A 71,590-nucleotide genomic window follows, 5' to 3' on the forward strand; every position below is an offset into this window, starting at 1 on the left:
AATCACTCAAATTTTTCAGCTGAAAAATAAAAAGGAAGACAGCTGGCACTTATCCATCACAATGATTACTGCCACCAATAAATCACTAGAGGGCGCTCGCAAATGAATTATTGCACAACCTGCTATGAGTCCTGACGGGCCTTGTAACCAGTCAGCTTACGACTTAGACATTGTCAAGTTAACAGAAGCTACGGAAACAAAGTTGCGGGTTTTTTGTTTGGGTTTTTTTTTTTTTTTTTTGCGTCAAACGTTAAGGGAAAACAAGGTTTCTGGGTTTTTTAGGTTGAACTTCTATTACATTCTTTCTCAGCAGGTCAATACTTACATAAAACTTCCAATTAACATTTTCATTGTGAGATTTAAAAGGACCGTGATGCTTGTGTTACATTAAAGAATACCCATGAGTCAAACCTTTTATTGTGAAAGTCACCAACGGGAAATCAGGTTGCATTTAAACTACCTTGAAATCAGTAGCTTTGGGATAGGCCATAATAACCACCCAACAAGGCGTTGTGCTACTATGAGGGAAATACCGAACCGAACCGAGAGTAAATACGGTTTTGGTTTAGTTTTAGGCCAAGATACAGGCTAAAAATTCACCGGAATGTCGATGCAAGTGGAAATTACGACATTTTGCGGATTTAATGTGGATGTTGACGTCGACCCGTGCGTAATGAGCAGAGTTGGAAAAAGAAGGTGTTGAGCTGCATTTTTTTTCTTCCTCTGCCACAGACAAGTTTGATCGGAGTATTGCCGAAACTACGAGGTAATACGAAGAAAAACAATGGCCACGAAGCTCTTCACTTTCCGGTAAGTATCTTTTAAATGCTGTCTTTTCAACAGTTGCTTTGCATCCTGCTCCAAGTAAATTTCCGTTTCCGAGAGGTAAAGTCAAAGCGACACAGAGATAGCTTACCATAGCCTCTGAGGATATGCTACTAATTACAGGGTTGTGCTGATTCTGGCTGGGCTGTCGCCAAATATTTGGACCTAACTTTCCATTTTTATCAGTTGGGAGAAATAATCCTCTCAATCTCTTTCCTCTTAAAAGCACGTTTAACCTCTGCTTCTGTGAAGCAGCGATAGCCCACCGGTAGCCTAAGGAGCAACAATAGCTCAGCGATCATAATAGGCTAACAAAGCCTTTACAAATTATTGATTTTCTTTATACAAGGGCCACGGAACAGGATTTCCTCTTCTGTTTTGTATGGTGAGATCGTTGAAAAAGTTTAGTATGAATCCAGATCTTCACTTTGCAGATCGACCGACATGTTGCTGGTTATTTTCTGTTAAAAGAGTTGCTGAGAGGCAAGCATATACTCTGTCATTGCAATCTGCATGTGTACTAATGTTTAAAAAAAACTGTGTAAAAGTCAAGTTTTTTTTACTTTTTTTATTTGCAGTAATAAGATCATAACTAGTGTGTATTTGATGATTTGTAATTGCTTTCTGCATGTTTTGCATTATGAAAGCATCTTTTTTCATACTTAATTATTAATCCATCTAAATAATCCTTTTGCAAAGTGAGTTCTCCAAGTGTGTGAGATGCAAGTTGGTGTCACTAAATCTTTAAGTGGTGAGGAGCCATATGCGGACTGTGATAATCCTTCTGTAATCTCACTGAAATTGTGGCCACACTCAGCAGTCAGTTAGCCCAGTCCTGAAAAAGTTGACCTGAGAGTGTTTGTCTGTCTTATCCTTAAAAAAAAATCCTCTCTCACAGAGGTTTCTAATTTGTATCAGGTTAAGTATTTAAGTGCTCCAAGGATGTATAATGACGTATAATTATCAGAGCTACATCTTTAGAAGTCCATACCTGACAAGAAAGACTGAACTTGCAATAACTTGCCACAGAATAACAGAGTTGGTTGGACCTTGGCCTGAATGCTGTTTACACTGGTCAGTTGAATGAAGAGCACAACAGGAGCATTGATAACCCCACTTAAAATAAGCACTCATTGTTTCCTGAGAGGCCCTGCGATGGACTGGCGAGCTGTCCAGGATGTACCCTGCCTGTCGCCCAAAGCCAGCTGGGATAGGCTCCAGCTTCCCCGCGACCCAGAATTGGATTAAGCGGTTCAGAAAATGAATGAATGAATGAATGTTTCCTGAGAGGACATTCATTGTCTGAAGATCAACTGTGGGGCTGTGTTTGTGTAGTTATTTAACTGGAGCGTCTTTTCTGTATAGAAAAGATTTACTTTGTTCCTTGTTGGTTGCATTAACACCTACAGCTTGACATTTATCTGTCCAGTCTTTGCCCCATGTAAATTCATTTATAGCCAAAGATCCAAACCAAGACAATATGGTAATGCTGTTAATAAAACAATGTAGGTGGTAGGTTTGTGCATCATGGCCTCCAGAGCAAAATATAATCAGCTGACTACATAGTCAGTGAAATGTCAAATATGCACCATCACAATTTATATTGTTGGTTGACACAGGCTAATCCAGAGACTGCTCACCATGAGTCATCATCGTGGAGACTGTTGTTTCCTCTATCTGTTTCTGTCATTTCAGTGTGTCATCTGCTTTCTAGCCCGCTCCAATTCCTTTTTGTTTCATCTGGCTTTCTTAGGAAAGTGAAAAAATCTGATGGATTACTGATATTCCTGATAAGCAAAAATACAGTAGATATAAGCAACCTTTACCTCCAGTTTTTATTAATTTAGAGGACAAAATGTATTTTTTTTCCCATCCACCTTGGCTCTGTTATGGCATAGGATATGTGCCGTGAACACATCAATACCATAGAGGTAATTTTTTGTGAGATAGTTCTGGTTTCTGCTCATTGCTGCGTTTCTTTTTATGACCCTTTTATAGAGCACCTCTGATCATATCAAATATCCCTGGAGTCAAACTGTCTATAATTACTGTCTATTTTTGTACAGCTGGCTTTGCAAAGCACATAATGGCAAACTCTCCCCACTGGTCATGTAACAGGTTTTGTTGCATTTAAACAGTTTCTTCTCTTTTCCGAGGCCATATCTTTCTTTCGCTGCGTGAGTCAGAAGAGTACACATTGTGATCATTGTAGATGAAGTTAAAAATGTTAAAAGTATTGCACAAATAAAAACCCTTTCTGAAAACATTTAATTGAAGTGCTGAGTAAATGAGCTTTAAAAGAACGCTGTGGAGCTGATGCGTACTTCCCTAGAGTTTGATATGGACACTGGCTTTGTGACTGCTCCTCTTGTGCAACTTAAATTTTAAGATCTAGAGCCTAAAAAGACATCTGGCCATAATTTTGCTCACAGAGTTCACAATGAAGCTAGAGGGGGGAAAAAAATCTTATCAGCTACCACATTGCACAGACATTCTCTATATCTACAGTTCAGATATTTATGTGTTAAAAAGCAATAATTAGATTATATTTTAACCTGTTTCTTTGGATGAGTTTTGGTTTATCTGTGCTAATAATGAAACCTGCACTGTAGTGATGGGAATTTTGGATTTTTTTATACAAAAAAGTAGCCCTACATACCTATGTCTTTCATATTTTTCCAACCACGATGAGGAAATCCACATAAATGATTGATAATGTGCCCTGTAAGTCATTTGAATAATAGATCGGTCTGGTCCTTGTGGCAAGCATCTCTGTGTGGTGAAATTAGTTGGTAAATTATGCTTCTGTTTGCTACATTTTTAAAAGTAGCAGATAAATGGATTAAATAATGAAAATTATAACGTAGTTATAGAGATGTCTGCGGCAAGGTGAGCAGTTTGAAAGGGGGCATATGTCTGTGTGCGGATATGTGTGCACAGAGAGATAGGTGGGGGGAGGGAGTGTCTCCTGTCACCTCTCATTATGGACGCATAGTCCAGCTTGGCCGGCGTCTGCCTTCCCCGTCTGTGGCGCTGCCCTCCTCTGCTCAACAGAGCGGCTCACTGTTTGTGTCCAAACTGCATAAAAGTCTCTTAACGTTTGGCTTCAGAGATTTTATGGCGGAGATGCTTCTTATTGAACGGTATGACTCAGCTCTTAATGAAAATTTCTGCTATAAATGATGCTTTTCGAACTGTCCACTGCAGCTAAAGTTAAATTTGGTTCTCATTTGAATGAGTTAAAGTCGCCTAGCTGTGAAGTCACTATATTATTCAACTGATGTGTTGATTACTTTGTTTTATTCTGTTTCTGTTATCTCCTTTGAGGACCTCCACCAGCAGTGCTGCCTTTTGTAAACAAGGCAGGATATACCTCAAGGGCTTCTTCCTCTCTACTACATATTCATATTCAATTTCTAATTTTGTCTACATGGATTCCATGTGAAGAAGCCACTTATTTAAAGTAGTCTAATGAAATAAAGATTAACCAACTTTTTTTTTCTAGCTTTTCATGTGTGACTGCTGTTGACTGTTTGTGGGTGTGGAGAGGGAGGCCATGGCTTCCCATTGAACCCTTGGGGAGGTTGAGGAGTGCTGCTCTAGAAGGGCAGACATGCTGATTTATTAGTATGGTAGACAGGAAAAACTAGCAGGCTGAGATAGAACAGATCTCCAATCACACCACACTTTTCATTCTGGTCTAACAGAGAAAATAGGCAGAATACATGAGTTTTAAAGCTCCACGCTGATAATTGCATTTCCAGGTCTTTTGACATTGTTTATAAAAAGTCATATTTATACAAAGCTAACTAATGTCTAAGAGCCATGGATAATTAAAAGGCTATCCCTCCCTTTTGGAAACCAACCCACATGCTTGTGATCTTTAGCTTACTTGCTTGCCTACATGAAACCAGTTATACTCATGTTTGCAATTATTAGCTTGATTAGTTGACAGTATGTTTAGTTAATGAGATGCCCTGTTTTCTTTGAAATCATAGCCGGTGGTGAGCGTACCAGTAGCGGGAGAGAGTAGGAAGGCTACGCAGTACCGCGGCCATCGCTGCAGCTGACAAGAATGGATTAGGGTAATAACTATATGGAGCTATTTGAAGCGGCTCATTTTTTTTCCACATCTCCAACACAGCCTTTGATTTTTAGTAATATTCTTGTCACCCAACTGTTCGAATCATCAACATCTAATCAGAGACCCTTTCCTGTGAATTTACTGTCACATTAAGAGAATTATTTAAGCCTCTGTCGGGTCTGATGGTATTTTACCACAATATAGAAGAGTTTATAAAAGCTCTCTTATTATGGGCTGCATCAGTAAACCATTATTAGCGTTTTTAGTTTCTGGTTTTTGTTTTTTTCTTCTCCTGTTTAAAATTGTCCACTAAAAAAAATCTATTTATTTAAATGAGGTATATATTATTCAATTTTCGTTTAAAAAGAAAAAGTGAGAAACATATTTATCCAGTAATGCTCGACTTTCTTTGTCCTTGCTGAATGCACCACTATGCCCCAAAACAACCAGAATTTTTAAGAAAAGAAGATGATGCCTGTATTTTATGTATATACTTAAGTGCACAATGAATTTTTTTTTTCATTTATCCCAGCCAGTGATGCAGAGATAAGAACTCAGGAAACACAAGGGGGATATTATGGGTTTCTCAAAGCTGTAACTGGGGAATACTGCCTGTGTTTGGGCAAGACATTGACTGCTGAGCCATCTCTGTCCCATGGATACCAAAATGAACTGTATGCAACTATAGGAACAGTGAACGTGATAAACAGATTGAAGAACAGGCTGTGTTTGCTTTCAACATTTTCATTAACTGTGTTGATTCCCTCTGGAAGTGAAGAGTGGAAGACGGTGTTGCAGTGATGCAGTGCTTAGTCTGACTGTCCTGGCATGAACTGAGTAAAGAGGCTAGATTAGACAAGGACCTTGATACTGTATAAATAAGAGTGAGACCGTTGTACTAAGATATAAGTTTAATCAGTTGTCTCAAAAATACAAATTTTCTAATTCCTGCTTAAAACTAAACTGGAAAGACCTACAAATGATTCATTTGGCTGCAGATGTTTTGACTACAAATCTGGACAAGATGGATAAAGAGGATTATGATGTGCCTCGCGTCGGCTCCTCGTGAAAACTGCACTACATCTGCATTAGATTTGTAGTTGACAGCCAGTCAGCTTCCTGCAGGGAGGAAGAGGAAGTCTCTGTTGACTGAACTCCCCGTTGAAGATTGTAGATAATAACCTGGACACATAGTCTGCAGATGAACACTCCCTTAAAATCAAATTTCACTATTTTTTAAGACATTAGGACTGCAAAACAGCTAAGTAGTATATGATTGATCATTACACATAAATCAGTGTTGCTGATTGGATGTGATAGATGGTAATTGATGTTCCTCTGTTCAGCCTCCTTAACATTGATGCCTCTGGTCATTCATTATCTTTTACTGAGTCCATCCAGTTCAAACTCATCATGTCTTAACTCCTGTAAGATGCTGGTCAGCAACATTTAAAATCTAATCACTTTTTGACCTGATGTCTCTCTTTTCTTTGTCTGCTCTTTCATCTTTCCTCCTCCAGACATAGCAGAATGGGCCCGGGGCTCTGAGGATACATCAGAGGATCCATGCCCGACCCACTACTGAGGACTGAAAGGAATACGTAGTCTGAGCAGAATGACTCAGCAAGAGGAGGGACCCCCATGTAGCAAGTGAAGCGACGTGAGGATGGGTGCCAATGGATCCAGCTATCCACATTCATGCTCCCCACGCATAGGGGGAAATTCACAGGCCCAGCAGACTTTCATAGGTAAGTTCATTCAGAGATAAGTTTGCTCAGGTACTTGTCCTAGTTTTGGAAACAGTTTTATTTCTGAGAAACAAAAGCAAAAAAAAAAGTCAGCTTGAAATCTGTAATATTTTCTGTCAGTTTATAGTGAAATCTATATTTGTGTTGAACTATTTGAAAGCTGTTGTCATGAACCTAATTCACAACCCACTTGTGCAATAATTGCATGCTAATGAGGGTCTAGCATGGACAAAGTTGTGCTTTAAATTACATTAACCTATTTCCATGGCAACTAATGGTGCAAGAGCTCTTGAACAGGAACACTGACTCATAATTGACACAGATATATTAAAAAGCTTTACAATGTGCTTTTCTCTGCCTTATGGGCTTGATGAAAAGCAGATGAGTAAATGTGTTGTCAGATGTGTCTGATCAATCGTCAATTATCGGGTTTTTTTATCAGTGGAAATGTGTAGTGTCATAATTTTGTCTCTGGTACATGTACATGTCAAGTGCTGAGTTGTCATGTTTTTCTACACTGTTGCATGTTGACCACAGTCTGAGATTTGAAGTGATGTAAGAATTACTCCTGTCTAACGTTGAAATTGATCACATTCAAATGAATGATGCATCGTAGCGCCTCAATCTTTCAAACACCTTTTGCAACAATGAAAGTCTGCGTGTATCAAAAAACTTCCACAACACTTTAACAAGTCATCTCCATGCTGTGTAATTGTTCTGGTTAGTCACAGAACCAGCTGAATTTGCTGTGCTGGTTGGAGACACCTGGTTCAGCGCATGAGCAGAACAAATTCATGACATGGAGATGACTTATTGAAAACATAAGTCCAACCTGCTGCCATAATCTTATACTCCTCTGGTGGAACTGTATATGTTTACATGGTTTCATTAGTATTCATGGTTGCAGTAAAACCAGACTAAAAGCCGTTAGGAAGGCTTTATAAGTTGGCATTTACTGTGACAAAAAACCGGCATTTACTGCGACTTTGAAAGCTACTGAAACCACATAAACATACACTTCTGTGCCAACAAGGTTGGTGTGTTTTTAGCAGGATCTGCTGTTATGCTGCCTATCCTAACAACCAACACTGTATAACAAAACCCAACTTTAAAAAGTTAGCTTTGGCTAATTTAAGCAGTGTGGTTGACTAACTTGTTGACCTTTCCACCTCGGGAAGGCTAGTCCGATGTTTATTCTCCTTTTAGGAAGATCTGGTCATTTTGCCTTTTAAGTGCCCTTTTTCACTTTCTGCATATGCATGATCCTACATTTTTGTAAATAAAGGATTTTCCAAACTGCCAGGTTAGTAAGACTGTCACTGATCTTCTCTGGCATCTCCAACACTGTGCATTGGCTCGCGGTGAAAACGTGTTCTTATTGCACGTTGTTGCTATGTATCCCTTCCCAGTGGCTGTACTGTCAAGATGGCAGATGGTCATGGTACTTCCCTATCAGCTTACCGATTGTATGTATAAACAAATCTAAAATTCCTTGCTCATGAGAATGTGTTATATTATCAGTGGAGGTCATAATACACCAATAATAACAAACAAATAAATGCAGATTTTGACTTCAGCAACAGAAAATGTAACACAATGTCCCTTTTAAATTGAAAAGTTTCTTTTTGTTCGTGCTGTTCCCTTTTTAAATTCTGAAAAATATGGTGTTGACAGAGAAGTTGTCTCTCAAACGGTATATGTTGTGTTAGTTTGAATAATTATGTGGTTTTTTGCTGATGGTGTTTTAAACAAAGAAGAAGTTGGCTTTACGGTCCTTAGATCTTCTGCTGCAGTCCTTAGTGCTTGAGAGTTAAGAGAGCTGCTTTTAGAGATTAATTTAGTCTTTCCTGAACACAAAAAAGAAATGTTTATTTCAGTATCAGAATTACTTGGGGTTTCAGTTTTCGTGGACTATTAATTCAAAATGAAAGTACTGTTTAAGAAGCCAAATTATAACAGAAGCTCCTGGGACCTATTTGGTTTCCTTTGAGCTGTGGAGCTGCTCGGTGGAGCTGGTCTGGGCCATCGATGATTTAAAGTGCCAGAATGATTACTATGTGGGTCACACTGACTGATGCAGAGAATGTAAGGCAGAGAGGATCTCCTTGGCAAAGCTGCCTCTGACGTACAAGTCCTGCATCTCAAGCCAGAGATAACTGCCGCTTAGTGTAATTGATTGGGCCTAAATATGAAAAATTACTGAAGTTCATAGAGGAGTTCAAAGCAGGAAAAACTTATAATTGGTTCAAGTCCAAGAAGAACCATAGTTTATTGTAAAACAATAGAAAAAAGGTTCCTTTTTTCTTTTATTTTAAACAAGATTCAAGTGCTTAGCTGGGTTTGGGGGAATACATGCTTTGCTCAGCAGAGTTGAACGCATCACATGGCGTTGCAGAAACAACTGTTTCTATACAGCTGACCTGCACAGGTAAACTTGTGTTCGTTCAGGAAGTTAATCTTTCATCAGAAAGTAGAGCTGCACAATATATCGCTTCAGCATCGTCAATGCAATGTTCACATGGGCAATAGTCACGCTGAAGGGCCTGCAATGTAGGCAAATGAACTCAACATTTTCTCATAAATTACAAGGAAACCTCACAAACAAACCTCATGGTGAAACACAGTTTGAAGATTGTAGAACAAAACATTTAGCCAGTATCTAGCGTAATCAGATATAATAAGAACCACTGTAAAATACAGAAAATAACTATATGTATGAGATTTACAAAAAGAGGTGAGATCAGTGCAGGTTATTGTCAACAAGATGGAAGGAGTACAGCAGAGCTTTTAGTGCTATTTCACTCATCTTTCTGTATTTTCTCAGATCACAATATAAATTGCAGGGTTAGAAAATATTACTGTCAATTTTTTCAAAATTATCCAGGCCTATGAGAAAGCCATTTTTAATGTTTTGTTCTGGTGTTTTGATGGTTTATAAAAATGGGGAAAATTATGTGCTTTCTTATCTTTTTAAAGTAAAATGAAAATGCAGCATCTTCAGCAGATGCATCTCAACATTAATACAATTTTAATTGACTTTAAAAGAATGAAAACTTGGTAGTGTCAAAGATTAAGACCCCTTTCTACCTGTCTTGATATTGACTTTATTTACTTTACTTTATCTTTGTGTGATTCAAACAATCAAATTATTAAAAATGACAGAACACCCAAACCGAGTGGGAGAAGTGAGCAACTTGCTATCTGCAAGTAAAGCTTTTATCTAACAAGCAGGGAAATCTGTTAAAAAAACAAAAAAGCTGTGAGGGCTTCCAGCACATAAATGTGGCTGCTCAGAATCTTATTAAGATGTAGCAGTTTAGGGAAACTAGAAAACAACAAAACTTTTTCCTGTAAAACATGTCTGCAAGGAAGAAAATAAATGCCACCACATATTGTTCCCAATGCAAATGAGCTACAGGAATGTTTAATTGATCAATAGTTCAGGGCTGCACAGTTAAACATTGCAGCAGTAATGCAGAGACAAGGTGTTTGTGTTAGTGATCTTGTTTCATAGCAGCGGCCTTGTCTTAAAATGAATGTGCAAACTCTTTAATCAAGAGTTCAGAAAAAGATCCAAGATCTGTGGAAGGGATGTCAATATGTGGGGAGGTTATACATGTACGTGACAAAAATAACAGTTTTTATTATTAGGAAATAGTCCCTTTAAAAAAAAAAACAAAAAAACGTTTGTAGTGGTACATTAAAGACTTCTTTGCTCATTTAAGCCAACTTGCATGTTTTGTATTCCAGGAACCTCGTCCTACTCTCAACAGGGATATGGCTGGGAATCGAAGCTGTATAGCCTGGAGCACGGCCATGAGCGTCCCACAGACAGGAAAAAGAAGAGTCTTGGTCTGGCGACCCTCAAACGGAGGTTCATCAAAAGGAGGAAGTCCAACCGCTCTGCAGATCATGCGCGACAGATGCGTGAGCTTCTGTCAGGGTGGGACGTTCGTGACACAAATGCACTGGTTGAGGAATACGAAGGAACAGCAGCCCTCAAGGAGCTGAGTTTCCAGGCCAGCCTGGCACGTGCTGAGGCTCCCAGCTTGCAGCGGGATCTGGCTGCCCTCTACCAGCACAAGTACTGCACTGATGTAGACCTTATCTTCCAAGGTACCTGCTTTCCAGCTCATAGGGCCATTTTGGCTGCCCGCTGCCCCTTTTTCAAGACTTTGCTGTCCTCATCTCCCGGTTATGGAGCAGAGGTTCTCATGGACATTGAGACAGCTGGCATCGATGTTCCCATGTTTTCTGCCCTCCTTCATTACTTGTACACTGGGGAGTTTGGGGTGGGTGGAGCAGAGGACACAAGGCTGCAAAATGTGGATGTACTGGTTCAGCTAAGTGAGGAGTTTGGTACGCCCAACTCCCTGGAGGCAGACATGAAGGGCTTGTTTGACTACATGTGCTACTACGACGCTCTGCTCAGCTTCTCCTCAGACTCTGAGATGATAGAAAGCTGTAATGAGAGAGGGGCTGTAGCTGCAGCACCAGCAGGGGGCTCAGGAGGCAGCGGGGCCCCAGCGACCCCAGATGAGGACCTAAGAGCACACAAGGCTATCCTCTCAGCACGTTCCCCTTTCTTTAGGAACCTTTTGCAGAGACGTATTCGCACAGGAGAGGAAATGACAGAGCGCACGTTGCAGACACCCACCCGAATAGTCTTGGATGAGTCCATCATCCCACGGAAATACGTGCAGGTTATCCTCCACTGCATGTACACAGATGTCGTGGAGCTAGGGCTGGTGCTCCGTGGCAGCCCCTCAGCTGGTAGCCTCGGTGAGGTGCAAGCCCTTGTTTCAGGAGGCCGTGGTGCCAGCACACGTACTGAGGAGGCCATGGAGCTGTACCATATCGCCCTGTTCTTGGAGTTCAACATGCTGGCTCAAGGTAAGTCATAATTACACATAAATAGATATTAAAACATCTCTTTTATATGTTGGAATATAACATTACATTTCATGCTGAATTAATTTTACTGGACTATTGTTTTGTCATATTCTAATAGATGATTTCTTTTTTTTATTGTGTTAAAAGTAAACATCATAGTCACTTGTAATGTTTTGATCAATTTGCTGAGTTTGTTGCCTACATGTACTTTTTGAGCAGAGTGTGCTGCACAATTTTTAGTGGTTTCATTCCTTTATAATTCCTTCCTTCCTGTTCACTGACTACACAAGTCTCGGTGCTGCCAAGGTCTCAACCGCAAATTGCTAAAAACCCTCAACACTGACTGTGATAATGTAGTGAAACAGCCTTGATCATGAATTTCAAAGCCAATTTGCCTGTCCAGTTTGTCATAATTATAGTGTCTGTTTCTATGACTCAGTACTGTGAGCTGTGGTTTGTGATTTTAATGCCTTACAAGACTCAAATCTACTGTGTAATCTCTCCTTTTGTGCATTCATGTTGCTGTCTGATGTCCTGTGACTTGATATTTTCTCTTCAATATAGCTATGCAGATCAAACCCGAGTCAATCAGTGTTGCTGACTGTGAGAGTACCAATGCTTGCAGGGACATATCGATATAAGCTGGGGGGGGTTTGTATGTGTCTGAGGGAGCAGATGACTTACTGTCTGGTATAAAAAAGTGCATCTGAGCATCTGTCAACACTTAATTGCTGGTCTATCTTTACCTCAGATTACACTGTCTTTTTGATTTCTGCCACTCTTTCACGGTGACCCCTGTAACACACCAAGGGTTAACACCACTCTGACTTTGGCCTGCTGTTGTGTGGCGCACAACTGCTCTAAAGTGACATGTCTGACCACTGTGCAGATTTAATCCCATCAAGCAAAATAAATATTTGACTCAATATGCAATATAGAATACATGTAGCCGATTGTTTCTTCTTTATTCACCTGGACTGCTAATGGCCAGCCTATTATCACGTTGCAGATCTAAAGATGCATTGTTAGTGTGTCTCTAGATGTATTACCTGCTAGTAAACCCTAAATCCATAATGGACTAAGGCATGGTAATGGCACTTAGTTTTTCAAAGTGGTGATAAGAGATGTATTAAATGATTTTTTACAATGGGGTTCCATTGTAAATCCAGTAAATACACCAAACTGCACTCTGCAGTAGTTTCTTGTGCTTTGTGCTTTTTATTTGATTCTTTGTGAATAAGTTTCAACTGAGACACACTATATACTCAGATGTTTTATCCTCTATATGTGTGTCATGTCAATAATGATGCATGAAGTCCTTCAAAAGAACAGGATCCATCCAACGTAGCTGCTACTTGTTCTGCGTTGACTGAATAGTTGAAAATCAATTGACTTTATAAGATCTGTGCATATCTGTGATCTAGACAGCACTGAGCATGAATACCATCCACACAGCTGATTAGAAACCACCTCTCACACTCAAGCATAGGGTGTCACTCTCAGGGTCATTCTGGTCACTTAAACCAGCAAGCAGGCAAATGATGTCATCCCCACACACCATCACCTCCTCTTCCCTCCCACCCGCTCTCCACAAGCTCCTACTCTAGGGTATTTTTATCCCATCTGCTCTGTTTCCTTCTGTTCTGTTCAGATCAAATAAGTTCCCATGAAACCTCAGTGTGGAATGTAGTGAGATAGTTGAGGCTGGCCCGGTGGTATTATGTTAGTCTTTTCAGCTATTTTGTAAATCCTCTTCTTTTTTAAAAAAAAAAAAAAAAAAAAAAAAAAAAACTTATTTGCTTTTTTTTTTTTTTTTTTTCTTCGTAAGCCCTGAACCATCGGGGCTCTTTTGAAGATGACACAGTCTTGTTTATAAAACTGGGATTTTTTTGTATGTGTGTTTTAAATGTCCAGAAGAGAGGTGTCTCACAGCCCTTTGGATAATAAACAAAGACAGTTAATATATATTATTATCATTATTATCATTATTATTATTATTATTATTAGTATTATATCAGTAAAGCATTGATACCATATTTCAAAGCAACTGACAGATCGGCAGACGCATGATGAACGGTCAGGTCCATCATTAGCAGTAGTATTGAAATATGAAACATCTCACAGACTGTAAAAGATTTTATATTTAAAAAAAAGACATAAAAACGGCTCGGGGCAGAGCCCTGCTGTTTAAGGGGTTACATGTCAAGTCCTCCAGCCTATTGTGGACTAACTGTGAAACTAGAACTTTGTCTGAGTCCATCCTGCTGCTTCAAACACCAGCCACTGCGAGCTCTGTTCAGGAGTCGACATAGAGGCTTATATCAGGGATTTCATATGGAAGAAGCCCTCTAATCTGTCAGTCTACCTCCTTATGTGGTTCTTTACTGCTTCCCTCTGATGATATGAATTTCTGGCTGTGAGGGTTAAGGTAGAGCATATTAATTCTCAAGACACGCATCCCTTTATGACTGCAGCTCACTCCAATGATGGTCTGTATTAAAAGCCTTATTAATTTTTTAAGTGCATGGTAGAGCTAGCTTGGTTTGTGTGGTGCCTTCTTTCCCTTCATGCCGGCTGCCTGACCGGCGCTTTCAGTGCCCTATCTTGTTATTTGATTGTGTTGATTGAAGTCCCAGTTCTTGGGTAATCACCAGACATTATTTATATACACAGCTTTGTTTACATGCCATTGAGTGCAGCTGATGTTTTAAGTGGCTTCGGAAACTTTGTGCTCCATAAACAGTGATTCAAATAAAAGAAGAGAAATGAAAAATGCAAGACAAAATATGTATCCCACTCCACACACACACACACACACACGCACAAAGTATTGAGCTTAGTTTTGCTGTCCCCGCTGTTCTGTTGATATTCTTGTCAGTCGCTAAGCTCCTGCAAAATTTGGTGTGCCACCTGTGGAGCAAAGGAAGGAGAGTTGGTGTTAGATATAATGCAAATACATATCTCCACCTTATAATGAAAGTGCTGTTTTTAAAGACTCTCACTATGATTTCTAATGGGCTAAAAGGCAACAGAACTGATTGTTTTCCAGCGCCACCTCCCCCAAATGAGTGATGACCTGCTTCTGTGGCATAGCTCTCTTTTTGCTTTCAGATGAGGGCAAAGATGCAAAGGTGAAAGGCTTCAATCGGTTGAAACACTTTCCAGGAGACCAAGCACATGAACCAGTGAAAGGATGAGACAGTGTTGGGAATTTATTCCGTTTCCTGTCTGTTTTATGGCAGATATACAAGCTTAAGTGCATGGACTACGTTTCAGGATTATCTGTCTTCTTAATGATGCAGACACTGATGGTCCTCGCTTTGTATTCCTCTAGCTTGTCATTACAAATAAGGATAGTCAAAGAGGAAAGTGGATCTAAGTGTGCATGCATGTGTGATGCATGTATTTAGTAAATTATTGCTTATGTTTTGATCTTTAAAATATGTGTATATTGCTGGGATGGAGATAAAGCTTTAAAACTCAAAGGCAATCTCTTGGGGCATCTCTCGCAAGTCTGGTGTCCAATTTCCCAGGGTGTATGTTCAAAGTAATGGTTTGGGGCCAGAAGGGAAGCTTAGATTTTCTTTTTTAAGATAAGATTTTCCCAGAGGAGCAATGCTACTGGTTCAGCCATGACCTGATAGACATGATGGCCTGGAATGAGGAACTTAGTAAGCTTGTGTTTCAGCTCAAAGCAGCACTTCTGACTTTACAGCAATTGATTTCTGTTTTGGATTGAACTATAAATATCAAGGAATAACTTTCCAAAGAAGCACTGAAGCTCAGACTCGTTGGGGATTGGCATAAATGTGCCTGTCCGAACCAATCAAAGGTTTAATGTGAATGGACGTTGGTGAGGTTAATTTTGCCTAAATGGATCCCTCTAAGAGTTAGTGTTGCTTTGAGTGCCAGTGTTGGCTGAATTTGCAAAGCATAGTTCTTTCTTGAATGGCCTGAGCAGCAGGTACATAATTCTCTAAGCCTTCTGTGGCTTTTTAATGCATTTTTGATTTATGCACACAAGTGTGTACACATTTGCAAGTGTGTGTGTGTGCTGGCACACTGGCAGCACATTTCTTCAGGCTGCCGTGTTTACTTAACACGGTGAAGGGAAGGCAGCTTGAGACTGAAACACATCAAGGTATCAAAGGCATTTCTGTGGGCTGGTGTGTTGCAGGGTAAAGCCACTGCCTGCTGTTTCTGGTATGCGCTCTGATTTAGGAAGCGCAGCATGGTGGATGTGGGGGCTACTAGAAGAAGACTCCCTGGGTCAATGAAAAAGACAAAACTATTAATGGTTTGCTGGTGGCACATTTTGAAATTTACTGGCCAAGTAATTCTGGTTTGTTTTTATTGTTTGTGCTGAATTTTGCATTTCTTGCTTTTGTGTCTGGCTTGTTTTTTTGTTTTTTTTTCTCTATCGCGCACATTGAGGGACTGCATTGGATGTCAGGGTTTAAGTTGCTATTCTGTCTCATTGACCCTCACAGGATGTGAAGACATTGTTGTGGAAAGCTTGTCTCTGGACTCTCTCGTACCCATCCTGAAGTGGAGTTCCCAGCCATATGGCTCTAAGTGGGTCCACAGGCAGGCCATGCATTTCCTCTGCGAGGAGTTCAGTCAGGTTGTCTCTTCTGATGTTCTCTATGAGCTCAGCAAAGAACACCTTCTCAACGCAATACAGTCTGACTACCTACAGGTAAGGAAGCACCACCTGTTAGTTTGTTGCCATCCTCTGTGTCCTATGAGCCTATGATTTCTGCTGTGTGGAAAATGTGGACAGAATTGCAGAATTTGACATTAAAAATGGAATATAACTTAAAATATCATGGAATTTGCTCAATATAATTGTGCGATCTGCTTGCCCTGGTAATCTAAGAGCTCAGTGTCTGAGCCAAATGAACAAGAAAAGCAAGACATGAAACATATTCTGTTCGCTACAGCCTCTTGTCTGTTTGACGTCACCTCCATTTTCAGGGCTCAAGTATTCTGTATTTGTATTTATTTTGATCTCCATTAGCTGCTGAATTACAGCTATTAGTCTCCCCTGGAAAGTCAGTGATGGCTAAGAGGCCTAAAGAAACTCCAAAGTTGTCCAAAAATGTAAAAATGCCACAAGTGTCTCAAAAAAAATGGAAAAGCTGCCTCCATTTTTTTTTACAGTGTTACAAACTAGAAGCCTCACTAGAAAATGAGCAGTGTATATCAAACTTACTTACCACTAGTGTTTTCGCTGCAGCTGGAGGCTGTGCCAAAGGCGATCTGTGAAAAACTATCAATCCATGTCGACAAAACTATTTACATATCAAAAATAACAAAAACATTTCATAGGGGTTGAACCATGTAGACAGTTTCAGCGCCTGACTTGTTTACAGTGAAGACTTGGTGTAAAGCCTGCACACATACAGTATGCTGTTACACTAGTCTCAGTCCCGTACTGACACACCGCGCTCATGTTTGGCTTGTACACGTGCGTACTGTCACTTCAGAGTTGACACACACTGTTCCTGGGAGGGAAATACTTTCAAGCTGAGAACCTAGTCAAAACTGAGTTTCATGTGCACTGCCAGCTGACTCAGGCAACAGATCAGATGGAGGAGGTGAAATGCTGTAATTCAACTGCATAGACAAAGCAGCCAGGCCTGAGCTTTACTGGGACACAGCCTGAACATGTTGCATTTTCACAGTATCTTCATTTAACAGCTTCCCAGCTCTGCTCTCTACATCTACCCTTGTCCTAATAATAATTCTGTCTCTGTCTTTCTCTCTGTCCTACATCTCTCTCTCTCTCTCTCTCTCTCTCTCTCTCTCTCTCTCTCTCTCTCTCTCTCTCTCTCTATGCCTTGGTTTCATTCACAGGCGAGTGAACAGGACATTCTCAAGTATGTTGTTAAGTGGGGTGAGCAGCAGCTTATTAAGAGGATGGCAGACAGGGGTAAGATAATACATTCTATAATTACCCTCTCAACAGCCCCCCTAATTGCTCTGAGGAAATTGCCCACTTACCGGAGCCCCCAAAATGCACTTAAAAGAAAAAAGAATTAGCTAACTTAACCTTAGAAATGACATCTATGAAAAGTGGCTTCGTACTCATACTCATTTGTCATGTCATTGTCTGCCCTTACCGAATGATAAATATGGTTTTCTGTAGGATCCATGGTCAAGGGTATTAGTCCTAATATTGCAAGGGTCAGCTACCTGCTTCAGATGAACTATGCTGCAAGCTTTGTTCAGCTACGTCTTGTTGCATTGAACTTGTCAGCTTATGGATAAAAAAAATTGCCAGGAGATCACAGACTTAATAAATTTAAAAGCTTAATCATAGTTGCACAAACAATAAGTGTTGCATTAAAATGCTGCCATTTTCTGTTCCTGCCTTTGTTAATCAGAGCCCAACCTGTTGAGCGGGACAGCCCACAGTGTTAACAAGAGAGGAGTGAAAAGGAGAGATCTGGATGTGGAGGAGCTAAAGGAGATCCTGTCTCCCCTCCTGCCCTTCATCCGGACTGAGCACATCTTGCCTCCCAACAGTGACGTCCTTGCCGACGCAGTCAGTACTCCCTCTTTTCACCTGCTGTGTTTGTACGAGTGTGTCAGAGTCACTGTGACCTTCACAGCCTGAGCATTGATCCATGTTGTTGTCACTCTTCACAGCTTAAGAGAGGTTTGATAAGCACCCCTCCTTCAGACATGCTCCCCACAGCCGAAGGGGGGAAAGCCAATGCCTGGTTACGTCAGAAGAACGCAGGCATTTATGTGCGTCCTCGTCTCTTCTCTCCTTACGTGGAGGAAGCTAAGGTGAGACTCACCTGAGAAGGAGCTCTGACATCTTACAACAATCTATGTCCAGTTGCTGCATTTCATTCTTACATTTTGTATTCAGTAATGTCTACAATATAATCACCTCCATCATCATGACTGAAATTAGTTTTATGCCTACTTGCAAATTTTCCTAATAACTTACAGACCTTACCAGGACCATGAATATTAATTAACATTTCCTTAGACCAGAGAGAGCCGTTATTAAATGAAGTGTCAGTTAAGTGGAACAAATTTGCAGAATGTACTCCGTGTCCTTGAGTTGCCCATAGTTTTTCCTTTTTTCCCCCCTTTTACATGTCTCCAGTCTGTGCTTGATGAAATGATGGTGGAGCAGACAGACCTGGTGCGTTTACGACTAGTGCGCATGTCCAACGTTCCAGACACACTGTACATGGTGAACAATGCTGTGCCTCAGTGCTGTCATATGATCAACCACCAGCAAATAGCAGTCAACTCCAGCACTGCTCCATCCGTTGTAGCAAATGAAATTCCAGGTGGGAGATTCTTAAACATGTTCTACAAAATGAAGTGTGTGACGTTTATAAGATGAACGCCAACGTCGACGTTGGAATCAGTGAGCTTTTGGGCAACTAAGTTACAGCGAAACAATAAAAAAACATGTATTTGTTGCTTTTTTTTTCCAGTCCCTTCGCTATCTGTAGTAAAAGATATGATCCGGAGGCTGCATGAACTGAGACACACAGAGCAGGTCCAGAGAGCTTATGCCCTCAACTGTGGTGAGGGAGCCACAGTCAGCTATGAGCTGCAGCTACGGGTTCTGAGGGAGTTTGGCCTGGCAGATGGAGCCACTGAACTGCTCCAGGTAAAAGAGGATGTGACACGAGGAGACACAGACAGCCTAACACTTTAAAAAAAATTATGCCAACATTTTCCTTTTTTTTTCTTTCCAGAACCCATATAAGTTCTTTCCAGATGAGCGGTTTGGAGATGAGAGTCCAATTCTGGCCTTGCGCCAGGTGGGTCGTTGTCGGGTGAACAGCAGTCCAGCCATGGATAGCATGTTCACAGAGTTGGAAGGGGTATCAGGCTTCCACCCACCCCTACCTCCTCCACCTCCTCCGTACCACCCTCCTGCCACACCCAGTCATGCTCAGCTCAAGGGTGCCTGGCGACCTCGTGTGCCCATGCCGACCCCAACCCGATCCTTCTCCTATCCCTGTAACCGCACTCTGATTCAGCGCCATGCAGTCACTAAGCATGGCAGCTCAGAGTACTCCTCTGTGCCCAGGCCCCAGCCCCCAGACTGCACCAACCCCCAGGCTATGGGTCGAACTTTGCTTTCAGACCAGCAAGCGGTGAGTTAGTTATCTGGACTTGTGCAACATTATTTTTTGTAAATGTATGCAAATGTTGCTTCATGTCTTTTGATAACAATTTTCCTGTCAGACAGATTACATTACCCTATCTGTACCTGTTTTGTTTTTGCAGATGGGCATGGAGCCTGTTAGGAGGGAGTTCATGCCTGACATTGCGCTTGGTGTCTCAGTCATGTCCCTGAGGGAGCAACACATGTCAGAGATGGATAGGGAAGGCCCTCACAGCCCCATGGGCCCATCGAGCCACCACCTGCCACATGGACCCTGTCCCTCAGCTCATCTAAGCCACGGTCATGGTCCTGGACATGGCCACGCTTGCAAAAGACATGCTCCTGAACCTAAACTGGAGGCTCAAGCTGAGTTTCCTGACCTATACGACTTCTCCTGTCGACCTGCAACCCCGACCTCCTCTCATCCTTTGCCCTCCTTCGCAGGACCAGATCTCTACAGCCACAGCTGTAACCCATCAAGCTCTTATCCCCCCCCTTATGTTTCTGATTCTCAGCCCCAGGGCCACACACAGGGACGGACTGCCCCAGACCCTCTACGACTGGATGTCCTCAGTATAAAATCCCAGAGGCATGATGGAGTCCTTGCCAGCCCCTCTGGGGCTCAGCCTAGGATGGGACATATCCCTAAGGGGCGATCAAATGAGACGGACCTGACTCACGGATTAGGCCATTTACGGTCCCCAAGTGGAAATATGGACAGCTATGAAGACAGGCACATAGGACCTAGAGGTGCCCCAGAAGAAATGGTTCTGGCTGGAGAGTCGTCTGGGCCAGGGCCCCACCAACAGCCTCACAGAAACAGTGTCAGTGAGGAGCTTGTCAGAGACCGCAGGTCACCCAGCAAACCTGACTACCCTTATAAGAAGTCTGCACTTTAACCCCAGTTCAGGACCATGGGGTTGAGTTAAGAAAAGGGAAAAAGTGATGAGTGGCTGCCTATCAAAGCAGACGGCAAAGCACTAAATGTGTACCTGTGTGTATGTATGTTCAAGAGGAGAAAAGGGGTTGTAAATGGTTGCTATTTATAGACTGTCCTTTTGTCCTACCTCTATCACACTGTGCTATCCATCACACAGTCAAGAGTTGGAGATATTGGTGAGCTATCGATCCAAGTCTGCTTAGTCCTGCTGGTTTTGAGGATTACTGGGAATCTTCTGTGAGGGAATAATCTCATTTGACTTTAAGAAAGGTTGAAAATGCTGTGTGAATTCTGCAAGAGGACGTCAAAATATTACAACAGCTCAGTTATGAATTGATGATTGAACATTTTTTTCTTTTTTTAGAACAGGATTATAGGATAAGAATATTAGTTTACACATTTGAACAGTGGCACACAACCTGAGGCAAAGGATACAGATTAAGTCATGAAAATTGTATGTAAATATGTCAGGCTGTTTTCTTTGCTGCCATGACTTGTATTGCCGTTTCTTTGTTCATTTCTAAATTGACCCACCTGACTAGAGTTTCGCTCATAGCCCTGGTTCTGCACTGCTGATGAGACTTTGTCACACAATGCAGCAATTGGATCTGACAGGAAGTAGGTCATCATTCTCCGGTAACTGAGTCTGATAATGGTCTCGGGCGTTAACTGTTAAAGCCTTTTCTTTTTCGGGTAAAGGCAGAAGCTTGCCGTTTTCAGCCGGGTGGGGCGGCAAGGAGTGGGAAGTTAACACAGATTTCATTGCTGTCTCGCATGTTGACTGATATACAGCGATCAAACAGATTGCTCGGGATTTGTTGCTCTGGCAGCTGGAGTAGAACTGTGTGTGCGCGTTATATCTATGTGCAAGTATAACCTTTATACACACAGGTGTTTAAGACAATCTCAGTACTGTAACACTCCCATCTGGTCAGGTCTGTTTGTACATATCAGAGTGTGAGGTAATTAACCTGTCTTTGGCAGAGTGCAGTGCTCATTGTATTCCATTTTGCTTTGTTTACCATCAAGTGATCAGATCTAAACCCTTAACATGTGTGTAGAATATTCAGCTTTACCTACTTTATTCAGTCCAGTACAATATCATTGTCTAGCAGCCTCTTTTATTCACTTGTTTGATACTTTTCTCTAGACATGCATTTTTCCTGGTTGGTGGTCACAAATTTCACTTAATCCCAATATTAAAACAATGTGTAAACATCAGGCCTCCATTTTCACCCCTTCACAGGAAATTGTGGATATGCATAGGCAGCGTTGATATTGTTACATATGCTGCTCAAGACCCTCTTCAGCTGTAGCTGCACAGCCCTGCATTACAAAAGCTTGTTACAGCCTGTAAACAACCTCACGTTCGAGTGTTTTATCATTGCACTGTAGGAGCCATGCGTTAATTAGCTGGAGGGAAAAAGTAGAAATGACTCAGACAAAAGCAAACCTATGTTGAAGAAAAGATGGTGATATCTGGCTCATATCTCCAATGGAATTGTATATAATAAATTCCATATGTTCTTGTTTTTTAAAAAAATAGTTTATCACATTTTAGTGGTTGTTGAAGGTCTGTGTTTTTACTGTTGTGGACAACACTGTGTACTTGTCTTTGTCATGAAATCTCAAAGAATATGTGGTTAAACCTTAAACACAAGATTGTGTCTCAGAATCAAGTTTTTGGGGTTTTTTTCCCCTTAAATGTTACGCATTTAGAGCATTGTTCACTACAGTAGTTAATGTGGATTGCCATGTTGGTAGAGATGCTCCCCCCCCCCCCATTTTTTTTTTTTAAAACTTTAAATTTAACAGTAACATGTAAGCATCTGAAGATATCTGCTTGCTGCTTTGCAGTGATGAGGTTGCCAAGCAGAAAAATCATTTTTCCATCCAAGTTGCTTCATGGGGAAAAAATGCAAAACTCTTGATTCTTCCCCACGTAGATTTAGTTTAGTTTTTTTTTTTTTTTGTCTAAATGGAATTGTCCTGGAAAAAGTCCTTGTTTTTCTTTTTGCTCTAGAGGAGTCAGTGCCTTCCCCTGCCTGCGGCTGGGCTTTTATTGGAGTGACTTTGATGTCTATGCAAGCTCTTTTCTACCAGCTTACCAGCCTGCATCAAGTAGTTCTTCAAAATCTCATGTAGCTCGTTTTGTGTACAGTATTATTTAGCACCTTTTTGAGACTGAACCAACTGAAATGTGTGATTGCTTGTGCTGAATTGTAACAGGTACCTTGTACTTGTATCATAGAAACCACGTCTGTAGATTGATAAGTTGCATTTAGTTTCACTGAATCTATTTTTCTACTGTTGCCTCAAAAAGTGCATAACAGTGGTCAAGTTGGGCATCCTCAAAATAAACTGTTTGTTATAACTGTTTGATGTTGATTTCTCAGTTGAGGTTGTTTATTTTATCTGGAAAATCTGTATTAAGTGATATTTTGCATTGTTTAAAAAAAAAACAAACAGCAAAGGCATTAAATTCAACCAAAACTACATTCAACATGTTTCTTTATCAAAACACATTAGTGTGCAACATTAGTGAATGTTTCAAGTAAGAAAAACCTTATCAGGAGTCTCCAAGTAAAGGCATCATTAAGTAAAAGAAACCTTATAACTAAAACAGACACCATAGAGTGTGCAATATGTTTGAGCTTTCAAGTCACAGCAAAGTTAGGGAAACAAAAGACATTTTGAAATGGCACATTCATTTAAATCATCATACAAGTCCAGCATATGATGGAAGCAGCTTTAACACTGAATTACTGATATCCTGCATTGGTTTTGCGTTTCTTTCTGGCTTGTAGCTCTTGAAAGAATTCTTGTACAGCCTCAACGGTTACTGTCTGAGAGACACAGAGGACAATGCGTTAGTTTTCACATTTGGAGGAAGTAAAACCAAAGACAAAAAAAAAAAAGACTAAATGTCTTGCAGACATCACTTAAAGGGACAAGCTTTTCTCACCTTTCCTTCAGAGATGCACTGCTGTAAAAATGTGCTGATTGAAGTTGTCAGCTCGTTGAAACCTGAGGGAAGAAAATAGTTCATCAGTGCATGTCAAGTCCCTTATTCGGGATCCTATGAAATTTTACACTGCATGATCACATAAAACAAACTGCATCTTCCATGCAGCCCTCCCATGCTCACCATAAATGACCTCCAGCTGCTGCACACGGTCCATTGAGTTTGTCAGTGTCATCAGTGGGTGCTGCCCAAAAGGTTCATCCAGACCTTTTTTCTCATAGGCCAGAATGGTGTCCGACTGATCCATGAGAAACTGCACTTCTGCAGCTACATAGGCCTTCTGCGCACCAATGCAACACATCAGGAACAAACATTTACTAGAGTCGTGTTCATTTACTTTATACAGATAGTTTTACATGGCAAAGTTGTAGTCTGGTTCCTTTTGAGGACCAAATTCTAATGTCAGCGAGTGTTTGTTGGCTTACCTTGCAGCTTGTGCAGGTGCAGAGCTCTGAGCGCCAACTGTAAGGCCAGAACACAGCTCCTTGTCTCAGCCTGTCTAACCCCTGCGCCTGCAGCTTCTTCAGCACGCAGTCTGCAGTTTTGTTTGTGGCCTTTACAGAGCCTATCATTTCCTCATAGGTTCGTTTGCAGGGGAAACTCCTCTTTTCTTCTTTCTATGGTGCAAATAATAAAAGATTGGGTGTGTTACTATGTAAGATTGGCAAGACAAGTACCTAACAGCTACACTCTAAAACATCTTCACACACAACAATGCAGACTTGTCTGGGGTAATCTTGTGGCAAGTGGCACAATGAGACAGATGGGCGATGAAAATCACCAGTTTACAGTAAGCTGTCTTGTGAAACCTGGTCAAAGCTGTCTACAGTGCAGAAAAAGCAGAACCTCGTGGGTCATTTCTCTTCTAATTACCCAAAGGAGGGGAAGCACAAGATAACAGCAGATAAAGCCTGCGCTCTAGTTTTAATCTGCTCTTTACCAACTGTCGCCACCTAGTGGAGAACAGGCATAAGGGAAAAAAACAGACATCTTGAATACTTCATTCAGGAACACTGCATGAAGTCTTGTTCACAACTATGTTGAGCTGCTATGTTTCCATAAAATGCCTTTAAAACATAAACACCTGTAGACACTTTCATAGGTGCAGGCACTGAACTGTTTCTGTCCATGGTAAAGAAGCAAGTCATTTTAAAGAATGTGCTGTTTATCTCTATACAAAAAAAAGTAAAGAAATAAATAACACTGTATATATTAGTATAGTACTGGAAGGGATGGTACATAGTATTTACTTTTATTTTAAGTTTCAACTCAAAATCGTCCATGGAAACTCCTGTTTCTCACCTCCTGCATTGTGTGCTCGTTGCTGGTGGTTGGTTGCTCCTCTTTGGCGCTTTCCTCCTCAACATCAACCTCTATGTCCTCGTCCTCATTGGAACGACTGACATTGGTCACATCTGGTACTGAAATGGAAATGCATGTCCATTCCTCTTTAAATTGGTTCTTGTTGGTGTTAAGGTGAGGCATGGGTTTGCTTTTGCTGCTTGTCATAAGCATGCCAGGGAAACTAGTTACCTGCAAAATGAGCAGCATACGTCCACAAGAAAGGAGCTTTGTTCATGCAGGCCTCGCACACCATCTCCTGCAGCTCCTCAGGTTCAGCTACAGAGCAGCCCAAATGCTGTTTTAAACAAAAAGAGCAGATGTTTTTGCAGAGGCAGTAAAATGTAAACCAGAAAGAAAGCAGGGATCTGAGATCCCCTCATTCTTACCCTGCAGTGAAACCAGTCCTCGCATACAACACACTGGATCATCTCATCATCATCCTGTTGACAATGAATATTTCTACTGAGTAAAATCTGACACACACTGAGACTGTTGTTTGCATACACATGATCTGCATTACAAGCAGATTACCTGCTCATCGGTGTCAGGATATGGCCGGTCACATGTGCAGTAACAGCCATTAAAGTTGTGATTATAGAGATTTCTGACGTTTTCCTCATCTTTAGTCTGTAAAGACAATGGTGTTTTACAATAAGAACACAAATATAGAAATATCAAACAAGACGTACATCGTTTTAGAAGAACTCACAGGAATCAGATGACACTCAAAGTCCCCAAACTTGCCATTTCCACAATCACAGCGAAAATTTCTAAAAATAAATACAAATAATTTTGCCAAATTAAAATAACAATTAAAAACAGCTAACATTTATAACTACATAAAATATTTAGTTTACCTTTTGGTATACAGCTCAAAGATATCGTGTCCATCGTGGCATTTATTGGCACAGGCCAGGCAGACTCCTGCAGGCTCCGCAGCACTGGGGGTACAAGTGTTGCAGGCAAACACCGCCTGCCTCTTCACATAACCCTGCAGGAGGACACACAGGAAACGCAAAATTAAAAAAATATATACAAATAATCATTAAAACACATGTCAACGAGTTAAAACTGTGGAACTTGCATTGTGAACCAAGCGGGGAAAGGTGCACGCGGATTTTCTTACTCGGGAATAAGAGCAGTTTTCTGGGTCGCTTCCAGCCAGGACACACAGAACCTGTTCCAACTCTTCCTCGGTGATAAGTACATCTTCAGTATCCGAGTTGTATTTATTAGCTGCCATTCTGGTGGGGAAAAAAGAGACAAGAACACGCAGAAAAACACAGACACTCGCGTCAAAGCAGCTCAACAATACTGTTGACAAATGAATGTTCCGGGCGGGAGTTTGCGCCAACACCACGTGGAGGAAGTGACGTACACTGCTTCTCAAGCTCGAGGCATATAATATATAATATAATATAATATAATATAATATAATATAATATAATATAATATAATATAATATAATATAATATAATATAATATAATATAATATAATATAATATAATATAATATAATATAACATAAGATATAATATGGAACATTAATGCAAAATTTTAAAACATGAACGACTGATGTTTATTTTATTACGTTTGGCATAAATGGTGGAATCCCAAGTCTTAAAAGATCTTCCTTCATACTTTGCAAAAACAAACAAATAAAATGTATTTAACAGCTAAACATTCTGAATTGTTAAAAAAGTTAAGATCTAATAGAGAGGGGAAAAAACACTATGTATTTTGCATTTTACACAAAGGTCTGCACAAGATAAATTATGTAGACACGATTGAAAAAAATGATTACCCAAATACAAAACGGATACAAAAGAGTTAAAAAAAAAAAAAAAAAAAAAAAAAAAAAAAAAAACTCTTCCAGGTCAGTCTACAGTCTGTTTCCAGCCTGCTATGTCTTAAATTTGAAGCAAATATTGACAATCATAATCAACACCCAGACGGAGAAAAACAACACACTGTGGATTATGAGATAAAAGTGACATTGAGTGATGAATTATGAATCAGCACTTAGAAAGAATATGATGATCGAACTGCAGGACGAGTACACATCAATTTTAACATAAATGATATGGATATTATTCTCAATCCATCTTATTCCAACAATCTTAAGGAGGTTTGATGGTGCTGAAAACCTTTTTGTTTTTTGTTAAAGCTATGTTGTTTTTATTCTTGTTTTTAATGGTTTGTCAAACTAAATTGTAAATCCTAATCTTTATTCTTTGTTTTGATTTGTTTTTCTTTAAATAGTGGTCAGCAAACAGTTCAAATGTAATATCAAGGATGAAACAATAATAAGTCTCTTTCCCTGATATACAAAACTGGACATCAGGCTGTTATGTTCTAACATCCAGTTAGCTGAGTCACAAAAAATCTGCTACTTATGCATGCAGGTAAACCTTCACCAGTATTATACAGTATCTGACAAGCTTTCTTTTTTCCTTTCCTTTTTGTAGCTGTAATATATATATTATATAGACGGAGAAAAACAACACACTGTGGATTATGAGATAAAAGTGACATTGAGTGATGAATTATGAATCAGCACTTAGAAAGAATATGATGATCGAACTGCAGGACGAGTACACATCAATTTTAACATAAATGATATGGATATTATTCTCAATCCATCTTATTCCAACAATCTTAAGGAGGTTTGATGGTGCTGAAAACCTTTTTGTTTTTTGTTAAAGCTATGTTGTTTTTATTCTTGTTTTTAATGGTTTGTCAAACTAAATTGTAAATCCTAATCTTTATTCTTTGTTTTGATTTGTTTTTCTTTAAATAGTGGTCAGCAAACAGTTCAAATGTAATATCAAGGATGAAACAATAATAAGTCTCTTTCCCTGATATACAAAACTGGACATCAGGCTGTTATGTTCTAACATCCAGTTAGCTGAGTCACAAAAAATCTGCTACTTATGCATGCAGGTAAACCTTCACCAGTATTATACAGTATCTGACAAGCTTTCTTTTTTCCTTTCCTTTTTGTAGCTGTAATATATATATATATATATGTAATATATATATATATATATATATATATATATATATATATATATATATATATATATATATATATATATATATATATATATATAACGATATAACACGGTTACTTATATCTTTCAAATCTTTATAATATCTCTATCTATCTATCTATCTATCTATCTATCTATCTATCTATCTATCTATCTATCTATCATCAAAATATTCTTTAGTGCAATAAAGTAAATTATACTACAAAAAGTTGACATACCCTTTGTACTGGTGGGCACTCCCTTAACCACTTGTTTGTGTGTGTGTGTGTTTATTGTCTTTACAAATTGTTTGTTTGTTTTCAAAGCTTCGTTGCATCCTTTTAGAAACAGAATGACTTTTTTGCTTTCTTGTTCCATTTTTACTGACGTGTTTTGTAGCCATTTGTCCAACAGGTGGCGCTTTGATCACATGTTCTGTTAAAAAAAAATAAAATAAACGCGATGGAGAATTGAACGACTGTGGTGGAATTATTTAAGCCTCGATGCAGACACGAGCAGGTTTGTATTGTATGACAATCCAGTACTGTCTACAGTCTCACAAACTAGTTCACTGATTAACAGTTTTGTGTTAATCTACTCCACGCGCTCTGTGAGTTGACAGGCAATGAAACAGCAGCGAGGTGGAACAGACTGAACTGACCCGACTCTTCACCGCTATTGTGTTGTTTCCAGGTTGTCGGAAATAAATTCAAACCGGTCTGACCAAATGACTAGAAAAAAAACAAGCAATCGTGTCTCATTTGACCTGTTAGCTGAAAAAAAATTACCAGCTGATGACACAGTTAAGTACGCCAACTTTTCCTCGTTTTTAAAAAATAAATAAATAAATAAATAAAAAAATTACAGTCTATTTAATTTACCGACAATTTATCACTCAAGACCAAATGCGTGGATGTTAGTTTATAGTCGTTTTACTAGTCGATAAGGTATGGGAACATTAATGATTAATCAAAGAGATTTAAAAGGGGAGACAATATGACAGTGTGATTCCACGGGTGAAGTACGTTTTTTCCGAGGAGTCCGTGAATGCAGCACCAGTCTCCAGGATCCTGGGTGTGTGCAATCAGCTCAGCGCTTGAGAGAGAAACACCAGGAACATCTCAACGTGAGTCCAGCTGTGCCTGTCATCTGTCACCTCGTTTCCTTCTCCAGCGGACGGCCTTAGGATGGGACATTCTCTGAGCTAGTCGCTGAAGAGGACACAGATACCAGGGTTGGAACTGTGCTTTAAAAACTACGAGGTTAGTTAGCTCACCATAGCCTCTCGCTGCCAGCTTTAATAGTTTGGTCAGTTTTGGCTAACCGGCAGTCGCTGGTACCATTCATTTTTTTTATTTGTAAGAAGTGTGAATTTGTTCTAGGTTTCAACATTTTGTCATCCTCGTTAGCGAGCTATGTAGCATTTCTTAATTGCGTGCCATTGGTTAGCTATGCATATTGTCACTATACAGCTAGCCAGCTAACGCTAGCTGTTAAGGTTAGCAAAATATGGTCATTGTGTGAGTTTCGGTATGCTGAATCTAAATTATGATTTTACATTTTGAAACTAGACTCCAAGAGGCTGGGTCGTAAAAAAGCGTCACTTCTGACTCTTTGGACAACGTATCACAAACCTAGTGGCTAAGTTGATTATTCTTGTTGCACTGGTTGGCTGTTGCGGGACCTACGTTACACAGAGATTTCCTCCCCTGTCCTTTCAGGTTAGCCCTCCAGTCGCATCATTTACTTCCAGAGAAGAAACAGCAACATAGCGGAGATGCAGACTTTCCTGAAAGGCCGGAGAGTCGGCTACTGGCTCAGCGAAAAGAAGATGAAGAAACTGAATTTTCAGGCCTTTGCTGATCTGTGCAGGTCAGTGACACTAATGCTAATTTATGGCATCCAAGTTGGGGCGTCTAATTAATGCATATTGACACGCACCCACTCTTATCATTTAAAAACTATATCAGGGAATTAGAACTGAAACTTAAACTCCCAACCTTTTTTTTTTTTGTTTTTTTTAAAAATTTGAACCGATCTTATTGTTGATGAGAACAAACTAAACTAAGAAATCTTCTTTCTGTTTGCTTGATCTGCTGCTGTTAATGTGTGGCAGGTGTGAACTTCAGGCAGCACAATGAACTACAGAGACATGATGTTCTACAATCTCATGTTGGAATTATCATGACATTTCAGGAAAAGCTTATCATTATTTTGATGGCAGTTTTTTGTTGCTTCCAGATCTTGCTATGTAATTTAGAAATAATGGTTCACCTACCATTTTGCCATTTACTCGTGCCATCACAGATGCTGGTTTTTAATTACTTATTGCTAACAAACTGGGTCATCTCTCACCTCTGTTCCATAGCATACAGTACCTGTGGTTTCCAAAATGAATTTCAAATTTCATTTGTCAGTCCACAGGACAGTTTTCCACCTAGTCTATCTTAGATTTACTCACACAGAAAAGCCAATTTAGTCTCTGGATTCTGTTTATGATCATGTTAAATGACATTTTTGTAGTCAGAGGTGGTTTTGTTATTGTCCTTTGATAACATAGTCCAATACAGGATTAAATCTACCTACTATTTGTTGTGTAGCTGTGAAAAAAGTCCGTATAGAGTTTTGTTAAATACTATCTTTCTGAGAATTCATTACTTCGAACAGACACTTTTTTTTTTTTTAAATCCAACCACAAATGACCCTTTCAAATGACCTAACTAGTAACTCACAACCTTTTTAATATGAAACTTCATATGCTGTCTACCTTAGTTAAAAAATATGTTTGTAGCATGTAGCAAGATGTTTGTGCGTGTGTGAAAACCCTGTTGTGTCTTGACTCAGTTCTTGTCAAGACATGGTGTAATATGGAATGTGTGTAGATAGACCCCGTACAGGCACTAGATGCATGTGTAATAAGACAACCTGCATCAGTGGATTTCATCATGTATTATTATTATTATTATTATTATTATTATTATTTTATTTTATTTTTTTATTTATTTATTTTTTTTTAGTCAATTGTCCTTAGAACTTAGAGGCAACTCTACATAAACTGAGAGAATAAATCTATTTCCTGTTATTGACAGGTGAAACAGTGTGGTAGCACTGTGATTATAATTTAGATTTTTGTCAGTGTTTCCTTTATCTACAAAAAAATAGCAAAGATTTGTACTGATTCATCAACCTTGACCAGATGCAGCTTGTCAGCAATAATGATTTCTTTTACTGGAGTTTATACACGTCTAGTAAATTTAAATGTTACATAAACTTATGAAGAAGAGCCGGTTTAGTCACCAGACATGAACTTCACAGATTTACAATACCCAGTGTAAGGTACATTGGACTGGGGAGGGGTTTTCAGGATATGGCAGCACATTTATCTTTTATTGCAAGATTACTGAGGTGAATGTGCAGTGTAAGGGCTGCAGTGAGCATGAAAGCACAAGTGAAAGCATTTAACAAAAGCTTCTTATCCATTACTCGTTTTATTCAGCATGAATTTACGCCAGTAGGTCAGGTATGTTGATGATGTGCTTTGAAGGATTTTCACCTTTCCCACTGGGTTGTTGCCTCACCAAGTGACCTGATTAAACCAGCACAGATTACCACACCATAATCCACAAAACATTTTAAATCTCTTCATAAACCCCTGGGACCCCCTCCCGTCCTCCCTCCTCCCTTTCTTCTTTTATCCTGTTCACACCCACCTGGTCTGAGAAAGGAATGAAGAGAAGAGCCCTAGAGCTGAAAGATAATGTTTATGACATATGATCAAGTCATGTCATAGTTGCGTTGCCAATGGGAACACATAGTTGGACCTGTTGCAAAGCCCAAAATGAATGTGACTTATTTGAGTACGTGACAACCACTTGACTACTCATCACTGAAACCTCTTCTCTTTTTGTTGAAACGCGGTTGCAAAACTAAAAGTCTTCTACCAGAGGAAGGAAGTGAGGTAACTTAGATCATTTAAGATGTTTAGAACTCAGATGAGGCTTCTGGATTTTTATAGACATGAGTTGCACACTACATACTCTTCTTCATGTCAGGTTTTTTTTTTTTTTTTTTGCATTAATGAAATTGTTTTCTCACATTGTGATTTCAGTTAAACAGTTTAAACTTCACAGATAAACATGCAGGTTCTGGTTAGTTGGCTGTGTTTTGAGAGATTAACCATGCGTCACTATCATATTCAAACAATGTCGGTCCGAGTTTTCTTTTTCTTTTCATCACGTGGTGTGCAGCTGACACTGCGAACGGCTCTTTATGGAGTCTGTGCTATCTCATGCAGCTGGACTGAAGGGATTCCTGCTGGCAAGAACCACTTTGTCTACGTTTGTCTCATATAAGCAGGCACAGCGGTTTACATGCCTTTGCCTGATTCACAAATTTAATGAGCTTGAAGAAATTCATGGGAATTTATGCAATTATTGTTGCTGTGTTCTCCTAAGACCTTTTTATTACAAGTTTAATAAAATTATATTAAGTTATCCTTTTATAAATTATTTTTTAAAACAACAATTCTAACCCAAATGACTCCATTAGCTGCAGACGTGAGAGCAGTGAGCACTGTCAAAAACTGCAACAAGCATCTTTATAAAGTCTGTTGCATAAAAATTGGGGCATATCATTTAAGAAAAATAAAAACATAACTACCTATTGATATGTGAATCAAAACCCACTTTATCTATTTATCAAACTTTAAGTACTACATTATTTCTTTTCTCCTTTTTTTTTTTTATTGTAGCATTTAGAGTTAAGCACTGCTGTATCATGTAGTGATCATTAACTACTGATTAGCACACCCTTTTTTGGTTTTGTTCTACTTATCTGGACATGATGTAAAAAAATAAAATCATCTTGTCCTTCTCAGGTCTTATCGTTACGTAAACACCGCCTCAGATAAACAACACGACATTGCACAGCGGTTCCCCTAGGTTTTTAACATTAGGGTGGGGGTATTGCTGTGCGTGATACAGAAAGGAGAGGATTTAAAAAAAAAAAAAAAAAAACTTGTTCTTCTTGGGAGGGTGGGGGGGCATTGTCCCAGAAGTTTTGTGGTTTGTTTAGATGCAACTTTGTAAACCTAACCCTGCTGCCATGTTGTGTTTTTCTAAAGAGGACATTTTCTGTCTGATCAGTCTTCTCCAGGGAAGATTGGCAGCCATTGTCATTATTTTCCACTTGTGAACAAACTTTCTTACTGTAGAATGAGCGAATGAAACTCCAAATTGTTTGGTAGTCGACTCGTTATTACTCTTCCCTGTTTGGGTTGCAGCGCCTTCACAAAGATCATCGCTGATGTCTTACTTTGTTAGCATTGTGTTAACATACACCTGAATGGTCTGAATCTTCTGGCCAAAGCCAGTGCTTCTGGCTTTGGCTTAATTTTATTAAAGACACTGTTTCATGTGCCGTTAAATCTGAGGTTGTATTTTATTTTTCTTATTTTAAAGGCAGGGTAGGAGATGTTTTCCCAGAGCATTTTTTTTTTTACTGCAGTGCCTAAAATCCCTTTCACACTCCGGTTGCAGTCAATTAAATGCATGTTCTGACACAAAAATAAAAAAAATTCTCTGTGGAACCGATGAGACTGGAAAAAACACCATCCAATCATTTTAACCGGCTTGATCTAAACAATTGACATGTCTATCAGACCCAACCGCCCTCTCCCCTCAAACCCTTGGAAACAAGCATTGCACTTTTCTGTGATTTGGAGGCGTGGCTTCTACTTAAATACCTGGAAAGGAGCACGTCCTTTTTTTTTTTTTTTTGGCTTTCTTTAAATGAACTGATGCGTGAAGCCATCCAGTTGAAAAAGAATGTGCTTTCTGTTTTACATGACTGTAAACCACCGTCTGTGATTGGTACGCAGCTACTTTTTATGCTGTAAAGACACCGTTCATCCTTGGCATCTCAGTCATTTAATCTAATCACCATGCAGCCTTCTCAGGGTACATACTTTTAGCTATATTCTCATACAAACCTGGATTGGTTCTATCTCTGTTCTAACTATCTACGAGATGCCATGAATGGAAAACTTTAGGGTTGGAGTTTATGGATGTTTTCTACTATATGCCAGTGTTATCCATTTTGTTTTTCAGTAGACCTCTGATCTTGTGTGTCATGTCTGACCCTTGCCTTTGTTCCTTCATGGGGGCTCTGTCTTATTCCTTGTATTCTGCTTGCTCCGTAACAATGTAGGAGAAATGATCTCCATATCTGATACGGGATATAACTAAGGCCCCATTCAGTTGTCATGAAACATGCCAGCTGCAGTATGAAGTGTCCACAGTATTGTGAAGCTGGGAATGGTTGCACCACTGTTACCATGGGGCTGAAACCTCAAAAAACAGCTGCGTTGGACAGGCTGAGTTAGTGGTCTTGCAGTACTCGCTTTGTTCTCATTGTAACAAGAAGCGGTTTTGGCAATTCAGGTTTGTCTTGCTCTTGTACTTGGTCAAGAAGCGGTTTTGGCAATTCAGGTTTGTCTTTCTCTTGTACTTGGTCAAGCTACTTGAGCCAAGATTTTTTTCTTCCTTTCCTCACCTCATTAGAAGTTTCTTGACTTGTATACATCCAAAAGGTTTAAAGTAATTTGTTGGATTTAAGAGGAAATAATTTCTATTAAAAAATTATGAATGAGGAGAAATAAATCAGTGAACATCTGAACTGGGTTGTTTCCTCACTCTTGGCTTCCAAATAACTGCTTCTATCTAAATGGTAGTATACATGTGGTTTCCCCCCACCGTCAAAAGACACGCATATTAGGTTGATTGGTTACTCTAAATCAGGGGTGTCCAAAGTCTGTCCTCAAGGGCCGCTGTCCTGCAGGTTTCCCATGTATTCCTGTTCCAACACATCTAGCTTCCACTAAATGGATCAAACAGCCAATGACGTGCACAACTGATTAAGCTCTACTACTAATTAATTTGAATCAGGTGTGTCTGAGCAGGGATACATAGAAAACCTGCAGGATTCTGGCCCTCGAGGACCGGAGCTGGACACCTCTGCTCTAAATGGTCCCAAGGAATAAGTGTGTGTGTGTGTGTGTGTAAATGGTTGTTTGTCTCTCTCTGTGTGGCTCTGTGATGGACTGGCAACGTGTCCAGGGTATACCCTGCCTTTTGCTCAGTGAGTGCTGGGATCGGCTCCAGTTTCCCTGGAACCCTTAATTGGACAAGTGGTTAAAAAAAATAGATGGATGAATGGATGGATGTGGCATGTCCAGAAAGCAGTATTTTCTGTGGACACCGTTAAAGGAACAATATTTTTGTGATAAATAGAAATTATGATGATGTTTGCTAGTTGTTATTATCCTAACATAGATTTGTGAAAGTAACGACTTTTTTCTTTCTGTTTTTCAGGAAAAGGGGAATACAAGTTATTCAGGTAAGAGAATAACATCAGTATGAAAAATATGTTCTGAACTAAGACCTGCTGTCACTTTAAGTCCTGGAGACTGTTTTTGATTTGACAAGTTGAAACAACATTGGCATTAGTTCAGATAATGCATACATGGTTAAAATTTGTCTATCCAAAATCCAATTAAATCTAATTAAATCAAATTTTATTTTAAAGCACTTTTCATATATTAAAAACATAGCACAAAGGGCTATACACATTTTAAAAAACCTCACACCCCACTATATACACACACACATTCAGTCACGCACACACACACACACACATACAGGTACACATCCACACACTGTGAGTGCACAACCTAATAAAACCAAGAAAAACTTGTACAGAGGGGGAAAAAAAAAAACTTGTGGATGAATACAGAAAATGCACTGAATTTTCTACGTGTATTCTGTAACCTTCGACATACATGATGCATTTGACTGGCAGTTTTGATATGTTTGCATGTGAAAGGCTGTTGCATCACAAAGTTTCGTGTTTTTATTCTTGCAGCCCTGGTTTGGCAGGTCCTGCAGCTGGTTCACAACACATGATCTTGGTGGAACTTTTTTCTCCTGTAGTGTCTGACAGGAATTGTGATTGGCCAGAAATGTGAAGTAAACATGGTCATAGCAGAAAGTTGTCATTTCTGCTGATGTAAAAGATTCAACAAAGTCACTGTATAACACTTGTAAGGCATATAAAGACATAGAAACCATCCCACATTGGATGACGTTTCTCATCAAATATGAAAAAAAACTGGGTCAGAACAAACTTTGTTCTTGTTTTTGGAATATTGAGAAAATAAAAAAAAAACTAGGGCCTGACAAATACAGTTTTTGTTGAGGGCGATGCCGATTATGATAAAAATTCCAATTGGCCATTTAAGTAAAAAAGAATATAATGAATAAAATAACTTTTTTTGGTCCCTTAGTGCTTAAAACAGCAAATTAAAGGCAAAACAAAATACTGTTTAAGAATATTTTGTCCTTTAGTACTTGTTTAACTTTACAGCAGTGAGGAATTTAAGTACAAAAACATGCAACAAAGCTTTAAACCTCTGGCGACCAGTTGTACTGATGAGTTCATCTTTTATCGTAGGTGTAGTCCGTATTTAAGCAACATAATGATAAACGTAAGTGGAAAAACATTAGTTAATTAAATCAAATTTTCTTTACTCCATTTTTTCTCTGCCACAAGTGATTACTCAAATGAACCAAAATCAGACACACTTTTCTCAGATATCAAAACATTTTATCTTTTATAGAGATGAATTATAAATAGATGCAAATAGTCTGTCACTAATGTTACTCATCCACAACACATGCGGTGTCATGTCATGGTATTTTCTGACTAAGTAAATCATGACGATTGCTAAAGATGGACTGTAATGTAAATCAGTTTTCTAGATGATTTGAACACTCCAACCAGCATAGCACCATCACTATCTTTCAATTTTCATTTTTTGATCCTGTACTGAATAAACCCCCTCCCCTCTGCATTCACGGCCCTCCTACGCCTCAGCATGCGGCTGACATAGTGATGAACAGTCGTTCTGTACTCTCAAATATTTTGTGTACTTCTGTTATTTCTGCAGTAACTTACTGGCTTTTTAGCTGTCAGCTAACACTATGCTAGGTTGGTATAGCTACAGCTGTGCGATTGCTTAGAAACTAAATGAGAGGAAGATTTGCTCCCCTCGATTTTTACGAACTGATCATTTATTGTGATGAGTCATTCTTTAATTTATAAATGAAACTCACTAACCACATCACACACACCGATCACACTTAGTTTTAGTGCACATCACTGTATACTATAGACAGGGAGTGAATTTTGCTGTATACCAGAAAATCTTGAGGGACATGTCCGCACATTAGTTTGACGTCAAGCACAAGCGCATATTGGTTATGCAACAAGACAACAACCTGAAACACACCAGCAAGTCCATCTGTGACATGGTGAAAAAATGGTTAAAAAAAAACAAACAATTAAATTAAAAGTTAAGGTTTTGGAGTGGTCACGTCAAAGTCCAGGCTTGAATCATATTGATATGCTGTGGTGTGACATTTAACGTGCAGTTCATGCTCAAAAACCCTCCAATGTGGCCAAATTAAAACAATTCTGTGGAGAAGAGTGGAGCAAAATTCCTCCACAGTGAGGTGAAAGACTCGTAGCCAGTTATTGCAAATACTTGGTTACAGTTTTTGCTGCTGCCGTTGGCACAACCAGCATTTAGGTTCAGGGGGCAAATACTCTTTAGTCATGAATGCTTGGGAGCTTTTCTTTAATAAATAAAATCACTATTTAAAACTATTTTGTGTTTACTCTGATAATGTCTAAAGAAATGTGTACGAAGTTCTGACACATTTCGGTGTGACAAATTTCCAAACTAGTAATAAATGAGGAAGGGGGCAAATACTTTTTCACTGCACTGTACTGGTAAGAGTCGTCACTGAGACCTGGGAGGCAGTTTAAGTCCTCTCTCTGCAACTTAAAAGGAAATTATTCTGCCTTTTTCTATCTGTCCTTTAGCCTGTTTCTTTTCTTCTTGTGTGGGGCTGTTTTCTAAAATCCTTCACTTGGAGGTTATGTCTTTCCTCTCACAGAGCTGACAATATCAGCACATCCAGAACGAGCCTTGTCCTGGGAATAGTCCCAAAGTAAGCAGGGCTTTGCTTCCCATTATGCACTCAGCCCCTCCTGGGAGACAGCAGATCCTCATGGACTCTCAGTTCTGAGTCACAAGAGGCACAGGACTAACAACACTGTGGCCTTTAATGTTTACATTTTCAGGCAGAACGGAGCAAAACCTAGAGGTGTTTTTTAATCTGCACTAGTGATTTAGCAGTCTGATATGCAGCCAGTGTTAATCAGTGCCTATACTGTACTGCAGAGGAGATAAAGGGATCTATTGTCCTGCTTTGACCTTGTTTTACAAATCTTTGCACAAAGATGCCTTCTCCTGTTGCACAACTCAATCCAGAGCCCAGTTGGCTTTAAAGTTAACCTTAGTTTAGGTTCTCTTTTTACCTTCACTGGCATAATGTCTAATCCCAGCAGTTTATGTATGTGTAGTGTTGTGGTTATATATTTGGTGTCCAGTATGATTGCTGAGCAGGAAAATGAATTAAACTTGATGAGAAAACATAATGGTTGGTTACAGAGCAGGAGATGACAGTAATAGCATCAATGTGTGGCCTTGTCATGAGTGCACAAAGCAATACTTAGAAAATGTTTGGTTGCGTGAACCATCTAGTTTTGCCTATTCAGGGTTTGTTTAAAGCTTTGGAGGACCAACGGGAGTGTAGCTATTATGTAAATAACCTTGAGTAGAGGATGGTGACAGAGTAGGGCTGCAGATTTATCTTTTTCAGCCTATTTAATCATCTGACCTTGTTCCTGTGAAGTGACAGACTAGCTGACCCTGGCGATAACAGAACCCCGGATATTCAAGGATAAACACATTTTAGCTAAATAAACCTTAAAGTCGGAAATTTTCCTAAATATTGATTAATTGATTTAACAAGAAAATAATCATCAGATTCTGAAATAATGCAAATAATTGTACTTAATTAGTACTACATGTCCCTGAACATTTGAGGACATTACTAACATAACAATGGTTAGATCTGGACTCCCACTGACTTACTTTATTTGCCACAAGAGGTTTGATTCTCCAGAGGGTTCGCAGTGGTCATGACGTCATTTAAAGTGGACATATTTTTGCTAAATCTGGCAGCCCTTTGGGAGCTAATTTTATTTCCATTTCTAGTGTGGGAAAATCATGGACAATGCTTGGGTTCTGGCTTTCTGCCACGGTCCAAAAACATTCATGTCAGGTTAATTGGTTATTGTAAGTTCACTCTAGAAGTGAGCAGAGGTGTGAGAGGTTGATTGTCTGTTTTTGTTGCTGTATTGGCCCAGTAATGGACTGGCAACCTGTCCCTCCCATCGTCTCGTGCGCCTTTCCACCCCACAGTTTTTCTGAGCAGTTCATCTTTCTCTTCTTTGCTTTCTTCTCACACTTGCAGGTTATCAATACTGACCCTTTTGCTCAAATTCATGAGAACCATCCTCCCAGTCTCACCACATTATCCTGTCTACACTGCAGATCTGATGTGATTAACTCACCAGGTTTGGTCAAAAGGAAGACTGTTTTCACTCTTAGATAATGATCATTCACTGTGATAAGGTCACATTCTTTCTGAGTGAAATGGTGAAGGAAAACTATCAAGTTACCATTATTATTAAATTGAAAGTGTTTCTAAACTTAAAGTGAATCTGCAACACACCTTTGTTTCTCACCTACATAAATAATTTGTTAAAGAGCAACAACACCTTCAGAGGAGTGCTGCTCTACAACAACACTCTTCTGAAGGAGCATATTGATGCTGCTGTTCACCATGGTCCAAGGATGGCCAGCTTGTGGTTGCGTTTTCACTTGAAGGGGGCTAAGTTTTAGATGGTGATGACAAGCCTAGCATATTACATTGTCTATTTTTATCCTTTACCTGTTATGATGCAAACCTCTTTCTTTTTTTTTTTTTTTGGGGGGTGATTATGGGTGATTAGTGACACATTCGCCTGGCTGTACAGCAGACCTTGTGAGTCCAGACCTCATTAAAAATCGTCTGCCTTCTCCATAGTATAATATAGATATGAAGGCTCTGTTATATCATAAAATAAAAGAACCCGACACGACAATAATTTCCATCTTGCATAATTTATGGCCATCTATTAGGAACATTTTCTCAAGATGCTCGTATGTGACCTACAGTGTCGCTAAAGTCACCTTGTTTTAATGTTTACTCAATATACTGTTGATCTTGAGCTCTCCTCTTAGGCTTTCATTGCACTATGTAATTAGCAGAGAGTAAAACCTGACTACTCTGTGAACTCAAGGATGTTGAGGAGAGTGTAATTAGTGTAATGGACTCTCAGTTTATTCCTCCATAAAGTTTCGGCTTGAAGTTTTACATTGTGTTGATCCCATGTTAAGTGTTGTACTTTATACAAGGTGTGGCCACCAGCTTCAGCTGGTCTTAGTCACATAATGTGTGTCTGTTTGACACGTAAACACTGAATAAATCATTCATCACATCTGTCTGCACTCTACACACAGCCTCTCTGGGCTAACCCGACAACAAAGGGAAAGGCAGGTGAGACTGGATTTATTTCAGCTGGGAGCAGCTGAACAGGTGTCTGACATGTAACATGGAGGCATAGATTAATAACTGATCCACACAATTTTTCTTCCAGTTTGTGTTTATTTTACTCGTTGAACAGCGGTTCCTTTCCTCACTGTTTTGCTCAAATTGTGTGTGTTTAGTTTCCTTCTAGTTAGAGCCTGACCCAACAGCAAAGCTACATCAAAGCTGAAAATATAGCAGCCCTGACCTACCCTCTCCCACCAGGATTAAGCCTGTATTCTCTGCTGTCCGTCACTGCCATAGTCCAGTGCTAACCTTCAGTCCCAGAGGGACATGCAAAGACCTCCACTGAAATTTCTGCTGTTAGCGTTTAGCAGAACATCAGCGACTTTACTTCTGGGTTTTGGGGATAAGCAGCAGGGTCATTCTGTCTGTGCACAGGGAGAATCTCATCCTGTTAAATGTCTTTGCCTGTGGGTGTTGACCTCCATGACACAGAGTCCTGTTTTTGTGGAGGGGCCGGACTGCAGAAGAGGGCCTATGTGTTGTGTAAGCGAGAGATTAAAACCCATGGCTCAGTGAAGTTACCACCTAGCACACTGACATTACAAGCTAAACAAAAAAGCAAAGTATTTCATGCTACAGTCGGTGTGTTAACGGGTGACAACACTTCACAAGAGTCACTTCCTCATGCTGTGATATTTAGGTCATGGCAGTGTGTCTAGGTTGTTTTATAAAACTGCTATAAACTCATATTTCTTTGTCTGCGTGCCTCGATCACATGATTGTTGATAAATCTTCTGGAGTTGTTTTTGCAGACCTGCCTTAAGCTCACATTTCATTGTTTGTGTGTCACAACCACATGGTTGCTGATTAAACCTGATGAACCAGAGAAACCCGAATCTCGGTTTTGTTGCTTTTTGTGATAACTTGAAAATGTGAGTCTATCAGATCAGTTGTTAAATAATTCTGCACTTCAGATCTTTTACTGCAGAAAACATTTGTATCATACCTAGAAGGCCCCAAAATACTGTTTTACTCATCCAACTTCATTGCTTTATGTATGTTTTGGTAGCTGGCTCTTGGTATGTTACTTGAAGCTTAAGGGCAGGTTGCCACAGGCATGAGGAATGAGATCCAGCAAAGTGAAGATGGGTAGATAAAGAAACTGTATGTTGACGATGAAGCATAGTGAGCAATTCCAACAAATTTAGCTCTTACTAAATCTGCACAAAGTTCAAAATCATCCTATGTTTTATAGGATTTGCTGTTCATCTACATCTGACTCTATAAACCAGGCCAAAGAGGACTGTAATTAGTCATCTATCCCTCACACCTCACACAATCATTAACCAGAAAATGTTAGCTTTGGATGTGACTAACCCTAAACTAACTGAAACTGTGCAGTTTTACAGCTTTTTCATTGATCCACACCAGTGTGATGAGGGTGGATTCACTCTCAAATAATGTTCTATCTACATAGGACAATGAACAGTAAGGTCCACCTATTTATGACTTATTTGCACAGGTGTGGCTCAGTCATATTTAGCTTCACATGATCCGGTCACGTCCATTAGGTGATCAGCTAATGGCTTAAGGCATGTCTGCCATTCAGCAGCAGCACTGTAACAAGTAGGCATTGTGCACGGCAATTTTTCAACTTGTCATTGAAGAGAAGGCATTAGATGTGCCAGTTTGCCGTGGCAGGAACATACTGTACCTTTTGGGACTCTTTCTTGCACAGACTTAACCTCATTGTCTTTGTTACAAGTATTTGCACTCACTGAACCAAAATAAATAATAAAATCAAACCGGAAATAAACAATAACAAGTCGTTATTGGTTACCTCAGTTTATAATTCTATTCTCCAGTCATTTAGCAGACACTTTTATCCAAAGCAACGTACATGTATACCCAGGTAGGTACATCGGGGGGCAACTTGGGGTTCATTGTCTTGCCTGGAATCGATCCCCCAGCTTTCAAGTTGAAGTACGACTGTTTTTCCTCCTGAGCTACAGCCGCTCCTGTTTCTTGCCAGATTGCACAATTCAATTCACAAAGTCAAACACAAAAAACATATATCAACATTTCAAACCCTCAGGACCGGTTTGACTACTTTTCTAGTATTTGGATGGTGTAGGCAGTCCTTTTGCACTGTTAAACTTGAAGCAAATGTTAATTTGTTTTTGTCCATGTCTTGTGGAATATTCTCAGCGAGACAGGAAGACTGGTTTGAGGCAGTGTGGCACCCACAATAGGCACCCACTATTCTCACAGTCAAATAGAAAAGGCAGGAAGTAAATTTTTTTAGTCAAGTTCAAATGGAATACGACATTAACTCTGGCTGCAGAAAAGTTATAGCTGTAAAAAATGAGAAAGGACACCGCGTAACATTAATCCTTGAGCTGCTTTATAACCATATAAGCAGAAAATAGAACCTGTTTGTTTCTTTTAACGGAACTATGAGATGGGAGGGGGAGTGGCACAAAGGCCAATTGACTTCCCAAAACAAGTTGTCCTTTATTTAAACAAGAGAAATAATTTGAGATATTTTAATTCAGTATACCATGTTCTATTTTTGCTTCACTGCCCTTTAAAGAGCCAGTAATGAGTGTGATTGCTGATTTTGAAAATGTAGCAAATGAAGGCCTGATCAGGGTCGTACCTAATGCTCCACCTGTGCTGCTTCCTTCTCAGTTGGACCTCAGCCAGCCTCTGGAGGACCAGGGTCCCCTGGATGTCATCATCCACAAATTGACTGACCTCATCCTGGAAGCTGACCAGAATGATTCTCAGGCTGTTCTTTTGGTGCAAAGAGTGCAGGTACGTTTCTCTCATATCCATCGAGTACAGAGGAAAAGATGCTTAGTACAGATATTAATGGGTCGTGATTGGAAATTATTTGGAAGCTTGTAAAAGAAAACATATTATTGAATTGTTTATTCATCTTTTTGTTTTATTCTTTATGAAAAGCGTGTGAACATGCAGATTCATTTGACATGTCATGTGTCCCAAAATGGCCAATGCCTCAAGGTGAAACTCTATTTTCATCAATAACAAATTATGCTATTTGTCATACCACATTATTAGATATTGAACCTTGATAATGGGTTCTTATGCTATGTATGTAATATAGTTTATTTCTTATTCTTTTAGTAGTCACTGCAAAATTCCTGCATGACTGCTGGTCAAATAACACAAAAGGTGGTCTGCAGTTTCCCGAGTTGAGCAACAGAAAGCTCTTCTCTCATTTTTATTCCCTGAACTGCTGTGGCTGAGTGGTCATATGGCACACCCACTCTTATTGCCAAGATTGTCATGAAGGATTTACATCAGATTCAAGATGCTGAATGAATGAAAAAATTAGATCCTTGGAAGGGTAATAAACATTTATTATCTTCATGTTCCGGCTTGTAAAAGTCCCAGTTCAGAGAATTGAGCAGACAGACTGATTATCATGGTTATTCATTGAACGAAAAGGTTGTAAATAAAAGTTCTTGAAGAGTTAAGTACATCTTCCTGAAAAGACGGACATTTCACTTCTGCTGTAGATCACGGCGCCACATGTGGCACACATCAGAAAACTGCTGGGCTTCTGTGTTCATTAGGCTGGCAGGGTGACAGATGGTGTGAAATTCATTTCATTACACCATTTCCAGCTCCGTTTTTCCCCACTTGCCCTGACTGAATCATTCAAGGGCTGTAATCGTGATCAGCGTCACACAACTCTGTCAACATTTTCCTGACTGCTCAATTAGAAAGGGCAAACAGGATGTCAGAGTGGAGCAATCATGTTAACAGCACAGACTGGTAAATATTAGCAGAAGACTGCATTTTACAATTTTCTGGTCATGGAAGACGCTTTTTAACAAAAGTACACACAAGACTGTTTTTGGAAAACTAATTTCCCATTCCAGTTGGCTTTATGCATGATATACAGAAAGACCTGGAAGTATCCTGAATTTTTTTTATTTATTTTATTTTTGTTGTGCATGGCCACAGCTGTTGAAAGTCTCAATTATTTTACTCTTAACCCAAAGTTTACCACTGAAGCTGATAATTAAATTAAATCAGCTGGTATACCAGTAGTTCAGCCTTGTGGCTCAGCCATTTATTTATTTTATTTATTTATTACCCTGTCCTGTCCAGCATCGTAGGATACAGAATGGCAGGATTTACTCCACCAACAAAGACATGTCTTTTTTAAGTCCTGGTTCTGTGCCTGAACTTGGCTGTTATCTGGGATTGTTTCTTTGTTTGCAACATAAGCTTTGACATATTTTCTTTTTATCATCTGATGTAATAAATAACCCTTTGTGTAGTGGTGGGAATAAGCTTTCATCTCTATAACAGCTCTTTAGTTAAAAGCAAAATGTCATCTTTGGATGCACTGTGGTGACTCAGTGGCCTGGGGTTAGACCTGTTTGCAAAGTGGAACCAAAATAAATGTCATCCGCTGGAGATCTTTTTTATATTTTATCCTGGGCTGCATGATTATAGGTTTAATGATAGATACCACAATTTAAGACACTTAACTATGAATTGTAAGCACTTAAAGAAGAGTACATGTAGATTGCAGCAAACATAAATCAGGTCGAGTGGGCTTCACCGTCATCGTCAGCTTATGTAAGTTGCAGTAAATCTAATCCACTTGGATGTGGTTACTGTAAGTGTTAAAATAATTATTTTTTTCCTTCAGGTTTAATGCTTGTGACGTCACAGACATATTTTTTTAAGGCTTCAAACCATTTAATCTCCACTGAAAAGAAATCTGCTGCAAAGAATGTGCAGCCTTGTCTTACACCCACACTGATGTATGTCTTGCTCTTTTCCTCTGAAACACCTGCTCAAGTCTGATCATCGTTGTCTTTCCTCCCGGTCTTGTCTGTAATATATAAAAATGAATCTTATTTCACTTGGGGGGCACAAATCAACAAGTGACAGTCTTGATAAGACTATTTTAACAAACTTCTGGAAGATTATTTTGGATTTAGTTTTTGGTTGCAGCGTAACTTACATAACCACTCAACTGGCTTTAATCAGTGTTGCTTGTCAGATCCAAGTAAATCCTGCAGATGGGTCCTCCATGACAGGGCAAAGGCGTGTGTTTACATCCTTTGTGTGCCTTGAGCCAATTAACAATTGGTTCCTTTTTTTCCATTGTACATGTTTGCTCTGTGAATAACACTGCTGCGTGTGTTTAATTTCATGTAAACATAAATGACAGTGAAGCTATGGCGGTTTTAAGGGTTGTGATGTGAGCAGGCAAACCTATTTGTGTAACACGCTGGCCAGCCAGCTCCGCCTGACAGCGCCTATGAGTCAGTAAAAACTGGTAGGTTAGGCACGAGATCTACAGAACAGAAACTGAAATGTGGAGAGCAGGGGGAACTGAGGGAAGTGGGGAGGCGGCGGTGTGAAGACGGAGCTCGAGGAGAGCCAACAAGAGAAGACAGAAGAAGGGAAGTTCGGTTATGTAAAATGACCAACCTCATGCTGACCTAACAGCCGGCCGTGCTGTGATGTAGTGATGTAACCAACACAGACCGCTGGCATACATTTCATGTTCTTTCTGTTTTACCAACACACGGACACACAGTGGGCTTGTTGACGCTTCACCTCAGTGTTTGGGTTTATGCTGTACCTGCTTTAAGACATTGAAGATTTCTAAACTGAATAGCAGACATGCTAGGATTGTTAGGTTCATGCTCCTGTGATCTCTATACATGTATTAGCATAAGAGCCTCAGTAGATGTTTGCATTTGCTTTTTTCTTTTTTTTTTAACTGTCTCTTTAATATGCATTATTGTAACAAACCCACATATTCCTCAGCATGAATGTATTACTTATTTTTCTGAGAAGTTGTTTTTATGTAATGAAGTCCTTTGTTTTCACAGGTTTTCTTTAAATCTTTCTGTGAACAAAAACGCTCCGATCAGATGAAATATTACTGAAAAATTCATGAGTATTTGCATGTTGCCCCCACTGGATGTAGCATTGTTTAATGAAAAATAATGAATGAATGAATCTTTGCCAGTTATTGCAGTTTAGAGATGTAGCCAGTAAGGGAATCAGAACAAAAAATATGGGCTTGAATATCATTTTTAAGTTTTATGTTTGTGTTTCAAGGACTATATTGATGCCCATCCTGAGACTATCGTCCTTGACCCGCTTCCAGCCATTCGAACACTGCTGGACCGCTGCAAGTCCTACCAACTTGTCCGCAGAATAGAAAGCTGTATGCAAGGTAAGGCGTGTCGCATAACATGGTGACAGTGATGACCCAAAGCTTGTCAAAAGGGCAAGATCTCAGGCCCAACCAGCTAATGTGCTTTAATTTCAGAGGTAACAAGTAGACGCGGTGAAAAAACGGGGAGGGAGTTATGATATTTACTGTGTTGCTCCATCCTGTTTTAAACAGCAGTGTTGCTTTCCAGGTTTTTAATTTTAGAAAAGCTGAAGTTTGCTAAAAGAATAAAGAAAATGTTACCTCCATGCCTGTCTCTGTCTTTCCTCTTCACTTCCAGAGGGGACACACTGGTAACAAATGACTCCACTGTCACTCCTCACTTGAATTATGCTACTTAGTGCTTCCGAGCAGATGTTAAATTCTTGGCGGCTGAGCATTATCCTGATATAATTCTTCTCTCTCCTTTCACACCACACAAGCACGTTTTGTCAGTTTCTCCCTGTCTGAACACTGGTTCAGACAGGGAGTGTTTGGCTGTGTGTGTGCGTCTTTCTCTCTCTGGTGGATGGATCAAAGTTTGCCTTCGAGTCAGTCCAGCAGCACTGTTCCCTGTCAATGAGCACAAAAACTGATCAGTGGCTAATGTGTTTTAGCTGGCATTAAGGAAGACAAAGTCACATTCCTGACAAACACTAAAAGCACACCTGTGACTCATCCACTTCTTGCTCACCCCAAACAAGGAAGGGAATGCAAATCTTTTAATTGTTCCTTCATGGAGCCTCCATCAGTGTGTGTGAGCGGCTGCAGGCTGGTGTCATAGCAATGGATCTAATATTTTTCAGTATGTCAGATGTGCCACTGCTTTCTTAAAATAGAGCCATAAGAAGAGGACTTTTTATCCAAACAGACATGGTGGCTGTTGCGTAACAACCAGCAGAGACTGCATCCCTCTTGTTTGCAGTTGGCTTGAAGGGAAAGATGAAACAATGGCTGCATTTATCAAATCAAATCAAACTTTATTTGTATATCACTTTTCGTGCTTAAAAACAATACAAAGTGCTTTACATTATAAAACAATTTACATCAAAATAGGTAAAAATAGATAAAACACTAACACACATACACATCCCCTTTCACCCACCCACAACCACCCTCACCCATGCCCTATTTGCCCTGTAACAGTTAAAAGAAGTTGAATGGCCAGGTGCATTTGCACCAGATGTGCACCAGATAAGGGAACGATATTCTCAGGGAGCCTCTACACAAAGGGCTACTACCCCCAACCAAGACCACCCAGGCCATCACCATGGGGGCCACCCGGGTCCGGGCAGACAGGACCCACGCCACAACTGTAAGGCTGCAGCGCTGGATCCCGACCCACCAGACAGGGACAGCCCCCACTGCAACACCCATGCAGTCAGAGCAGGGGCAGCCCTTGGTGAAGAGGACCCCAATGAGGAGAGAGCTGGAGTGATAACTAAACAAAAATAAAATCCATTAAAAAAAAAAAAAAATAAAATAAAATCTATACTAATATGTAAATAAATATATAAATAAATCAAATTAACTAAAAAGATGTAAATCAATATATAAAATATATAAATAAATAAAATTAACTAAAAAAGAATAAATATGGGTTAGTATAAGAATGTTAAAACTTAGTTATAAGCTAAACTAAAAAGGTAGGTCTTGAGCATTTTTTTAAAAACATCAACAGTCTCTGCAGCCCTGAGGCCCTCAGGCAGGCTGTTCCATATGCGAGGCCCGTAATACTGAAATGTGGCCTCGCCATATGTTTTGGTACGAACTTTAGGAAGAACTAAAAGGCCGGTACCTGAGGACCTCAGGGTCCGCGAGGGTTCATACCTTAAAAACAGATCAGATAAATAAGAAGGCCCAAGACCATTAAGACATTTATAAACCACTAAAAGAACCTTAAAATCAATCCTGAAATGCACGGGGAGCCAATGCAGCGACTTTAAAACTGGTGTAATGTGTTCCCGCCCCCTGGTCCTTGTCAGAACTCGTGCCGCCGAGTTATAGGAAGTTCTCTTTTTACAAATCTGCTTTAATGCATTTAATACTGTATGCTTAACATAGGCCTGCATACCAAACCTCACTGGCAACTGTATGTAGTTTGGACACAACCATGAAGTGTAAGCCATTTTAATCCTGCAACACACCACCGTGACTATAACATGTGACCAATATTAAATGCACTTTCATCTGTTGGCAGGCAAATGAGAATGAGTGAGAACTGGGTTAAGAATGGCATAAAACAAAAGGATAGTTGAGGGGCAATTGAGTGTACCTTGCTTTCTGAAGCCACTTCCTCCTCCTCATTGGAGGAGACCATGGAGTCCTAGAGCAGCTGCCAGGGCAACCCAGTACAGAAAGTCTATGGAGAGCCCGCCATGTCCTGCATGACTCAGAATTATAGTCAATGGGTGGAAGCACTTGAGGTGTGCTTATCCTTTTCTGAATAATCAGACCTAATGATCTCACTGAAGTGGCTTCTTCATGTTAATTGGCCTCACTCCCAGTTTGAGCTGTTCTGCTCCCAATTCTATAAATAGTAAATACTATCCACAAGATTTGCCTCATCTTAATGTCATGTGTAAAATAAAACAGCCACAGCAACATGTACACTTATGGATGAGTGTTATTGATTCATAGCTGAAACTTTGGTGCAGCTCTGTTGTATTATGTGGTTTTGTGTTTCCTGTGTGAGCCAGAGCAAGGTAACTGTTTATGTTACTAGTGGAATCCACTGGTTCCCATGTAGACACGAGTTTTGATATCTTGCACTGTTTTTATAGACCGAGGCCAACGTCAGGTCAGCTCTTCTGTAAAGCAGCAGCTTCACTTTGTGCATTAGGCTGACTCCTCTATTGCTTCTAGATAAAAGATGTCTTCTGCACACATTCCTCTGAATAACGCTTAAGTCTTACTTTTACATTAGTCTAAGTACATTGAGGTTCCTGTACTAGTATTAATCTATGTCCCAGCAAACGCAGATGGAACAAATGTCCTTTATGCAACTGATCAATATTTAATCATAGCTGCGGTCTTAGAAACACAAACACTGAGAGACCCTTTTAAGACGCAGTCGTCAACATTCAGCTCGCCAAGAACCAGATGAGACTGGCCAGCTTTGGTAAAAGATGTCCTACGTGTCGGGTTGACCTGGAGCACCATTACTTCTTAAAATTGTTAATTGATGAATATCTAATCAAAGGAGGGTTTTTTTGTTTTTTGGTTTTTTTTTTTATTTTGTGAAAAAGAAAAGAAAAAACACATTTTTCTCTTCTAGAAGTAAATGACTCATTACAAATTGGAGCTAAAGCCTCTAAGAGCTCAAGACTGAGAAACAAAACTCTCAAAGGACGAAGATGTTTGAAGTTCAATTTAGAAAATTAAAAATCCTGCTGCTTTGCCTTGGAGGGACACAGAGAGAGCAGCAAGAGAGGATGTTGGGGTTTCTAGGAAACAAGCTCTAAATAGCAACAAGACTCCAGCCTTCCATCTAAACAACAGAAGAGTGAATTAAGTAATGCAACTAGGCAGTCTGTTGTTTTTCTTCCCCTAACGCCTCAAGGGAAGATAAGAGCTGAAAATTAGGTGCTAAAACAGGAATTTATTTTTGGTTACCTTGCAAATTTGGAGATTATTTAAATGACAAATAAAGAAACATAGCAGATGAACTGAGGAGATTACAGTGAAACAACAACAACAACAAAAAGGTAATTATACAGTGACATTTGAAAAGCTTTTCATTGTCAGTACTCATAAATGTTGCTCTCGGCTCCACTGGGTCTACTGCAAGCACGCAGTGTTTAGACAGAGCCAGAGATTGATCCTCCTAGCCACCCCCGTATCCCTAAAGCTTCAACCCAAGCCAAACATGCACACTGTTACAAACATGGCCACATGCTCTCCTCCACCATTCCTGTTCTCTTTGTTATAAATTTAACTTTTGGAACTAGACTGTTTTGTATTTGACAAGGTTTTGGTCTTTTCATGGCTTTTGTTTGAGGCTCTTTAACACCACTGGTCTTTGGGAAACGGGCGATGTAATGGGGATATTTCCTCGTCTTGAGTGTTTTCTGAAAGACATGCTGCTATTCTTGTCCTGGTAAAATAACATCAGCATGAGGAGCACAGATGACTGATGGGTAAACCTCTACGCTTCCTGCTTCCAAACACTGCCTGGTTAAAGGACCAACACTGGAATAGAGCCAGCTGCTCAGGGAAAGGTTAGAGAGCACAGAACAAGTATCTGTTTGTGAACTAGAATAAGACTTTTATGTTTGTATGTCACATAACACCAAAAAGTGCAGAACCATGAAGGATATTTTTTTTTTTTTTTAAGCTTCCTTTGAAAAAGGGTTCATGAGTTTTGAAGTAAGTGTTTCTATTTGGAAATTGGTTTGGTAAAAAGTGTGAAAGCACATGTTGATCAGCAGCAGAGCTAGAAGAAATTAATTTTCACAGAAACATCAGAAGCTTTAGAGCTTCGGGGGGAAATGAATTATTTTTTGTGAAGCGATGATCAAGCAGAAATGGTTTTTGTAAATGGAATAATGAACCATCATATTTATGTAACTTTTAGACCTTTCCTGTGAATGGTCCATCTTGTTTGGCACAGCTTTCCTCAAGCTTCTCCTGTTCTTCCTTTCTGATAAGTTTAATCTTCAATGGATTGAATTAGCATCAGGACAAGGCCATGTTGTTTCATCAGAGATGCTAAGGGTCCAGATCCACTTTGATTTGCCCAAAGACCTTAACAGAGTTTTAACAACATACTCCCTTTGTTTAACTGCTGAAGGTGGTTGCCCATCTTACAATGTAAATCAGGGGCGCCCAAAGTCCGTCCTGGAGGGCCGCTATCCTGCAGATGTATTCCTGTTTCAACACACCTGGCTCACATGAAGCTGATTCAGCAGCCAGTGAAGTTCTACACAATGACTTGTTCTTTTGAATCAGGTGTGTTGAAGCAGGGTTGCATGGAAAATCTGCAGGATTGTCGCCCTGAAGAACTGGACTGGAGCTGTGCATCCCTGGTTTAAATCTTCCTTACAGCATGACATTTGATGCATTCTGGAAAATCCTTCACTAAGGATGGCTCAATGTTTTTCTTAATCCATCTTTCTTCATGTTCTGACCAGTGTCCCAGTTCCCATCACTGAAAATTTAATCTGACAGCCAGCATCAACTGTGAGATCTTTATATAGACAGGAGTGTGCCATTCCTAATTATAATTCATTTAGCCACAGGTGTTCTGTCAAGTCGTAGAAGCATCTCATGGACAGATGCTTTGTAGGATCCAGCAGGATTAAATTCAAAAAACAAAATTTAAATACTTTTCCGTCACAACAGAACAGAGTGTACTTTGGCAATTTGGAGGATTTTGTACAGTCATTAAAATCACTCTTAAATAGACTATATGAAAAACTGGATTAAAAGGGTTATAAATGTAGAAAAAAAAATACTTCAACAAATACAACAAATTTTTTGTCATAAATGAAAACAGTTCTTTAGGTTGCAATAATTATATCACATGTATTTGTCTTTAAATAAATCTCTAAACCTCTACAAGGTGGTATTACAGTGACAGTAGATTAACGTTAACATTAGCAGCACCTCAACAGACAGGCGTCCCCACTGGTTTTTCTTCTCGCCCAACTGATACAGTATGTGTTTGCATTAACCATACACCCGAGTTAATGCAGGCAAGTTAGATTCCACCGACCTCAGCACTAGCAAAGCAGAGAGCCCCCACCACCGCTTAGGGCCCCTACACACAAAGACCGGCATGTTTCTATTGTGCGTTGGTCATTAGAAATTTGCCAGCTCTCACTTTGGCTCAGTCACTGATTTCCTGTGCTCATATCACTAACCAGCCACCTTATCACCCCCCATGTATCTACTTTTAGAGGGGAAATTAGGAAGACGGAACACTGCTATAGATGCATCCTGAGCTTAGAAACAGAGAAGTATGCCAAAGTTGCAGGATGTGTCCACCCCCCTCACTCTGTTCCCTCATTTTCTTATCAGAACCTGGCAACCTGCTGCTACAGGATGTGATGCAATGATATAAAAACATGATGTAAACAGATCAGGTGTTTTCTGAGGTGAGGAGGAGGCTTAATGCTTGTAGTTAATGCTTGCTACCATCTGTTTATACAGTAAGTGTTTGCTTACTGGGCTACCAGTGAAATATCAGTGAAGCATGTCAGGTGATGGACCCTTTTAGACGTATTATGCATCTGGTTAGATTCAGTGCTCATGAAATTGAATTTCTGTTAGTATATCAGCTTATTTATCTTAGTGTGTGGAGGGTATTATTCATGTAATGGGAACCAAAGCATTAGGGACACCTGCCCTCCTAATGTGGACAAAAATCAACTTCCCATAATGTAAATCACTACCATTTAAGATAGAGGTTGTGCTCATTAAAAAAACAATCGAAGTTGGAGTAGCTGGTCAAGAAGTATGCATTAGTCAGCATGACAGTGCATTTTATTTGGGAGCAGGGATTTTCTAGTTTTTTTTTTATAACTCATCCATTTGGAAGTAATTTAACCTAAAAATTCAGCATAGTTGAATTTTGTTGTAATTATAGTTAGTTATTTGCATGTTTTTATTACATGTTACATGCATAACAAAATATATTGTTAAAACATACAGATAATCATAGTTGTAATTCAGCACTGCTGTTTTTACCCAGTTATCAGCGTGACTTTGGCTTTAACCTGTCTACCCCCGTTAGCTGGTTAGCTCCCATTGGCTCCAGGTTAGCTCAGGTAGCTCTTAGCTACAGACAGGTCAATCCTCCTACCCCACACTCACAGCCTCCCTCTCAGCTCTACCTCTTTACCTATTGCTGCCAAGGTGGCAACGGTGGTAACTGCCCACTTCTGCTTTGCAGAAAACCTACAAGTGATGTCATGGAGGCTCCGTCCATCTTTTACAGTCTATGGGTTTAATAAAACAAGAGGTGGCATGGATCTTATGGAGCAAAGTTGATTATAAAAATAATTAAAAGTTATTAATAAAGATATCATTTTGCATTAATTTCAGGTAAACGTGTCCATCAATCACCTCTTAATAAGGTCAATGTTTTATAAAGGAGTTGGATTTGGACATAACTTTAGCGACTACTGAGAGCAGTTGAACAGAATCCTAACATGGGCAGAAGTTGTTTGAGGAATCATTTTAATATACGCGTGGTCACATGTGAACATTTTCCTGTGAATGATTTATTTTGGTTACAATCTCCAGCACATAGGAGCAATTACAAAGTGAAGTTATGTATATTTTGTTAACAGAATTACTATACATGTTTACACTAAGCAATTTTCCAACTGTAAAAGGAACAGGTGAAAACTTAAGCTGATTTTTACCTATTTTATGTTTGTTTTGGTTTTTGTTACAAACTTTTTTTGTTTTACCTTCTTTTTTGGGGGGGATTTTGTACGTATTCAAAGGACAATGTCAGTCATCATTTCTTTTAAAATGCATCTAAAAATGCATGACATGATTGATTGGTATCAGTCATGATTTATAAGTGCCATAGCAACTTCTGTTGCCTTCATTTTAAGTAAATTGCTAGTGTGTTTTTATTCCTACTCTAAACTTATTCTACATTTCTAAAACTGCAAAAACAGAGAGCTGGTCACTTAAATCAGTCACTAATAGTCCACTAAACAATTTCACATCAACTACATTAGTAAAAAGCTTGTCAATCATTGTTGCAGCATCTTTAGTTATTCTACTGGGTTGTACAATTAACTTCAGCAAACTTAAACACATTACTCACAAACTCAGTTTTCATATGATCAATAAATTTGAATAAGTTAATGTTGAAGTCTGCACATGTAAAATAGTTTTTTCATTATGTTTTACAAATACTTAAGAAATTTTCAGTACATGATCAGAACATGACCTAGGCGTTCTGTAAATGCCACTAATTAATGTTTTTTTTTTACCTTTTAACCTCAATTTCAGTAGTTATCAAATTATCAATAGCAGTATTTGTATGTCACATAGTCACTCCATGTAAGAGCAGACATCACAAACAGGACTACACTTCCACCCCTTTTATTGCCTGCTTTGCCAAAACATTTCATGACCCTCTGTTCCTTCCTGAAGATCTTTTCTTTTTATCAAGCTGGAACATTTTCCAAGTTGTACACGCAAACCCACTCTGATTTGCTTGTTCCACATTAGAGGGGGTTCTTACAGATGAAGCTGTCGGATCTGAGTGTGTCATCCAGCTGATGGCTGATTGCCCACTTTAAATGGAGTAGTTGTGGTCGCCCGGCAGACTATATTTGGAACTTTTTGACTGATTTAAGTTAAGCAAAGTGTGTAGCTCTATGTCTTATCAGGCCAGTCTTATGCTCTCAAATGTGTTGATCATATGGATTTACATCGAAGCTATAAGGGATGACTAAACTAATATAAATTCAACACTCTAATTTGAGTTTTTGTTTTGGATTTTTAAATGTTGGCCAAGGGTCCACATCAATGACTGTAACTTTACCTTCTTCATTCCTCTTTTTATTAGATGAGAGGATTTGCTCTCCTCCTTTCATGGTCCTTAACACAGAGTGCACCCCAGATGTGCTGGAGCAGATCAAGAGGCAAGGACTGACATTCCCCTTCAGTAAGTTTCTCATTTAGGTCATTTTAGACAAGGGGGGGACAAAGTTCAGTCCTGGAGCTCTACTATCCTTCAAACTTTAGAGGCATCCCTTCTCAAACATACCTGAATGAAATGAAAGGCCTACAGAACTGAAAGACATGCAGGGATGTCCAAGGGTGATCCTCGAGGGCTTCTGTCCCGGAGGTTTTCCATGTAACTCTGTTCAACACACCTGGCTTCCATCAAATGGATCCAGCAGCCAATAAAGTTCTGCACGATGACTGATTTATTTGAGTGGTGTGTTGAAGCATGGATACATGGAAAACTTGCAGGGTTGTGGCCCTCAAAGACCGGAGCTTGGCATCCCAGAGCTATGTGATACAAATGGGTTGGACCTAAAGTTGCAGGATAGTAGATCTCGAGGACAGCTGTTTTAGATCTTGGCAGTGAACCACCATTTTTTGTGTCATTTAATCTATTATTTAAATTCTGACTTTTTGTTATTTGGTTAAAACGTATTACTTCATTTCCTCCTCAGTTTGCAAAACTCGAGTGGCTCATGGCACCAGCTCCCATGAGGTAAGCGGCCACATAGCTCAGCCTGAAAGATGTTTTCTCCTCTGTGTAGAAAAGTTGTCGCTTTGCAAGATTGACAGTTAACTCAAGTCTAAAATAACAAAATCAGATGAAGTGCTTTTCCTTATGTATCTTTATGCTGAAATCAATACCTGTTTCAATGGATCAAATTTTCGTCACTCCCCCAACAAAAGTTGCGATTTAACAGCAGCTCTGACTGATCTGAATGTTTTTCTTCAGCATTTAACATCTTCTTCCTGTCTACAGATGGCGATTATCTTCAGTGAAGAGGACCTGAAGGATGTGAAGCCACCATGTGTAATCCAGAGCTTCATCAACCACAATGCAGTGCTCTATAAAGTGTTTGTGGTGGGAGACTCCTACACTGTGGTGGAGAGACCATCCCTAAAGAACTTCCCTGCTGGACCTGCAGGTAAGGAGACAAAAGCAGTCAAGTGCTGCAGTTCACTGGTCCATATGTACAATCTGCAGAGCTTATCCAAATTACCCAATAAAAAGCCTCATAAAATGGCTTTATAGTCCATCTGATTGGACCTGTTCGCCCTTTTAAGGAGTGCAGCAGAGTGCAATCAGTTTTACCCTGTCAGTATGTGCAGCTGAAAATAAACTTGGGAAGTGATGTTTTTCTCAATAAACATGTCACAAGCTTTACCAATGATGTGATCAGCGTACAGGGTTGTCCCCTGACACAGATGACTCCAGCATTTGCATGTGATACAGTAGAGTCCCTCATGCAAAGCATTTTCAACATCAGTGGAGCAGCCTGCTTTGTTTAACAGTGCAGAGAGGACAGTTGCTTTCTGTCTGGAGTGATACAACAGGACAGCTCGACCACTGTCACATACAGAGCTGCATACATATTCACAGGTTTTAGGTGTCTGCCTTCTACAGCCTAAAGCCTCGTATTAGGTTTCCTGTCTAGTGTGTGGAGGTAAAGGGTGCATGAAGGGGAGGAACTCACCAGAAGAAATTATCAGTCTTTCTTCTGTTGTTTGACCTAAACTTTAGTTTTGTCTACTGAACTGTGGGAATGAATCACCCTATCAAATCACCAGTTACAGGGGGTTATTTATTTAGACAGATGAAGTCTACATACTTGCACCCCCTTTCTATCTCTCTGACATCCATTTATATTTTATATCTGAGCAATTAGATTTAAAAGGATGCCATACAATCTATTCTTAAAGAGGGGTCTTTTATATTATTACCAAACACTGGTATTCATAAAGTTCTGTAGTCTCTTGTTGCTGTGTAAGTAGTTGAGATTTGCTGCCACCTACTGTTGATAACAGGAAATGTATTAACCTTGTGCCGAAATTGAAAGATAAAAATCCACCTCACCTTTTTTTCCTTTTGTTCCCGTTTTCAGACAGGAAAGCCATTTTCTTCAACAGCCACAATGTTTCCAAGCCAGAATCATCCTCAGATTTAACATCGGTATGTCTAACTGATGGTTGAATGAAAAACTTTGTGTTGTTAGTTGTTTATCAAATAGAGCTTTATTATTTTGTTCAATTCAGAGAGAACATGTAGAGGGTGTGTCTCAGCCACCAAACGATGATGTTATCAGAGAGTTGTCCAGGTCACTGCGACAGGCACTGGGAGTGTCTCTGTTTGGCATCGACGTGATCATCAACAACCAGACAGGCCAACATGCCATCATCGACATCAATGCATTCCCTGGTACGTGGAGTATTCCTTCCATATTTATGGATATCATCCTCCAGTCACATCTTGAGGGAAATTTGTTTTGACTGAAGCTATTTTTTGTGTTTAAAAAGCGAGATTCAAAGTTTAAAATGTAGCTACAAGAGCAGTTAGCTATTAGTAGCAATTATTATATCATATGTAATAACTATTAATTATATCATTTTTAATATTAATAATGATATAATAATTCTTATTTACTGAAACGTGTTGATGATTCAGTTTTGTCTTGCAAATATGGTTCTAAATGACAGATTCTGTTTGTTTAGGCATTTAGATCTAAATTTGAGTAGGTGTATTAGAAATTACAGTTCTTTACTGTATTAAGATTTTAAAGAAAAAAAAAAACAACAACTTATGAACTAATGAATACAACTGCAGTGAAGGCCTGGCAAAACGCTGCCAAGAAGCAAACCCATTCATGGATTCCAGATGTCAGGCAGTCATTGCTTTTAAAGGATCATTCACAAAGAAATTAGAATGACTATCCCCTGAAAAGAGGGTTATATGTATAAATCCTTTCAGTTTGGATGTGATTTCTCCAGAATTTGACTCTTTAAGGCTTCACTTAAAAGCCCTTTTATATAACAGCAAGACCAAACATTTTAAGACTGGATGTTGACGTTACTAAATATTTATGGTATTTTTTTTCTCTGGGTGCTTTTCCACCGAAATTGTTGATATTAAAATGTCTCGTTAGTATGCTCTAAGAGTCGCTAAACAGTCGCTCTGTAAGCAGTCAGCATAAACAGAATAAACAGTTTAAGACCATTTTAGGTCCAGTTTTCTTTATCAATTGTTTTATCATTCAAAAATAATATCTAAATTCTCCGTTTCCAGGTTATGAGGGTGTCCCAGAGTTTTTCAACGATCTGCTGAACCACATAAGCAGCGTTCTCCAGAGCCACAACCCTGACTTTGCACCTGCCACCGAGCAGCCCAAAGGCTTACCAGTAAGCACCACGGTACCCAGCGCCGCCCCGCCTGCCCCAGGCTGCTGCAGCAGTATGCGGGGAAAAGAGTTGCAGAGACTGGGGTGCAACTCAGCCATGTCCCCCAACTTCCAGCAGCACTGTGTCTCCACGATAGCTACTAAGGCTTCGTCCCAGTGACTAATCCTCTATCCAATATTGGTTGATCCTTGACAAAAAAAAAAAAAAATTACAGTGGTGACAAAATAAAGTAATCATAGTAATTATGATGTTAATAATATATCTAATCAAAAATAAGCCTTTTCCTATATAGTTACTGAAAATATTGGTGATTGGGTGTAAGCTTTTCTCTCTCTCTGCCTTTTCTATTTTTCTTTTGTCTAATGAGACTTAACAGTACTGTAATGTGAACTTTTGGGAACCTTCGCCTAATAGCTGATTTTTATTTTTCTCTCTCGTGTGAGGTCTTTGTTATGAAAGGGTCCAGATGAGCTATGGGAATGGCCTAAATCCAGACAGGAGAAAGATGTGCCACTCATTGTGCAATGTATGACCCCTTGTATCGCGCACACATATTTACACACAGGCACATTTACACTGCGATAAATCATGCCAGTGATGTGTGTTTGTATTCTGGTCAATACCACTGATGAAGAAGAGATAGCTGGGCATCCGAACACTACTCCACAGATCCTTGGCTGCTGTTTAACTGCGGTCAGCATGACGGCAGAGGACATCCTGAGTCTGAACACGGATGATAGGTTAGGTTTTGTTTTTTTTTTGTTTTTTTTAGTTTGAACAAATGTGGGCTGTTAATTTTTCTGAGTGCCATCAAATTGACTTTACAAGAGGGACATCTGCAGAAAAAAGGATTATTTCAAAGTTTTAAAAAGGAAGAAAAGTGGATCTCTGTAACCATGTGACCAAGTTTTTTCTTTGTTTTTTTTTTAAGTTGATAATCACGCTTGGTGCAAGTTTTGTATTTTCTGTTTATGAAATGCTGGATGTTTGGTGTCCAACAAACATCTCTGGGTTTGAGTCGTTCTAGCAAAACAGACGAGAATCACATTCCCTCTTCTTTTGTGTTTATGGATGTTTTCTGAGAAATTCCATGATTTTGCAGAATTCCTTTGGGATTGTAGTCTCCATAAACAGCATCTCCATGCTTCATCACTACTTGTTAGTCTTATGTGAGCAAACTATTCTCCTGAGGCCAACTTGATGAATCAACTAATTTGGGTCTGTTGTGTAGCTTTTTGCTTTTTTTTTTTTTTTTTTTTTTTTAAAAAGAAACAGTGATTATCCACTTAAATCTAAGTAGAATGTGTGCAAGAACACCCAGCTAATTTGGGTGTTATTTATTTTTGCAATCATTTAAAGATGACTAAATTCTTTAGCTTTGTCACATAGCACTTCTACAAAAATAGCTACTTCTCACAAAATCAAAGTCCATTTGGTTCATTTGCTTCAAGCTCAGTTCTGTGAACCATCTTTTCTTCCAGCTGCTGTATATGTATCACATGTTTAAATGTGGTGGGAGGAGTTTGAGCTGTTGTTCCCAGTGTTCACTGTGAGATTTTTTTTTTTTCTAACTCCAATTTGTTAATATCTTTGTCTTGACATCTACTGAGAGGAACTTTATTTTATTGAGATTTTATGGGAAAATGTTTTATATAAATGAAAGCAGCAATGTTTTTGAAAAAGCGGAGACTTACTTGAGGAATGGTAACATGCTGGGTCAGACCATGCAGGTGGCGTCAAAGGGACAGATGAGCTTGCGGTTGCATCTAGTGGGAATAAGTGCCAACCTGCAGTGCATACAGATCATTGCATTCCTGTAAGTCTGCCTCCTCCATTGTCTGAGAGCTCCTCCTAGCTAGTTAATGTCCTCTGTCATTATCCAAGGGAAATAACTGTTCATCTGCTTGCATTTTACTGTAAAAAACAAAAAAAGAGGGCGAGGGGGGCACTGCAGCCACCTCACCAGCATGCATCCAGGACAAAAAGGTAACATTGTGGAAATTAGTCATATAACACTGCATTGAGATTTTACATGGTTGGTACCCACTTTGAAAGCTTCTTAGTTCTCTGGAGCACCTTGAGGGAAGTCCGTGTTTCCTCACCTGATAATTGAAGGTAGCATGTGAGGGATCTTCCGTTGGTTTGGTTGGAAAGATTGTCCCATTATGTGTTCCTTACTGTGCTTCTTAAAGGGGTAAATGATTAATCCTGCAGTTGGTATTTCTGCAACCCAGATAGCGTCATGCCCTCAGCCTCCACCTGAATGTTCACTTTTTGGGTGTCTTGTACAGTCCTTGTATATGCGCCTAAGCTTACATCTGTGCAGTATGTTTTCTTTTTTTTTTATCAGTTCTGTAATTACAAATCAAATTGACATTTTTTGTAAATTAAAGGGCCAATTCAACAGGGCAAAATAAACATGTAAAACCTCTGCTGTCTCAGTTTATACTGTTTATTTGCATGTTAATGTGTAAACATTAACTTGTTTATAAACTGTGTATTACCAAATCCATCAGTTAGATCTAAGCACTTTAATTTTTTTCATACAAAATGAAATCTTAAATATGAAATGTAAAGGTTAGACTGCAAACCACAGTGCAGCAGTTCTCCACTCAGCCTCCAGATGTTTATTGTATCACCAGTCACACAGTTAATCAATATGGAGACAGTAAAAAATAAAGTTTTCCAACTATTTTAGACACTATACAACACCATGTATTAAAAATAAAAATCTCTTTTCATAATCTTAGTCATATGTACATGTAAAAAAACAGGACGTATATTTACAAGAACACCACAGAAACAAGTTTATAAAGGTTTCTAATGCTTTTTTTTTAAAAAGTTGTCTGCTACAAGTATTACTGAGGTTGTAAGGGATGTGTTGTTGGGTTTGCCAACAATCCAAGAATGGTTGAGAGACAGTGCAGCTTTTCCTTGACGTGTTCTGGTAACTTCTCGTTTTCCTTATACCTGCAGAGAAGATGTTGGCAGTAATCATTAAGATAATTTAGCCAATAACATTCAAACACCAGGATATGCTTTCACTGTCTAAACTAACTTCCTTTCAAGCTTGTCTTATACCTGGTAATCCTCCCGTCTGGAGATGTGTAGGTGATGCAGGAAACTCCAGCCTGAACCACCAGCTGAGACCCGTCGTTGAACTGCACCCACACCTCTCCATTTGTCAGCTGCAAGTACAAAAGCAGGGATCTTTTTTTTTAAATATTGAACACCGTGACCAAGTCTACTACAGAATGGTAGATTCCTTCATTGATTAAATTACCTGGGACGCCCATCCAACATTGGGCACAAATATTGATTTCACCACCTTCCCAGAACTCTGAACCAGGTCCTGTCGCACCGGAGAGCTTTTCTTACTCAGACTGGTGGACGTAAAATCAGATCCACTGTAGGAAATCATCTGGGGAAAAATGTGTACAGATCAAATACCAGTATCACTTTTTTTTCTTCTCAATGTATGCAACCACACTGAGTCCAAGGTGGGTACATGAATGCATTTCTTTTTTTTTTTCCCCCAGTGGTGGGTTAAGAACTCTTCAAAGTTGCTGTTTAAATCATGCTATCTGATGTTTCCATGTTCTCAAAACACGGTTGGAATCTGCAACTTCTGATCAATGTTTTGCTTTTAATGAAAACTCTTTAAAGTGATCCATCTGTACACAGGTACGCAGGTCCAGATACTTACTGAGGGAGTGATTTGTGGCGGTTTTGGAGGAGAAGCAGTATCAGGAGGTACCTGCTGCAAGGGCACGGATGATAAGGACGGGGAGTCTGAGGTGGCAGGTCGTCTATGAAGAAAAGCACTTTAAAAATCTGTTGCTTCAAATGAATTAGAAAAAAAAAACAGACTTTGATGAAATTAACCCCTCACCTGCCAATAGTTATGGGGAAGAAAGGAACTTTCTTGGCGCTGCGCTGCTCCTCTGCTGTTATGGCAGCCTCCAGCGACAGACACATGTTATGGCCCTCATCTGACAGCTCGATGTACAGCCTGCTCTCTGGACTCAGGCCGCTCAGCCCCACTTCCCCCTTCACAGTATATGATTTCCCACTCTTCTCAACCACTCGCACCAGTTCTGATGTCTTGTGAGTCTTTGCTCCTACATTATATAGATATCACAGGTTATTTACACAGAAAAAACACTTCAGTTGTGGTGATCACATGCTCAACATACACCTCTGCCTCACCGTCATAAAAACAAACTTCAAGGTCTGCATTGGGCGAGTTCTCCATCAGCATGACTTTAGCATACTTTGTGTAAAGGGTCACTTTAGGAGTCTTGGATTTCACAAGCTGCACAAACTTGGAGGCATATTGGTACTTCTTCCAGTATTTCTCTGGCAAAAAAAGAGATATTCATTAAGACATAGTTCCTAATTTCACACCAGCCAATGTTACTGGGTGTAATGGGTCTATTTAAAAACCTGGAAGATCCTCATAGCTGCAAATCAAAATATCTTCTGGAGGAGCAGGGGGGCAGTCCAGCACAGGAAATCCTTTCCCATCATTAGGTTGGTAAATTGTCACCTGCAACAAATGGGACTAATAAGCTACAGGAGTAACTGTTAAAGCACTGTCTACATTATGCTGAAAGTGTAAAAGACATCATGTAATTAAACTATTGCACTCTTAATCTGTCATGTTTGTTCATTTTGACTGAGGTATTGAATGATTTTCTGAGTAAAAAAAAAACAGCAACTTTACCATTGATCCATCACACGAAATCCGTAGGACTTCTTTCACTCTTTCTTGCCCATTTTGGTTTTTTAACAACTCCATGCACACTTCACCTGTGTCCAAGATGCTCACCTGAAACAGGCAGGAAACGGAAGTTAGTCATCTCTAAGTATCCCAACTGCTCACATGGTGACCAGATAAAGCATAAGCAGCATCTTACAACTGCGTTTTTAGTCTTCTGTCTGATAGGCTTCAGTCTGGATGCACATAGAGGTGAGACTATGTCTCTAAGGGTTTTCTTCTGCTTGTCTGAGCTGGCTTTCGCTGAAGGGAGTTTTGACTCTCTGTTGTGAAAAGGCAGGAACTCTTCTTCTGGTCTGTTCTCCCTGTACGAGTCAGCATTAGAGGAAAACTGGTGGTGCGGGTGATGCTGGCTGTGGTGAAGGTTTACACCTCTGCCCATCGGCTTGTCTGTCCATGAATTATGAACTCCTAAAGGTCCTCTACCACTGTGGAAGCTCCCACCACAGCTGTGAGTGCTGCTGTCGGTCGGCTTCTGTCCTGAACCTGAGAAAGAACATTTAAAAAAAAAAAAAAAAAACTGTTGATTTAGCTAAATGGCTTCTTAGTCTCAGGACATATAATAGTTCATTTTCTACAATTTTCAGCTCTTTGTTCATTAAAACATAAAAATTAAACTGTGGTTGAAAAGTATATACCAATTTAGATGTTTTGTAGTTATTATTCATCCCAAAGTTTCTCAGATTGAGAGCACAATCCACCAATCTAATGCACACAAATTATTATAAAGCTAAATATGTCATTTTCACCTTCGTTGAGCCAATTAGAAACTCCTTCCAAGTCCTGCATTTTTATCCCCAGCGGATGTGCCATCTCTGCTGCTAAATACCCCGAGCTGGAACAAAAAGTAAGGTTTGTTAATGTCACTACATTTAGAAATATAAAAGAACTCATGAACAGATTCTTACTTTGCAGACTGTTTGACAGGAGGAGACGGCAGCTTGCCATGCTCTGAAAAAGGGTGTTGAGTGGAGGAAATAGGGAAGACTGGCCGTCCTATTCCAGCCAGCATCTCCTCTGAATGGCATCTCCCCAACTCGGCCTGAGATGAAATTGGTCCTAGAGCGGCAGAACTGCAGCGATCTGATGAGTGTGCCCTCCTCAGGAAGCGGGAATGAGGGAGACCACTTCGTCCATCAGGAGCTTCTCTGCTCCTGGCCTCTCTGTGAAATCCAGCCTGTGGATGCTGCGGATGCCACTGGTCTCCATCCTCAAAGCAGGCGCTGCTGAGTTGGCGTGGAAGACTCGGAATGTGTGCCATGCGATTGGGCAGAGTTGAGCCAATCATGTGCTTAGTTCGCTTCTGAAGACGAGTGCTGCTGCTTGCTGAGGTGGACGAAGTGCAAGCTGTGGATATGGTGGCAATCCCGCTGTCTATAGACCCATCATCTCCCAATCCCAGCTCTTTTGTCCTGACCAGCAGGTTCTGAGTCATGAATGGGTGGTCCAGCACTGCAGATAGGCTGGGCCGCTGGGTGGGGTCTTTCTGCAACAACTGATGGATCAGGTCCTGAGCCTCAAGAGATACATGGGCAGGCATCTCATATTCCCCAAGAACAACTTTAGACAAAGTATGCTTTACTGTGTCTGTGTCAAATGGAGGGCGACCCATCAAAAAGGCATAGAACATGCATCCCAGTGACCACACATCTGATTCCAGGCCATGGGCACTACGAGTGGCCACCTCAGGAGAGATGTAGTTGGGTGTTCCACACATGGTGAAATGCTTTTCGTTTGGTAGTTTGAGCTGAGTGGCCAGGCCAAAGTCTGCAATCTTAATGTTCATGTTGCTGGTCAGCAGGAGGTTTGACAACGTCAGATCTCGGTGCAAGATGCCATGAGTATGTAAGTACAGCATTCCTTTTACTATTTGATGCATGAAATGTCGTGCTGTGGAATAAAAGAAATTTAAAAAAAAAAAAAAAAAAGGTAAGCCGATCACAAAAGATTAACTGCAAGATAATTTATACATTTCATAGTTTTTAGAAATAAAACTTGTCTCACCTTCATCCTCGGAGAACGGCATCTTACGTTCTTTAAGATACCGACTCATCTCTCCATTGTGGCACATCTCCAGCACCAAATATACATAGTTGCTGTCCTCAAAGTAGTTGTAGAGCTTTAAAATTAAATAATGTACAATGAGTGTACAGAAATAACCAAAAATAAAATACATTTGTTTAGATTTCATTATATATATATCATCCAGAAATGGAATTGATTAAAAAAAAAAATCCAATATCCATAACACAACTAAACAAAAGTACTTTTATGGGAAAGTACACATCTCCACAGTACATAACCACGCCAAGTACCAGCCATACAAAGAGCTGGATGTTTACGCAGCCTTACTGTAGTACCACACACATCTGCAGCCAGCCAACAGATCCTCACCTCAAGGATTGAAGGATGTTTAAGTCGGCAGTGAATCTCTACCTCGTTTGTCACTCGCTGGACCATCCCAGCTTTGTGCATAGCTTTTTTGTCAATCTGCAGATGGGAACAACAGAGATAATTATGCACCTGCCAGTCTTAGTCCATTAACCAGCAATATGTGTGATACTGGAAAGGTTCAATCTGTCAGAAAATAGGAGTGAATGAGGGAAACAATCCCCAGGGTGTCAGGGGATTACAAGATGCCCATGGGAGGCAAGAAGGTGTAATCATCCAGCAGCACCAGTTTAAACTTCAACTGTCAGCACTGGCAACAACTTGTGTTGATGATTTACTGTCTATCTTAAAAAGGTAAAGCTGCCTGAAAAAAATGTCCTTACCGTTTTGATAGCGACCTCCAAGCCAGTCTTGATTGATTTGGCCCGGTAAACACAAGCAAAGGAGCCTTTGCCAAGGAGGGTGAGAACCTTAAAATCCTAAATAAACAGAAATAAAGACATTAGGAACTAAAATGAAGAAATAATCACATTTTCGGGGAACAATAAAACATAAAAATGCCATTCGCTTTTGATAACGTCAAAATATGAAGTATAGACCATCACACACACCTCAATCCTCACATTTTTTCCCTCATCTTTGCTTGATCGGGCGTCAATTTCAAACAAATATTGCATAACTCGATCCAACATCACCCCTCTAGCCTGCGACATGTTGAAGGTTTCATAAGGTGGTCAGTCCAGATACTAACATCACCAAACTCCACAGCAGCAAGATTTAACTGTCAAAAAAGCCACCAACACCTGACGCTGACATATGGCCAACCAAAACCTTTAATTATCCCGGTTTTCTTCCCGCTGAGGGACATTTGCAGCCGTTTCCAAGCAGCATGTTGTTGCCAAGCTGATGCTCTGATGTCCCTGGAGGTTTTTTCCACACCCAGGCAAAGATATTAATAGAGACGTGGACTGGAACCAGGTAAATACCGCACCAAAAAATCCTACCAAGCTGCTGCAACTTTTATTATTACAACCAATAATAGTTTATGCAAACGAATTATCGCTTAAGATTAATACTTCGAACCTTAATATAGCCATAGCCTACTTATTTACTATAAATCCAGCAATCAATTAATATAATAGAAATGTATTTACTTGATATATTTATATGCCGTGACAAATATTGTTTATAAGCGGATAAACAGCTAATTTAACTAAACCTATCTTAATATTTAACACAAGCTAACACTGCGGTAAAAGTTAAAGAGAGCTTGTGGGCGTTAGCGTAACAAAGGAACTCACCTCAATCTTGTCGCCGATTGAAACACTCATCATGCCGGGTTTTGGTTTTGCAGATGCATGCAGATTTGTAATAATGTTCCACGATCGGTAAAGTACATCGGTACCCAATGCAGGTGCTCTCAGAGGGTAAATGTGTGTCGTTTTCCCGTTCCCCTCCAAAACTTTGCCATTTCTTCCATTTTGAAAATATCCGCCCGTTACTCCGTGGCTACGTCATACATAACATCAGCGATCACAAACGCCTAAACCACGCCCCCATTTAAAGATACCCGCACACAACAATGTCTTTCTTTGGGTCCTTTTCCCTCAAAAACTATATACAAGCTGCACATTTAACAGTTTACAGCCAAAAGGTTTTTTGTATGTGAAAGTAGTTTTGTCCAAGTGTTGAGACACTCAGGCTTGGAATACTTTGAAGCCAATACTGGACCAATGTATGTTAAGTTGATCTATGAGTCATTGTTGGACAAAACTGGTTCATTTAGTACATGTGGAAAAAAATACAGTAATATTCATGTAATATTTACAGATTATGTTCACGCCTTTTTTTTTTTTTTTTTTTTGCTAATTCCAAAATCTCAGTTTATCAATTCATATTGAATTTTTATTTGCATCCTATTTCTGGGCTGCCCTTCTCACGTAATAATTACACCTAGACACAAATGTGGCATGGAGTTCGCCAATTTCTTCCAAGTTAAGCTTTTAATAACGCAAATAATTCCAGACATAAGGAATTTAGTCTTACAGACAAATATATTTATTTTTGTCCATTATTACATTCCATAATTTGTTTATGGAAAAATGAAAGAAAACCAAAAAGGAAATACCCCAACTCGTCTTACTAAAGAAATTTGAGGTGTTTTACATTGCAACACCAGGAACATTTTATGTACATACCTATGCTGACTGCTTTAATTTACTAAAAATTATGTATATCTACAATTTCTAAACAAACACATTTGTTTAAACTCAATAAATACAAATATATTATTTGGATACTTGCATATGGACTGTAATAGCAATTGTTTGAACAGGTTCTTATAAGGGCCATAGCATTTGCTGATGCTACCAAAACATTCCAGAGACATGTGGAATGCAAAAAGAACAGAAATCTCATACAAAGGAAACAGCTTTAAGTCAGAATAATCATTTAATTAATTGCAGCATTCTTTTATTTTTTAAGTGTGTCAAACTTCTGAGAGAGTAAAGCACAGCACTGTCACACATAAGGATGAAAGAGTAGAAACAAAAGGTAAAATCCACTGGGAAAGGACACAAAACAAACCTACTTAAGTGGCTGGTGAAAATTCAGAAATGGTCCCAGGAATTTATGTTTCTACAGCCTAAATAGTTTATGATGGTAAACGCAGTGATGTTTGAAGAGCTCGGTTGTCAGGGGCCAATCTCAGTCCACCTCCATCTCTTTTGTGCCTGGCTTTGTTTGCTGGCTTCCTTTTGCATCTCCCTTTCCATCCGTTCCTTTAGCTGTTGGGCCATTATAAGCTCCGCTGTTTTGATCGTTCACTTCAGGGGCTTCTTCTACTGTGGGCTTTGGCTTGTTGATCACTGGATTACAAACATCCTCCAGCTCCTGGTGTGAACATAAGTTGGAAAAGCAAAATGAGGATATTTATTCTTACGAAAAGGACTAGATTTGTATATTACATTGTCATTTCCATACCTGGATGTTGCCAATGATGTCTGCCACTTTAACAATGGGATCTTGAGTTATTGCAAGTTTGCTCTGAGCATTCATCTTGTTGTTCATCCAGCCCATGCTTTCATTCACACACTTCTCCACAGTACTCATTTCTTCTGGGGTTAAATGGATGAAACGCTCATCCTAGGACAAAGTAGGTTTGAAGGTTTAAATGCAATTTGCCCCTAAATAAAATAATCGTTTTCCTTTGAGAATAAAAAAAAAAAAAACAAGTAGGAAAAGTGTCACAGGTCCTAGAGCGTTTACCTTCTGTCTGTATGAATCTACAAACTTCATGTAAAGCTGTAGTTTCTTTCCGAGCTCTTCGAAAGCTCTTGGCCTGTCTTCATTTTCCCTGTGCCGTTCCTGAATGGGATGACCCAACCTCTGTTAAAAGATATATAAAAGACATATATCATAATGAGCATTGCCATTTCAAAATATGAAGAATTTAAGTGGTTTTCAATTATGCTGAATGAAAACACAAAAATATTTGCAATAAATGAAAACACACCTTGAGTGCATCTAACTTCTCCTCATATACGTGTTTTGGTTGGTCCTCTCCTTCCTCATACAGCCAGTTCTCTGTATCCTCCAGCATCAGTGTCAGTCGGTTACCATCCTGTTATTAATCAGATAACTTCCTTTGTACACCCTCAGAGTCATAATTGATATTGTGGCATTACCGTGTCTGTTGTTGTGGAGTTATTAGAAAAAGTAGAATTTACCTCTTCAGTAATGTACTTTTGATAAAGCCCACAGAGTTTTTCCCGCAGATCATACACATACTCTTCCACAGCATTTTTAGCATCATTCAGCTCTTTTACCAGCTTGTCCTGACTTATCATCTGACGCTGAAAAGGAGAAAACAGTAAAAATATCAAAGAAACTAAAAAAATAACAAAGATACTTTAGCAGTAAAACTTCTAGCTAGTCATAATGTTGCCATTCCTTCTCAGAAACCATCATGTGCAGCCATATCTTTGTAATGCATGCAAAAAGTGGTAAGGCATTAGCTTATTAATAAAGGCACGAGCATCCCCAGAAAAGCTGTCCTCTTTAAGGCAAGATATGCTGCACTAAAATGTCAGTTAACCATTTCTGCATTAATGCTCCCATTACAAAAAGCGTCAATGAGCTTTGCCGAGGGCAGTGATGCTACTTTTGGACTTGTGCTGGATCGGCCTTTTCATCTTCATCAAAGAATGGTATTCACACAATGTCAATTACTTTGAAAAGAACTTGTAGACTGACTCGTCTGACTCCAACACAAGTGTCCACTGTGTGGCGGTCCTTGTCTGAATCAAGACAAGTCTATGCTCCCTTTTTTTGCACAGAAAAACTTAAGTGACATTCATGAACATAAATCTGTATTTTAGTACCTGACAAAGGTTTAATCAAGTAATCCCTTAACCACCAGTTAGAAATAAATCATGTATATTTTTGAAGCATCTCAAGGATCTGAGATTCAGTGTGTGTTCTCCAACGTATGCCTTCATTGTATCCTTTACACATGGAAATGTCTTCTATTTAAATCTATTTAATTGTTTTGTGAAGGAATAAACATTCAAATTCTTTTAAATATTTCTATGAGGACATACTGTTTTTAAATATTTCAACATCTTTCTCACATATGTGTTGAAAAACTGGAAATCCACATTTTTCCTCAGTAAGTGAGTCTGTCATAAATGCTGCTTTGTACCAAATCCTAACCATCAAAAATCAAATCACCTAGTGACTATTTTTTATCACCTTAATTGTACCCCTAACATCAACCAGGCATTGATAAATATTAACAAATAAATTGAGTTGACCATCCCAAACACAGAAAACCTTCGGTTCATGCTGTCTGCAGTGAAATTAAAATCAAAATCAATGTGGGATTCATTTCTATTTATAAAATGTATCTATTTAGTATTTTTCTTATTATCCCAACGTTTTCTGATAATGGGTTGTTATATCAGTGTTTGTATAGTAGACTGAACAGTTAAAAACAAGTTATACATATGATTTAATCTGCATTTCATTGTCAGTAATAAACACGTTTAAATTGGAGATTTGTCATTGGTTTCGAAACTAGCAGGATTGAGAGAGCTTGACCATTTAAAATCTCACAACAGCAGCCTCTACTAGAAACAGAAATTGAATCCAAATAGCAGAATTCTGATTTTCAATAAGAATCATGTTATTCACTTTAAATGTGTAATATTAGACTGATACAGGACAATGTATTTCTCTTCAAACTGTGCCACTCATTAACTGTTAAAAACTATGTCTCCACTATCTATCCATTCTTTAAAACCAGTCTGTCCTGTTCAGGATGGAGGGAAACCATCCTATTTGACACTGGATGGGGAATGTTCACTGTGAAAAGGTCACCAGTCCATCATAAGGCCAGAACAAAGAGACAGACGAGCATGGATGCTTACACTGACACCATTTCAGATCACCAGTTAAACTACAGTTAAACACGGCTTTGAACTGGCACATCAGCAGAACCCACAGTTAAAAAAGGTTAAGAAAGGTCTTTATGTTAATATTGATCTATGACCAGGAAATGTTCTGTTGCAAACACTCACACTCACAAACATGCCTTTTCTGAGGCCACTTACCTCATACTCCACAAAGTTAGTAAGAACGTCACTGTCAATCTGTCGGATGTTGTTGGCCATGATGGGAAGATCAATACTCTTTACTTTGACTTTGGGCTTACTTCCTGCTAC

At 39.5% G+C, this 71,590-nt stretch overlaps 5 protein-coding genes across 6 annotated transcripts in view; 2 read left to right on the top strand and 3 right to left on the bottom strand.

The window, feature by feature from the left end:
* The first annotated feature begins 491 nt into the window (after positions 1-491).
* btbd7 (BTB (POZ) domain containing 7) lies at positions 492-22,969 on the top strand. Its single transcript, XM_079261861.1, has 11 exons — positions 492-810; positions 6,430-6,657; positions 10,408-11,550; positions 16,041-16,249; positions 17,410-17,485; positions 17,940-18,100; positions 18,205-18,348; positions 18,677-18,866; positions 19,017-19,195; positions 19,284-19,688; positions 19,822-22,969. The coding sequence occupies exons 2-11, from the start codon at positions 6,576-6,578 to the stop codon at positions 20,596-20,598; spliced, it is 3,366 nt and encodes a 1,121-aa protein (XP_079117987.1). The 5' UTR covers positions 492-810; positions 6,430-6,575; the 3' UTR covers positions 20,599-22,969.
* Positions 22,970-23,401: 432 nt separating this feature from the next.
* LOC306772698 (putative E3 ubiquitin-protein ligase UBR7) lies at positions 23,402-26,251 on the bottom strand (the record flags this gene model as incomplete). The annotated part of the gene is made up of 11 exons (XM_079262301.1): positions 23,402-23,485; positions 23,605-23,666; positions 23,788-23,944; positions 24,090-24,281; positions 24,967-25,085; positions 25,198-25,303; positions 25,395-25,448; positions 25,540-25,635; positions 25,718-25,778; positions 25,866-25,999; positions 26,135-26,251. 11 exons carry the CDS (start codon positions 26,249-26,251, stop codon positions 23,402-23,404), a joined length of 1,182 nt encoding a protein of 393 aa, XP_079118427.1.
* A 2,924-nt stretch (positions 26,252-29,175) lies between these two features.
* On the top strand, positions 29,176-58,855 carry LOC306772892 (inositol-tetrakisphosphate 1-kinase-like; the record flags this gene model as incomplete). Its single annotated transcript, XM_079262540.1, has 11 exons — positions 29,176-29,301; positions 29,761-29,911; positions 35,410-35,434; positions 43,297-43,422; positions 46,729-46,846; positions 55,362-55,460; positions 55,978-56,018; positions 56,283-56,448; positions 57,406-57,473; positions 57,557-57,719; positions 58,584-58,855. Exons 2-11 carry the CDS (start codon positions 29,817-29,819, stop codon positions 58,853-58,855), a joined length of 1,173 nt encoding a protein of 390 aa, XP_079118666.1. The 5' UTR covers positions 29,176-29,301; positions 29,761-29,816.
* A 2,699-nt stretch (positions 58,856-61,554) lies between these two features.
* plk4 (polo-like kinase 4) lies at positions 61,555-67,198 on the bottom strand (the record flags this gene model as incomplete). Its single annotated transcript, XM_079262621.1, has 15 exons — positions 61,555-61,666; positions 61,778-61,884; positions 61,980-62,117; positions 62,403-62,505; positions 62,589-62,817; positions 62,906-63,055; positions 63,143-63,245; positions 63,423-63,527; positions 63,616-63,962; positions 64,226-64,311; positions 64,385-65,366; positions 65,481-65,595; positions 65,871-65,966; positions 66,251-66,346; positions 67,169-67,198. 15 exons carry the CDS (start codon positions 67,196-67,198, stop codon positions 61,555-61,557), a joined length of 2,799 nt encoding a protein of 932 aa, XP_079118747.1.
* Positions 67,199-67,943: 745 nt separating this feature from the next.
* hspa4l (heat shock protein 4 like) overlaps positions 67,944-71,590 on the bottom strand; it is an 8,409-nt gene continuing 4,762 nt past the window's right edge. For both annotated transcript variants that reach the window (XM_079262434.1, XM_079262435.1), the window contains exons 14-19: positions 71,480-71,590; positions 69,596-69,721; positions 69,382-69,489; positions 69,135-69,254; positions 68,850-69,011; positions 67,944-68,759 (exon numbers count right to left, since the gene is read on the bottom strand). The exon at positions 71,480-71,590 is cut by the window's right edge. In XM_079262434.1, coding sequence (XP_079118560.1) covers positions 68,574-68,759; positions 68,850-69,011; positions 69,135-69,254; positions 69,382-69,489; positions 69,596-69,721; positions 71,480-71,590 — 813 coding nt within the window. In that variant the 3' untranslated portion in view covers positions 67,944-68,573. The remainder of the gene's footprint in view (positions 68,760-68,849; positions 69,012-69,134; positions 69,255-69,381; positions 69,490-69,595; positions 69,722-71,479) is intronic.

The sequence above is a fragment of the Telmatherina bonti genome (genome assembly GCF_933228915.1).
Source record: "Telmatherina bonti genome assembly, chromosome: 22".
NCBI classification, from domain to species: Eukaryota; Metazoa; Chordata; class Actinopteri; order Atheriniformes; family Telmatherinidae; genus Telmatherina; species Telmatherina bonti.

Bases quoted from the DNA above. Each gene is read 5' to 3' on its own strand.
- btbd7 (XM_079261861.1), top strand. From the start codon at position 6,576: ATGGGTGCCAATGGATCCAGCTATCCACATTCATGCTCCCCACGCATA. The intron at 6,658-10,407 runs GTAAGTTCATTC...TTTGTATTCCAG, and splicing joins GGCCCAGCAGACTTTCATAG to GAACCTCGTCCTACTCTCAA. The intron at 19,689-19,821 runs GTGAGTTAGTTA...TTGTTTTTGCAG, and splicing joins TGCTTTCAGACCAGCAAGCG to ATGGGCATGGAGCCTGTTAG.